The 60,948-nt window shown below is 45.4% G+C and overlaps 1 protein-coding gene across 1 annotated transcript; it reads right to left on the bottom strand.

Annotated features, from left to right (window-relative positions):
• Nucleotides 1-3,929: 3,929 nt before the first annotated feature.
• LOC309551881 (matrix metalloproteinase-23-like) lies at nucleotides 3,930-51,775 on the bottom strand (the record flags this gene model as incomplete). The annotated part of the gene is made up of 8 exons (XM_082252596.1): nucleotides 51,437-51,775; nucleotides 51,159-51,268; nucleotides 50,349-50,485; nucleotides 46,190-46,357; nucleotides 29,478-29,642; nucleotides 24,436-24,528; nucleotides 24,213-24,333; nucleotides 3,930-4,101 (listed from the first exon to the last, which is right to left on the bottom strand). Exons 1-8 carry the CDS (start codon nucleotides 51,542-51,544, stop codon nucleotides 3,930-3,932), a joined length of 1,074 nt encoding a protein of 357 aa, XP_082108722.1. The 5' UTR covers nucleotides 51,545-51,775.
• Between the last annotated feature and the right edge of the window lie 9,173 nt (nucleotides 51,776-60,948).

Here is a 60,948-nt window from a genome sequence, read left to right as displayed (position 1 = left end):
CTCCCCTTCTGCTGTTCATTCACAGAAGGCTTTGTATTTTGTGAATGGGTTTATGTTATACAAGCGCTCTGTGACTGGGCAGGAGAAGGGGCGTGCACAATGGCTGCAAGCGGTTCTACAGCTGCTGGAGCTGGTACTGTGTTCCAGACGTATAATACAGTGCCTTGCGAAAGTATTCGGCCCCCTTGAACTTTTCAACCTTTTGCCACATTTCAGGCTTCAAACATAAAGATATAAAACTATAATTTTTTGTGAAGAATCAACAAGTGGGACACAATCATGAAGTGGAACTAAATTTATTGGATATTTCAAACTTTTTTAACAAATAAAAAACTGAAAAATTGGGCGTGCAAAATTATACAGCCCCTTTACTTTCAGTGCAGCAAACTCTCTCCAGAAGTTCAGTGAGGATCTCTGAATGATCCAATGTTGATCTAAATGACTAATGATGATAAATAGAATCCAGCTGTGTGTAATCAAGTCTCCGTATAAATGCACCTGCACTGTGATCGTCTCAGAGGTCCGTTTAAAGCGCAGAGAGCATCATGAAGAACAAGGAACACACCAGGCAGGTCCGAGATACTGTTGTGGAGAAGTTTAAAGCCGGATTTGGATACAAAAAGATTTCCCAAGCTTTAAACATCCCAAGGAGCACTGTGCAAGCGATAATATTGAAATGGAAGGAGTATCAGACCACTGCAAATCTACGAAGACCTGGCCGTCCCTCTAAATTTTCAGCTCATACAAGGAGAAGACTGATCAGAGATGCAGCCAAGAGACCCATGATCACTCTGGATGAACTGCAGAGATCTACAGCTGAGGTGGGAGACTATTTTTTAGCAGTATTACGCTATGTATTTTTATTTGAGTTACTTACATGGCTGCTGGTGAGGAACTCAATATTCCTGCATCTCTTTGAGAAGATATCCAAACACATCCTATATCAACAACATCTTAGAGGAATCTCTGGTTTATTATGCCTTGTCTGACCTCTGTTTGCTATATAGCTATACAGGTCCACATTATCTGGTAAGAGTATATAAACTGATTTTATCTCTGTGGCGGGACCTCATACACCTCTTTGGATCATCTTATTCTTTCTGTGGATTTGAACACTTTGCACTTCATATCGTTTCATCTATTAGCCTATTTCACCTGTTTTGCTATATGGCAATATAGGTGCATTAGATCTGGTAAGCGTACCCACTTCTCCTCCTGGTTGGTGACGGGACCTTTCTTTCAGTCTGCACAGTTGTTCTGGATGGATTGTGATCGATTTGATGAGCTTTTAGATTGAAGTTCTCCTGCAAGCCTTATAAGCATCTTTGTGACTATATATCTGGTACATGCAATCTATATCACATATGGTGACAGCTGTTCTTACCCAACCCATGTTTTTTCTGAAGTGAATGTACCCCTTTGTATCTGACACCCTCTCAACTAATCATTTAAAGTTATACACTCGCTTTCCTGGCAATATTACACTATATTGTTTTCCCTTTCTTTTGGGGTGAATCATATATCCTGGATTAATGAGAGATTTTTCTTGGGCTTTGATCAAGAACACACCACAAGGAGAATGTGATTTTCATTATTTGATTTCTACGGGCTTGTCTGACTTACCTACCATATGGTATTGTAAGTCCATACATTGTGGTAAGCGCATACTATAACATCATTACTAAGGAAGTGTCATCACCTGCATCGGTTTTCTTTCCAGCTTCTGTGACCCTTATACCATCAATAAGATTCATTTCCTTTGTTGATTGGACTTCTTTCACATATGTTTTATGTTATATATTTTTATATGAACTAATTTTATAGACTCACAATATCTTCACAGTTATATGGGACATGTATGTGGTCTATTGATTGATCCATCTGTTTTTAACATTTTGGGTCATATTTGTTCACTTTTTAGCGCTGCACGTATTTACCCTATATATGTAAATAGTTGGTTTGGGCTGCTCATCCTTAAGAATTACATGCAAAATAATTGTACCGCTTTCAGCACCTAAAATCGGAAACAATCATACCGCCAGGGAGGTTAATGTCCTTCCTTTTGTGTCTAGTATGAGTTTTTATTGTAATGTTTTTCTCAATAAGTATTTTTGATAATGTATGTGTACCTTTTCTGAAATTAAATGAAAAATAACATTTGGAAAAATCTTTCAGAGATTATCAGATTGTATGTTATTACTGTAGTAGAGATGTGTGTCACTAAGTCAATAGAGTATGCCACCTGCCTGCTTTTGCCTCATTGTGGCATGTTGCAAAATGGGGAGCCTGCCATTTGCCCACCCATCCTTCCCCTCCAGCCTGTTAATAAGTTTCTGAGGAGCCACATTGTGAGCTGCGTGTATAAACTCGGTCAGCCCTGCCTCCCTTTTGCAGACAACACCATGTGCAGTGGCGTAACAGCAGTATGAGCTATGACCAAGGCTAGGTGCATTTACTATCCATACTCTGTCACTTGTGTTCTGAAATGTTTTTACCAATCTCTTGCCAGTGTGCCATTTAGGTGACATATACCACGTTTCAGAACGCACATTGAGAAAAATGTTGTAATATGTATTATGCATTACTACAACTTTGTACTATTCACATGTATACTGGTTGTACTCATTCTTTTAAAATTCAATAAAACTTTTGTGAAAGAGAAAACACATTGATGCTCCTCAAACTCTGCTTAAAGTCTGTGTAGTCAGTGTTTGCTAATCGGACATCTGTCTTTGTGTGGCTAGACAAAGACAAAAATGCAGTTTGTGTATAAATACACATTATTTCTCACAGCTGAGAATACATAATGCAGCAGATGCAAGAGAAGAAAAAGTCTGTCACAAAATCAGATATTAAATACTTGCAATTTTAGTTTCTTTTGGCCAGCAATAAGACTGCACTAAGAATGTAGGGGCATCAGTTTAATGGAACAAACCAGGTTGCTCACACAATAAAAACTCAAAATATTTACTCTGTGATAAATAAAATGTATACAAAGCCTAATGTGAAACTCCAAACACATACTAAATAATACACAGCTGGAACACATAGAAGTGGATTTACTAAAACTGGTCCACACAGAATCTGGTGCAGATGTGCATAGTAACCAATCAACTTCTATGTTTTATAAGCTTAAAGTGATACTAAAGTCTCGTTTTTTTTTAAGGTAAAAATACCAAACATGTTATACTTGCCTGCTCTGTGCAGTTGGTTCTGCACAGGGCAGCCCCGCTCCTCCTCTTCTCGGGTCCCTCTTCATCGCTGCTGGCCCCTCCTTCCTGTTGAGCACCCCCACAGCAAGCAGCTGTTATGGGGGCATCCATTCAGACACAGAGCAGCGGCCTAGCCCCGAACCCTTTCTCTCCTCATCGGCTGACTGACTTTGACAGCAGCGGGAGCCAATGGTGCGGCGCTTCTGTCTTTTTAAGATAAAAAACTTTCTGACTTTACAACCACTTTAAATGAACAAGCTGAAGCGATTGGTTACTATGCACAGCTGCTCAAGATTCTGTGTGCACCAGTTTTCGTAAATATCCCCCATACTGTATATGCTACTGCTTTACCTGCCAAAAGATATGTAATTCTGTATAGTCTGTCTTGTGATTTAGCCCAAGTTCACATTAGTGCGATTTGTCATGCGATTTGACAGGTCAAATTGCATGACAAGTTGCATCCTAATGCTGGCAATGGCATTGTTTAAATTGATGCAACGCTGACTTTGCTGCGCTGTGGCGATTTGAAAAAGTAGCACATGCACTATTTTTGGCCGCACAGATGTCTTCAAAGTCGCACCTGAAGTCGCACTTAAATGCGGTTTTGAAATCATACAATATACATGTTTCAGCTGTGTATTTAGCCATTTGTCCGCGTTAAACTTTATTGTTGATTTATGTCACAGTGCAAAGAGAAATCACATTTCTGTGCAAGTTTTATAAAACCCGAAGATTCCATGACTTTCCCCCAAGTGTCATTCTTCCCTGGCGAATTATGCATGTATAGCGTCCTTTGGTATTTTCTTGGGCTTGCAAGACAAGGCTAGCAGAAGACTTCATGGTTATTCCAGGAGTGGATGAGATAAGACGGGATCCATTTTTAAACCAACTAAAATGGAGCAGAGTAAGAAAGTTTTTACAGTGCAGAATACAAAAAACAGTAATGCCATATAGGTAGAAATAAACAAACAATTGATCTCACTACTAATTTCACATTTGGCTCAAAAATGATTGACATAAAGAAAATAAAAAGATAATTTAGGGTAAACGGGATTAGACTTTCTACTAGGTCTGTCTGTTTGGCTTCATTTTTTAAATATACATATTTATTAAAGCAGCACTAAGGCTCCATGCACACTTGTGCGACCTGTCATGCGACTTTGGAAAAATAAAGTTGCTTGACAAGTCACGGCCCATGTATTTCAATGGAAACAGTTCAAATCTATGTGACTTAAAGTGATACTAAAGCTAAAAAGTTTTTTTACCTTAAAGTAGAAGTTCACCCAAATACTAAAATCTCTAAATCTACTGGCATCAACAATCTAAGACTAACCTATCTAGCCCTGTAAAGAAGAAATCGCTATACATACCTTTTCTAAAGCCACTTCGGTCTGGTCTCCAGTGGTGGAAGCTCTGCAGAAGAGATAGCCAACAACGGTTGGGAAATGCCAGGGAAGTTACTTCACCCATAGAGTTACTATGGGTCTTCCATTGTCGGCTGCCTCTTCTGCACCTGCCTCCACAGAGAAGCCGCCACTGACAGCTCAGCGTGGGACGGGAGCAGCTTCAGAAAAGGTATGTACAGCGATTTCTTCTTTACAGGGCTAGATAGGTTAACTTTCAATTGTGGATGCCAGCAGATTTAGAGATTTTAGTTTTATTATTATTGCATTAAGGTGATGTAGCACCAGGAGGGCGACGGCTGTCTCTCCTCCTGTGTGTATGGAACTTGGTCACAGGCCTAGTGAACCAGAAGTGTGGTGCGGAGCCAGGAGGTCCAGTGAATGCTGACTAATGGAGTTGAAGACAGAGCAACCTTGGGAAAAACAGTGTCCGTGAGTACCAGGAAGCTTGCCAGGGGTCTACCCAGGAAGGGGACCACTCCAGTGGACAGGAGCTAGCACGCACAGCAAGTGAGAGCCAAGTTAGGACCCTGAAGAGAAACTATAACTGGATCATATTATTTATCTTCACTTCAGAGACAAGATGAAGTAGTGTCCTCAGATTTGTGCATAGTTCATAGTTGGAGTATCCCACTCATCCCTTCTCCCATCCCAGTTCTAAATAAAACACAAAAACCAAATCCCCTAGACTGTTCATTGTCTGAGCCAAGCATCTAAAGTGATATGTTTCCACAGACTGTTGCTACGGGTAACCCAGGGGAATCCAGAAAGTGCAATTCTCAGCAGTCCTTTAGGGGGCAGTGCTACAGTAAAAAAAAATATATATATATTTCTGGAATGTTTTATAGCAGAAAGTAAAAAATATATATATTTTTTTTTTTTCAAAACTGTCGCTCTTTTTTGTTTATAGCGCAAAATCTATAAACCGCAGAGGTGATCAAATACCACCAAAAGAAAGTGCTATTTGTAGGGGAAAAAAGGACATCAATTGCATTGATGTTGTACGATAGCGCAATTGTTAGTTAAAATAACGCAGCGCCGAATCGCAAAAAATGGCCTGGTCATTAAGGGGGTAAAACCTTCCGGAGCTGAAGTGGTTAAAACAAATGTTAACATTAGTAACACTTTAAAGTCTCAGCAACTTTAAAAAGGTTCCTGCACTACTTTGATGTGACTTTCATTCAACTTGAGTTCCACCGACTGAAATGTAAACTCTCAAAAGTCGCACTTTAATGTTATCAATGAGACAGTTGTGCAACAGTTAAAGTCAACAGTCAAAATTGCATCCAAGACACACCCATCCAAAGTTGCATCAAAGTCGCAATGGAAATCACATGACTTTGGAGTCACACAAGTGTGAATGGAGCCTAAAGGGATCAATGTTCACCTTTCTAATGTGCTATCGCCAGCATCTTCCTCTGCCGATTTTTGGCCATCTTCATAGGCCAGGATAAAGTCCCTCAATTGTTTATTGTGTGTCGTCTGATAAAAACCTGCCTGAGTAAGGTATGTAACAGGGGAACTTTAGTCCCACTTTAACAGAGTTGTCACATAGTACACATATCCTTCTTTGCATGGCTAGCATAAAAGAGGGCAATATGTATATTACTGAAATGCATTTCTCTAAATAGCAAGTCAAAAGTTTACTACGTGTCCTGCAAAAAATTTTAGTCACATAGATCATAATGGCTGTCTCTGTATGTATCGTACATAGTATCCAGATTGGAAACATGCTTTTTTGAACAATGCGCATAGGGCAACCCATTGCCACGTTTTTGCACGCAGCAAAACATGCATTTGCTTCCCGCATTTGGGGTGCAATTAATAGCACCACAAGCATGACGTGCATTTTTTACATGTTTCTGCATACTATTGCACCCTTTTAAAACACATTAAAGCATAAAGAGCAGTGGTCAGAAGTTTATAAGACCCGTTTAGCCTCCCAGCCATTGACATCAGACGACTTCTCCACCTTCTGTTGTCCCGTAATTGGGCATCCTGTTACCATATCCTCCAAGCCCAGAGTACAGCACAGCAGCTCCACACCACTGCATCGCCTCTGGCTGGTTTCATGCCTTCCATGTTGTTCACAGCATGCTAGATGGTCATCCATCCGTGAGCCTGTTAACCCCTCATTTGGTTTCACCAGTGCAGATTAAGGGAACACCTTTGCTCTAGGTGTACTGCTATATAACAATAATTAACATTTATGGAACTATATTTTACAATTAAACTTTTTATGTTTTGTTCACTATACATTGCTTGGTATCATTCATGACCACTATTGCGATTGTCATCACCAATTACCTGGTGGGTTCATATAGCGCTTACATGTGGTTATTTTTTGTGTTAGAAGTTTGTAAGAGTATCCCTTTACATTGCTGGTCACTAAATGCAAAACATTATTTCAATTATTAGTGTCAATATGACCCCCCTACATTAGTGTCAGTGCTCTCCTTACATTGGTGATCATTGCCCCCCCCCCCAACATTGGTGGTCACCCTGCCTCTTTTCATTGGTGGTTGGTGTCTGTACCCTTTTTAATTGGTGGTCAGTGACTGTGCCCCCTTACATGGATGGTCAATGTGCCCTATACTCACGAACAGCAGCAGCTCGTGCTTTTTTTCTTTATTAGCAGCAAGGGAGCAGGTGGATGAACATGCAGACAGGAACAGGAGCATAAAGCCTCCAATCTCAGTACCTATTTCTGCTGGTAAAAACACTGGGACAGGCTTATGGGTGGGAATTGCTAGGAGCGATTGCAATTAATACGACAGGGCTAGGATAAAAGTTTCTCAAATAATTGTGTGGGGGGGGGGGGGATTTACAGCACCGGGACCTGGGACGCTGCACTTGCACTTCTTCCCTAAGGCAGCAGGGGCCAATTGGATGATGGTGGCTGTTGAAATTTTGGGGGTGACATAGCACACACCCAAGCACCCTATGGCACCACCACTGACAGATTTCACTCCTCGTGCTGACAGAATATCTTCTCTTTTAGGTAAAATCATATGGCATGGTCCCGCCAGAGTTTGCGCTGCCCATGCTTTAACTAAGGTGTGGTGGGGAAAATGCTATTACAGGCAGGCATTGGTTCCCAGGAAGTCTTCTGGGGGGCAGACCAAATCATCATAATGGGAATCTGTACTGGTCCATGCATCTGGACTCTAATTAACTGGACTTGCAGGGATACCTTGGAAGTGACTTTCGAGCACTGGGTTCCGTGTAGAGTACTTGCCAAAGTCTATTCTGTTAAAAAGTTAGATGTGGGGCACTTTCCAGGTTGAGAGCCTCAACACCTGCCCTGTCTCTGAAGACTCACTTTGTCTGTTGGTTGGTTGACCACTTGTTGGGCTGGTTGGAACAAGCACTGGAATCTACCTTAAGTACAAAGGGTTGCTGCGTGCCTTTAAAAATAGCTATTTCATATTGTCTGCATCAACTGGCTGTGTAAGCTTAAACTGTTCGGGTGTTGTGTATACTTGGCTTGTATCTACCCACTTTTTACCATTGTACATTTGGTTGGAAATATTGTGACTTGCTTATCTACTATGACTTTGCAAGAAGTCCCAAGGAAGTTCAATGTTTCATCTGTTCCTGCTGCCTGCCTAGTGACTTTACAGTAGTCACCTCCAGGAATCTGACCCACATCTGCTGCATCTATCCTGGGTTTCATAAGCACCTGAGCCTTACACTGCCATACCATCAAACGGTTGCTACATGTCCGATTCTATATTTGGGGAGACAATCCCACTGTGTGATGGCACCAGCTAACACTTAACTAACCGCTCCAGTGCTATTTGCAGTGTACCTATTGATGCAGCCAACATCTACAGCCTGGAGCCCTGCTGCTCCTAGAGTCTATTCCATTCTCGGGGTGTTCCTTAGCCCTGTCAAGTGTGGCTGATTCCTCAGGCCTATCAGCTGAGGTTTTTAGTACAGTCAAGCAAGACTTTACATCCCAATACCCCCATTTTTGTACTGACTGACTGCCACAAGTGTTCATCTTCCCCTTTTTCAGATTTTGTGTCTGATCTACCTGTGACAACCTGACAAGACATTTGCTCCTCTCAAGCACTTATTATCCTCATCTCAGTTTGATGAATCTCCACTTTTAATCCTGTGGCCCACCTTACTGATGAAGGATGCACCTATCTTTAAGGAACCAACCAATAAATGATTGCAAGCTCTTTTAGAGTTCTGACCTCATTGGTAGGCCCTGATTTTCACTGTGTCTTGGCTGTGACCTTGCTTTGCTCAACCCTGGCTGACTGGTCAGAGTCCTATGAATTCTTGTTATTGCTGCAGTTGATTGCATCATCATAGAACTTTTGGAGCAAATGGTCGAAGTTTAAACTGCTGGGGTTATCCTGTCTGTACACCTTAGAACAACAATTGGGTTAAAGTGTTAGACTGCAGAATCCACATCTAAGAACCATCTGATTCACATGGCCTTTGAAGAACAACAGAACTAGCCCTAAAGATTTATTAATCAGGAAAAATGATAATTGATGTCACCTCCTCATTGCTGTATAAATAAACTACAGGCCACCATATTCTAAATATCCCCTGCACTACTTTACTCTATGTGCTCTCAGGCTCCATTAGCACCTTTTCCAGACTGAAAGAAAACCAGTCACTGCTAGGGTACATAGAAAATAATTTTCTATGTGCCCCCTTCTCACTACAATGCAGCCCAGAGGTGCAATGTAGTGAGGTGCAACAACATGCAGACATGCTACATAATATTGCACCTCACTAGATGGAAGTACATGTCACGGCACAGCAAGCACAACGCACCACTTTGCTGGGTGGTGACATGAAAAAAATTTCACTTTGGTACACTTCAAATAAAGGTCCCACAAAAAAAGGAGCTGTATGATGTGGTAAAAATTGGATTTTAGGCTTACAGTAAAATCCATTTCTCTGATGATAATTGACGGACACAGCTCCTGATCTTTGGGTTATACTGCCCCCCCCCCCCCCCACAAGAGAAGGACACTAGGCAGAAACAGAACTTGACTACGTCTATAGGCAGTCCCAGGAGGTATACCCCCCCTTTCTGCTATAGGTACTCAGTTTTGTTACAAGCAGTGTCAGAAGTATTACAACTCCATAGAGGGGTGGGTGCGTCAATGAACATCGGAGAAATGGATTTTACTGCGAGACAAAAATTCCATTTTCTTTTTCATTCATTGACGGACACAGCTCCTGATCTTCTTGACCATTGGGATGTCCCAAAGCAGTGTCAAACATGAGGAGTGGGAACAGCAAGAAAAAATTCCCGAGGCTAAGCCGTAGCCAACCAGGTAACAGGAGCTCAACCAAAAGCAACTGGAGCCCACCTTAAAAAATATATTAGACCCCCAAAGAGGGAACAGGGCGGAAGCAGAGATTTTCCCTGGCGAAGAGCTGGAGAGCAAAGCCACTAGATCAGAGACCCTTTTGTTTTTTGGCTAAGCCGGATTTGATTGTCCAGAGACTTCGGACATTTGTCCCGTTTTGCCAAGATTTCCCTTTGCAGGGAACTCTTATGGAACTGTGCAAACAGAACCGCCTCGAAGGTAGAAACCATCAGGCCCAGCACCCTCATGCAAGTCAAGAGAGGCGACCACCTGCTGGACAGCAAGAGATGAATCGCAGCATGCAACTTCTAAAGTTTGTCCAGAGGAAGGAACACTCTGGCTAGAGCAAAGTCCAGAGTCAGACCCAGATAGTCCAGTTTTGTGGAAGGAACCAGAGCGGACTTCTGAAAATTCAGAAACCAGCCAAAATCCCTCAGAGTCTGTATAGTGATGTCCATGTTGTCCATCAGAGCAGTAGGAGACTCTGCTCGCAAGAGAAGGTTGTCCAGGTAGCCCAGCACTGCGATTCCTCGCTGACGTAACCACACCAGCACCGGAGCCAACACCTTTGTGAAGACCCGAGGAGCAAAGGTGAGACCAAAGGGTAATGCCACAAACTGATAAGGCTACTCTCCCACAGCAAAGCGGAGGAAGCATTGGTGAGAGACACATATTGGAATGTGTAAGTAAGCGTCCTTGATGTCGATGGAGGTAAGCAAATCCCCCTGATGCAAGGGTGCCACCACCGTGCGAACAGACTCCATTCTGAACTTCTGTACCGTCACAAAGCAGTTTAGGGCCTTGAGATCCAGAATTGGACGCACCTTGTCTTCTTTCTTCGGGACCGTGAACAGGCTTGAATAAAACCGCCACAAAGAGGGCTTGCAATGGGTCCAGGGGCGGACGCACATTGGAAGGAACCTCTCCAGAGGGTAAGAACGAAACTCGATCTTGTAGCTGGACTGTATCACTTCGTGGCGCCACTTGTCTTGCACCAAGGAGGTCCACGGGTCCGGAAACCAGCAAAGACCTTGCCCCCACCCCAGGCACGAGTGAGGGTGCACCTTCATGCAGAAGGAGCCTTGTCTGGTCTGGAGAAAGCCGCTTTGAACTTGCCAGACCACGTTCGCTTGGATCCTCCCAAAGAGGTCTTGAAAGGCTTTGAACCCTTGTCAGCCGACCCTGAGGGATGAAAAAATTTCCTGTGAGCCGAGAAAGATGGGCCACGTCTGTGACGAGGTTCCTTACCCTTACTAGCCTGTGGAAGAAAGGTGCTCTTCCCCCCTGTGAGACTCCTAATGATATCATCCAGGGTAGCTCCAAACAGGCGATCTAATTGAAAAGGAAGATCGGTTAAGGCTTTTTTAGAGGTCTGGTCCGCAGACCAACATTTGAGCCACAAAACACGCCTAAGGACCACTGCTGAAACAGACAGTCTAATAAATCAGGGGAGCTGCATCCAAAGAGGCATCAGAGATAAACTGAAGCCCATGGACCAACTGGTCAGCCAGCTCTAAAGGCAGGGGGAAGCTGCTCACCCTCTATGTCACGGCATAAAAAGCTTAGCCCACTCGGTAAGAGTTTGTGACACCAGGGCAATGGTGAAGACCAGTCTGAGTGCCGAGCCGGCCACAGTGAACATACTGCGGGCCACAGCCTCCGCCTTTTATGTTAGCCAGATCCTGAAAAGCCGGTGAATCTTCTACCAGAATCATGGTTGCCTTATTCAACCTTGAAACCAGGGGATCCACCACCGGTGGAACAGTCCACTTCTTAAGGAGGGACTCTTAAAATGGGTACCTCATTGCGAAATGCTTTGGGACCACAAAGGGACATTTTGGAAGCTACCACTTTTTTGCGACAAATCTGTCAAAATAGGAAGGAAACAGAAACCCCTTTGCCGCTGTAGATGGCTTGTGAGTGCCAAAGGGAACTGGTGCCTCCGCCGCAGCTTCAGCTGCGTCCTCCATTTTTAAAGTCTCATGCACAGACACAATCAGTGCATCCACCAGCGCCTTTTCGTGTGAGGCTACAGGAGTGGAGGAATCATCCTTTTCTGAGAACTTAGGGCGCGTGGCCGCAGACCCCTCAGGGCGGGCCCCGTCCGTGGCGGCCAGATCAGATTCAGAATCTGAGGAGACAGATAAAGCAGGGGAAGGTGGGGGGCGCTTTTTACTACCCCCTCCGCCCAAAAGCCACCTCCACCCATTACACAAAGGACTCCAGGACCGCCGTCAGTGCATCAATGGATGGTTGGGACCCGAAGGGCCCGCAGGCTCTGAGAGGGGGTCAGGTGGGGAAATGTGCTCCAAGGACTCCATGAGAATTAAAAGGGTACCCCACAAAAGTGCAAAACAACCCTGCTAAGGGACACCCCCACCGCGCTTATAACACCACCAGGTCTGCTTGCCTTATGTATGGTACGTATAATATGACTTACACATTTCACATACATCTGAAAGAAAATACTCACCATAAAATTTTAATTAACTTCAATGCCAATATCCAAATAATAAGATTACCGTAAAATCTTTTTCTCGGATTTCCATCAACAGACGCAGCCTTATCTCCATGAGCTGAGTGGGTTTACGCTCCTCCCATCAGGAGTAGTCTAGGCAGTAAAATTTGAATATACACGCTCAGGGGGCTGTCCCTCCAGGCATAAACCCCCCCCCCACTGCACAACCCAGCACATCAGTTTTGTTTAAAAGCAGTCAAGACAACAGAACCAACCCCAAACAGAGGGGGGGTGCTGCGTCTGTCGATGGACATCAGAGAAAAAGATTTTACAATAAGGTCTTACACAAATCTTATTTTCTCTATTTCCATCGACAGACGTAGCCTCATCTCCATGAGCTGAGTGGGACGTCCCATAGCAGTATAGGCATGAGGGGTGGGAAAAACGCAACCAGACAGTGGTGTCAACTCCAAAAGGCTAAACTTAGCCAACCGGGCAACATGGAACTCAATCAAACAGGAGTTTACCCAGGTAAAAGACCCCTAAGAGAAGTATAAACAAACATTCTCTTATGAAACAGCAGCCTGCAAAACCTTGCGGCCAAAAGAGGCATCCTAAGATGCCAACAAATCCACCTTGTAAAATTTGGTAAAGGTGTGCACAGACAACCAAGTCGCTGCCTTACAAACTTGTACAAGAGAGGCCTGATGGCGAAAAGCCCAAGAGGCACTCAACGCTCTAGTAGAATGCACCTTCACAGGGAAAGGAGGAACCTGACCCTTGTTTGAATAAGCCTGAACAACCGTCTGCCTGATCCATCTCGAAATGGTCACAGCGGACGCAGCCAAACCTTTGCGAGGACCGTCTGGAAGGACAAAGAGAGTCCGACTTCCTGAAGGACTCAGTAATCATCAGATAAACCCTTATCGCCCGAACCACATCCAGAGAGTGCAAGGCAACTTCTTTGTGATGTTTAGGCTTAGGACATAAGGAAGGCAACACGTCTTCATTCAGGTGAAAATCCGACACCACCTTCGGAAGAAAGGACGGATTAGGTCAGAGGACCACTTTATCCCTGTGAACTACAAAATTAGGGCGAACGACAGGACAACGACCGGCAACTCAGAGACGCTGCGGGCAGAAGTGATAGCCACTAGGAAAGCAACCTTCCGCGACAAAGCAGAGAAATTTCCCTAATATTCTCAAAAGGAAGCTTTTGAAGAACAGACAAGACCAAATTAAGATCCCATGGAGGTAACGGGGATCTCCTCGGAGGGGCCAGATGACGCACCCCCTGAATGAAGGTGCGAATCAAGCTATGAGTAGCCAATGGCCCTTGATAGTCCCCAAGGCTAAGCGCTGCTCAACCGCTTTTTGCAAAAAGGCCAGAACCCTAGCTATAGAGGACAAGCGAGGGTGCAGTTGCAGCGATTCACCTCATTAAATGTACAATTTCCACGTACAATGATAGATCTTCCTAGAGGTCAATTTCCTGGCCTTCAAAAGGGTAGGAATCACTGAATCAGAGAGACCTCTATCCCTCAACACCTTGCTTTCAACAGCCAAGCCGTTAAAACCAGCGACCGTAAAGCAGGATGGAAAATCGGTCCCTGAGATAGAAGATCTCGCAGAGGAAGACGCCATGGAGGATCCACGTCCATTTTTACCAATTCTGCATACCAAGACCGCTGAGGCCAGTCTGGAGCCACCAGAATGACCAGAACGCCTTCCATCGCCACCCTGCAAAGAACCCTGGGCAGGAGAACCAGCGGAGGGAAGGCATATATCAGGCGATACTGACTCCAAGGAGCCACCAGAGCATCTGTGGCGTCAGCCAGAAGATCCTGAGACCTGGCCACAAACCTCTGAACTTTGCTGTTGAGGCGAGACGCAAACAGATCCACCTCCGGAGTCCCCCGCCAGGCCCACAGGAGATGAAACACCTCCGGATGCAGGGACCACTCCCCCTGATCCAACACACAGCAACACTCAGGTAATCCGCTTGCCAATTCTCCTTACACGGGATGTGAACTGAGGAAAGAACCGGAACATTGTGTTCCGCTTATAGCAGAATCTTGGCCACCTCCTTGGCCACCAGGGCCCTCCTGGTCCCCCCTTGATGATTGATGTAAGCCACGGCCGTGGCATTGTCCGTCTGGACCCGAACCAGAGAGCCGTGTAGCCGACTTGTCCAGTGAAGCAGGCAGAGCTTGATTGCTCTCAGCTGCAGAATATTAATCGGCAAGGAAGACTCTTCTGACGCCCAAGTCCCCTGGGCACAGAGCTTCCCCAGCACTCCACTCCAGCCTGACAGACTGGCGTCCGTGGTGAGCACCATCCAAAACACCGGCAGGAAGGACTTGCCTTGGCACAGGACAGGTTACTGGAGCCACCAAGAGAGAGCCGACTTTGTGAGATGGCTCACCTGAATCTTCTGGTCCAATGACCGAGGCTCTCCGTTCCATTTTGACAGAATCTCTTTCTACAGCTGTCTCGTGTGAGGCTGAGCAAACGGGACTGCGTTGAAGGTAGAGACCATCAGACCCTATCAACCTATTTCATGATTATCAACCTTTTTATGACTAAATCAACTTTAGTCGCCAGGCTTTCCAGGGCAGCTGAAATTGTGGCCAGCGACTGCAATCCGGACTGTCGGGGAGTCGCAGAGTGGGTCGAAGGGTGATATTCCAGAAAGTGCAAGGAAATGCCCACAGAGATCCCCAATACTGTACCACCTCGGACACACGTCCTCCTGAATCTTTCCACAGCATGGAGAGAAAGGCAGGAAGTGACCTCAGCTCAGCAGCAGCAGGAAATGACCACACATGAAGTGATGTCGCCTGATAAGGATACACTGCCGAATAAAGCACCAGGGCTACACAAAAATAGATGCCCATATAAAACAATAGGAAGCGGCAGGGAAAAAAATCTCATTGCCCACATCAAAGATAGCACCTCCCATGGCGCACCATGTGGCTAGGGACCGACACATGAAGGCCTCAGAACCCACAACAGGGACCAGCAAGCCATGCCATGGTTGTCACCCCCCCCCCTCTCCCCAAAGCGCCAGAGCTCTCCAGACACACAGCCCCTGCAGGAACAGGGAGAGGGAAGGACACACAGACCAGGCACCGGGCAGACCAGGGGGATCTCTTGGGAGGCACAAATCCCATTATCCCAAGGGGAGGGCCTACATCCCCCCCAAGGCCAGCAGGGGAAAGGGGGGCACAGTTACTCACCATACCATGGACCGGGTGGGCTTCGCTCCAGGCAGGCTGCCAGCCGAGGGGTACACTGCAACTCCAGGGCGTTGCATCCCAGCGAGGCATCTGCTCGCAGGCTTGTTCCCCTCCGGACAAAGGGGCACCGTCGTGGCTAGGCCTAGGTCGGAACTATAACCTGCTCACGCTCGTAGGCCAGACTGGTGGGGGGCATAAGGATATAGATTATCCAGTACGAAGCCCCAGCCGGCATTGTTGCTTGTAGATCACCAGGAAAATTCTTCCCTGAACACTAGCTAGCAAGTGAGTAAAGAGAAATAAAAATAAAATATTCTAAAAATAATAAAAAAAACTGAGACCAGAGTCCCAGCAGGAAACCTAGGTCTACTCCTTTTCTAGGCAAAAAACAAACTGATGTGGTGGGTTGTGCAGTGGGGGTTTATGCCTAGAGCGACAGCCCCCTGGGCGTGTATATTCAAATTTTCCTGCCTAGACTACTCCTGATGGGAGGAGCATAAACCCACTCAGCTCATGGAGATGAGGCTGCATCTGTAGGACAATAGAGAAACTTTGCTTTTCATTATCGTTTGGACACCTTTTTAGCTTGTTTGCTAATTTAAACTATGCAACTAATCGACTCATGGCAAAAATACTAGCTGGCTAGGGTCACTTGTAAGTAGGGGCTGGTACCCCTTTTAGCAAGGTCCTTTCCCTGAGTTAATATAGTAGGTGGAGCTAGTATGCCTTATGTAGGCTACCCCTGGTACATTAACATAGTAATCCTGTAGCCTGAGAACACTTTGGGGTAGGCCTCTACTAGCTCATTTGGAGAACCCACCTAAGGAGAACCTGCAGTGAGGACTTTGGAAAAGTGGAGTGGCCATTCTAAGCTTGTGTTGGGGATGCACTGTGCAAAATTTGAAAAAAAGTCAAAAAAGAGAGAGTTCCCCTGTGAGGTGGGACTTTGGCGGCAAAAACCAGGACTTGAGTATATTTTTTTTTAATCAGGCAAAAACTTTATTAAAGATGTCAGGCAAAACATCAACACAAAAAACAAAACAAAAGTACAGAGTCCAGAACACGCACAATACACAAGTACATGAAAAAGCCTGTAGTGACAGTATACACATTTTCCAGCAGAGACCCCCATAACCAACATGAAAATGTACAATAATCCGTCCCAATCGTCCCCGTATCCCCACCAGCCACAGTAGCCATAAGCAGGGCAGACACCAATCCCCCATGTAGCAATAATCCCCAGACCTCACCCCACCCCTGCCAGTAGGCTGTTCAGGACCAACTCCACCGGGGCAAGACCTGGCGCAGGAAGCCCATATGCGGTCAAATTTACCTGCGTTGCCCCTATGTTGATATATATATTTTTCCAGTCTGAGTGTGTCACCCATAGCCGCAACCCATTCCTTAACCAGTGGGGCCCTCGGTGAAATCCATCGCCTCAGTATCAGTTTCCTCGCCTGAAACAGAGCCCGCCTGATGGCCTGCAGAGCCAGCTCAGGGGCCTGGACCCCACCAAGAATACCCAACAGGCAAACCTTAGGGTCCTCCGGAATCATAACCCCGAAGGCCCCCGAGAGTGTCGTAAGTACCCCCTTCCAATAGATATGAAGCCTGGGGCAACGCCAAAGAAGGTGCATTAAGTCTCCGTGGTCCCGCATACAGCGACCACAAGTGGGAGAATCTCTCCTCCCCATCCTGAACAGCCGAGCCGGTGTGTAGTGCGTCCTGTACAAAATGTAGAGTTGAGACAATCTCTGAGCCACATTTAGAGAGCTCAGCTGCACAGCCTGTAGAGCCTCCACCCATTGTTCATCCTCAAATACCCCCACATCCGCCTCCCACCGGGGAACCACTCGAAGGGGGTGCCGATCCATAAAGGAGCTCATTAGAAGGGAATAGCAATGGGAAATAAAACCCTTAAAAGAAGCTACAGTAGACATAAAATGAAATATCGGGGCGGGAAAGTGAGTCCAAAGATCATCCCCCCCCCCCTGGGCCTTAACGGCATGTGCCAGCTGTACATAGTAAAAGCGCATGGACTCGGGGAGACAAAATTCCTCCCGAAGTGCAACAAAAGACCTGAGCGCCCCGCCTCGGAATATATGAGTCATATGAGAGATGCCATGTCCCAGCCATTTAGCCCCATACGGCAGTCCAGCCAACTCCGGGTATCTGGCATTTTTCCAGATGGGGCTATAGTCCGTATATCCCAGTACCTGCTGCAGCTGACGAGCCTTGTTCCAGGCCTTCTGCATAAGGACATAGGTCGGATAGCGCTTACTAGACTTCCCAAACTGCAAGGATTCCAACTGGGCCGCCACATCCCCCCTGCCCACGACGTGTGCTACAAGGCTCGCAATCGACCCCTCCCCCTTCTCACTCATGACCCGTGCAATAAGCTGAAGTTGGGAGGCTAAATAGTACAACCAGGGATTCGGAACCGCTAGTCCTCCAAACTCCTTAGGCCGCTGAAGGTGTTCCAACTTTATACGAGGGCTCTTACTCAGCCACAGAAACGATCTAAAGATAGTGTTGACAATTTGAAATAGTCGTAGAGGGACTACGACCGGGGAGTTGTGAAGGGCGTACAGCAGCTGAGGCATAAGAATCATTTTTATGAGGTTGGCTCTGCCCACCAGTGACATGCGTAACCTAGACCAGACTTTTATCTTATCCCTGAAGCGGGCAAGGAGGGGAGTTAGGTTAAGGCGGACATAGTCCAAGGGCTGTGGGGTCACCTGCACCCCCAAATAACGAAACTCAGTGGAGACAGGAATTCCCGTCACCCCCACCACCTGGGAACCCTGGGGATCATCGAGTAGCATCAAGGAGGACTTGGACCAATTAATAAGCAGGCCCGAGAACGAGCCAAACGTAGTAACAACCTCCATAGCCTCCTTCAGAGAGCCAGAGGTATCACCCAATAGAAGCATGGTGTCATCCGCATATAGCATGATCTTTTCCTCCAAGGTGCCATATCGGAACCCCACTATGTTCTGGTTGGACCTAATCAGGGCAGCTAGAGGCTCTATCGCCAGGGCAAAGATTAAGGGGGACAGGGGGCACCCCTGCCTAGTTCCCCTAAACAGGGAGAAGGGACGGGACACCCCGCCACCCTCCCTGATAGCGGCCACCGGGGCCTGGTACAATAGCTTCACCCAGGAAATAAAGTGCTCACCAAAGCCAAACTTGGTCATGACCACCCACAAGTAGTCCCACTCCACACTGTCAAACGCTTTTTGCGCGTCCAGTGAGAGCAATGCCCTACTGCCTCCATTATCCGCCGGGGACTGCAAATTAAGGAATAAGCGGCGCAGGTTAATGGACGTCGATTTATGTGGCATAAAGCCCGATTGGTCAGCATGTACAATAGAAGCAACTACCCGGTTGAGTCTTAGTGCAAGAGCCTTCGCCAGGATTTTAATGTCGCTCTGTAGAAGCGAGATAGGACGGTAGGACCCAGGGTCCAGTCCGTCCTTCCCCGGCTTCAAAAGGAGGACAACATTAGCCTTACACATAGAAGGTGGCAGCCTCATATTCCGTTTGGCCTCCAAAAAGACCTCCAGAAGACGTGGCAGCGTCTCCTCCGCATATTTCTTGTATATTTCCATCGGCAACCCATCCTCCCCCGGAGCCTTACAGTTAGGGAACGAAGCCGACGCAGTCTGAAGCTCCTTCAGGGTAAGGGGAGCCTCTAATTCGGCTCTCTCCGAATCCGACAAACAGGGCAGGGAAATGGCATCTACATAATCCGAGAGCTCCGCAGCAGTGTGCTCCTGTCTGGATTGGTATAGGGCGGCGTAGAATGACCGCAACACCTCCATAACCTGATCCGGGGTGTTCACGACCCGACCCTCATCACTCATAAGTGCCCCAATGGACGGCGACGTTTGATGAGAGTGAGCAATCCTGGCCAACAATCTGCCCGTGGATTCCCCCTCCTCATAGTAAGCCTGCCGTTGAAAGAACCTCCGACGCTCAGCCCCAGAGGTATTCATCCGAACCAGAGCCTCCTGAGCAGCCAGCCAGTCCTCGCGGTTAGTCTCAGAAGGGTCCGCAATGTATCGGGCCTCCAGCCGAGACACCAAACTCTCGGCCTGCACCCCCAGAGCCGCTGTATTCCTCTTAATGGCCTGTACCTCCCCGATAAATAGACCCCTTAAATAGGCCTTGAAAGCTTCCCACTGTACACCCCGCTCCCCTGCAACATTATGTACCTGCCAGAACTCCCGCATGGCCTCTCTAAGCCTATCATGGGAAGGGAACAAGTGCAACCAAAAAGCATTAAGTTTCCACGGCGCCCTTTGTAGAGTAGCTGAGGGGCGCACAGCCAAACACACCACCAAAGGCGAATGGTCCGAGACACCCCTGGGGGCGTAATCAACCTTGTCAACATACCTAATAGCAGAAGAGGAGCAGAGGCATAGATCGATACGTGATAAAGAGGTGTGGGTTTTAGAAAAACAGGAAAAGACCCTGGTCTCCGGATTGCGGAGCCGCCAGACGTCCGTCCAACCCAGTTCCTCAGCGAATTTTGCCAAGGCCGATCGTCCCATGCCCCCACTCCCCAACGCCGAAGAATGTCGATCCAGCCGAGAGTTCAATACACAATTGAAGTCCCCCAGTACATAGACCGGGACCTCCGGGTGGCTCACAAGATATGACACAAGCCTCCGAAGGACCTCGCTATGGAACGGGGAAGGAATATAGACAAAGGCCAGGACACAGTGTATGGCATACAATTTACAGTAAATAAAGACAAACCGCCCCTCACTGTCAACTAGACTATGATGTTCCTGAAAGTCAAGGGACCGATGGATTAGCACACTCACCCCACGGGAGTAGGAGGTGTGCGTGGAGTGGTATTCCCAGCCCGCCCAGGCATAATGCAGCCAGGATCGCGACTCAGCATCCAAGTGGGTCTCCTGCAGCGAACAGATAGCTGGAAAATGCCTGCGCAGGGCCAAGGAAACCATAGAGCGCTTGAGTGGGTCCCTCAGTCCCCTAACGTTCCAGGAAATAACCGGGACAGTAGTCATGGTGGGCGACAGAGCAGCATAATCCCTGGTAGGACAAGGACACCAAGCAACGGAAATTGTACACTATAGGGTACAGGATAGAAAACATGGCTATCACTAGCTAGACATACAATAAAGGCACATTTCGGACTCCAAATCAAGGAGGTCAACAGGACCTTCCAACTAAACAGTGCAAAAACCAGAGCACCGGGCCGAGGGCGCCCCAACCAGCCACACAGAGTCCAACTGCCAGGACCCTCGGACACCGGTGACACGGACATCGTCCCTGGGGAGCACCCCAGCTCAGCCTCCCCTCCCATGTAGAGGACAACAGGTCCCATCCACACTGGCGAGGAAGCCAAATACTGTCCAAGTGAGGAGAAAAATACGTTGATCCCCCACAGAAAAAAACAAAAAAGAGAGAAAAAAAAAAACAGGGGGGGGGGGGTAAGCAAAAAGAAAAAAATGAGTCACAAGTACTTACAGGAACCCAAGTTTCTGCGGAATGGACAGAACCTTACAGCTCCAAACTAGCAAACAGGGGTATGAGTCCCAACGGTCTCCAGGGTAGTAGCATCTGCAACACAGGAGTAGAACAGGGGAAAAGGGGAAGCAAGGGGTAACAGGAGAGAGAGAAAAAATTGCAGGTGCTTCCACATCTAGGCTAAGGGGAGAGCCCCCCAAACAGCAGCATTCACCGGTTCAGCATCCCAGAAGGACACCAGGGAGGAATCTTCAGGCTACACCATCATCCGGAGGCGGCTGACGAGGACGAAGGGAGTGCTCGTTGTGGTCAATCCATGAGGAAGCTTCCGATGGATCCTCAAAGAAATGGTGTTGACCCCCAGCAATAATTCGGAGCTTCGCAGGGTACAGCATGGCATAGGAGGCATGTAGTTGCTGTAGTTGCTGTAGTCGCTGTTTGACCGCGAAGAATTTCGCCCTGCTCCTCTGCACCTCAGCTGAGAAATCCGGGTAAAACGAGACCCGCACACCATTATACTGTATATCCCGCCGCTCTCTCGCCAGTCTCAGGATAGTCTCTTTGTCTCGATAGTTCAGCAAGCGGGCAAGCATGGTGCTTGGCGGGCGGCCCGGTTGCAGGGGACGAGGGGGAACCCTGTGGGCCCTCTCAACAGCATAGAGCGGTGAGAAGGCATCCCCGCCAAAGGTGTCTTTGAGCCAAGAGTCCACAAAGTCTGTAGGGTCTCTCCCCTCCACTTTCTCAGGCAGACCCACAATACGGACATACGAAGGCGGTTCTCGACATCCTCAGCCCGTTGTTCTAGGGCCCTGGTCATGCCAGCAGTATGGCGGGACTCCCTGGTCAGGGGGGGTAACTGGTCCTCCAAATCACTCACTCTCCCCTCCACAGCAGTAGCGCGCTCCCTGACCTTCTGGAGGTCCTGCCGAAGAAGGGACACCGCTTCCGTCAAGCCCCCAAACTGCTTTTTGAGGTGGTCCACATTGGCGTTACATCTGTTAACCGCCTGCAGGATATCGGCAAGAGTAGGCTGCGCATCGGCTTCCTCGTCACCCTGCTCCATCTCCTCCTCACCCTCATCAGCACAGTCCTCCACTCCAGGGCCGCTCCCACTTGGGCTGGCTGGGCCAGATGCACACATACTGGTACTGGCGGCCGGAGGCTTCCCCTTCCCCACCGAACTAGGGGACTTCTGTGCATAATAGCGCATATCGCGCTGCGGCTCCTTGGGTGGATTTTTCGGGGGCTTGGTGGACTTACTGGAGGTGGCGGGTTTCTCTGAGCCTCTCGTCCGCTGTGGCAGGCCGTGCGCGGCACCATCTTGGGGCCCAGACATCCCGGAGTTCTCCCGCAATTTGCGGCGTTGCATCGCCCGAAGACCAGCCGGAGAAAGCACAGATGTGTACCCGACGGTACAAGGATGCCGCCAAGACCCGGTAAGTGTTCCAGGAGACCGGGGAAAGGATCAATGGACGGATTTGAGCGGGAGCTCAGTGAGATGGGTCATCTCACATGCCGTTCCTGGCCACGCCCCCGGACTTGAGTATATTTAGTATAGAATTTATTGAACAAATGCAATACACATAAAAGCAGTAACAAAGAACAATAAATGTATCATAAAAACATGGCCATAGATGCGTCTCTGGTGCTGGAAGTGTCTGAGATGTCTGGACAGGACCATTTCTCAGACACTTCCAGCACCGTATGTATGGCCATGTTTTTGATACATTTATTGTTCTTTGTTACTGCTTTTATGTGTATTACATTTGTTCAAAAAATTCTATACTAAATATACTCAAGTCCTGGTTTTTGCCGCCAAAGTCCCACCCCACAGGGGAACTCTGTCTTTTTTTTGACATATTCTTTAGGGATGTTGGCAATATCCAGGTCAAACACGGAATCCGAATAACTTCTTTCCGTGCAAAATTTGAATGTCAGGACAGAGAATGTGAAAGTGAAGGTCTTCATATAAAGGTCTGTACATTACACCTCTGCCAAAAGTAAAGAACATTAAAAGGCTCTATGTCTGGACATTCCTTATTTCTGGAGGAGAGCCTCAGAGGAGAGTATGAGTAACCTAAACAGTCTGAGTTTCTCCCTGTTACAGGTGTGTGTGTCCTCAATCTTGACGCCTGTAAAGCAAGCGTCTCCATCCCTAGTAAGATACAAGAAATGGGCAATTTGGGACTTTATGTGAGAACTGGCGAGCACTGCTCAGTGTCTCCATCCCTGTGAAAATAGTCCCAAATTGCCCATTTCTTGTATCTTACTAGGGATGGAGACTCTTGCTTTACAGGCGGGTGTCTCATTCAAAGTCCCCATTTGCCTATGGCATCTTTACTAAAGGGATGGGGGTGTGTGTTTCCCAGCTGATCACATTTAGTTTGCACCCCATGGTTTTTTGTACAGCCATGCGTTTTTCATTGCCAGTCATGGATTGGAGCAGGTGGGGGAGGATTGGGCGGTCTCCAATCCCATCTGTTTCCCGTCCATCCATTAGCAAGCATGTACTTCCTTTTGTGAAGGCACTTGGACACTCAGGTTGAGTAGTGTTATTTAGTGTTAGGTTCTGCAAGAAACGCAGGATGCCTTGTTGTCGGCCTTGCAGCTTCCGCATGCATTTGCAAATGTGTGTTAACTAAACTCCCGTTTTTAACTTATATTGTTAGACAGGTTTATTTTGGTTTGTTAGCAGACTGGTGGGTAAGTATTTCAAACTAGGGACCGGCTGTTTTTCACACACCTTCATTTATCCCCTCTTGCTTTTCAATTGACTATTCACAGGGATGGAGACACTGAACAGTGCTCGCCAATTCTCACATAAAGTCCCAAATTGCCCATTTCTTGTAGCTTTTAAAAGTATTACCAATTATGTTCTGATGATATAGGAACAGGCCACTTCAGTAATTTCCTTAATTTTACTGGGGGGGTAATGGGGACATCAGCCTGCTATAATAGCATTATTAGTTTCAATACTGCAAAAAGAGACATCCACCTCAACCCATTTGGTCATAGTGAAATGCAAGAATAAGTATCTTTCGAATACAACTCACCTGATTCTCTGCCATGGTTGGGGTGTGTTATGGGTACAATTGATGGTAACAGATTCACCCTTGGGAATGTAAAGCATCTTCACTTTGACTTTGTGTGATGTAGTTCTTTGATTAGGTGATTCTTAAAGGAAATAAGTGTCAGAATCAGTATGACACCATTACAGACTTAAGCTCTCCATATGTAATTTTTGTAGTTTGTCACGTCACATTACCATTTCCTCACCTTTACAGCCATGGCAGTTTGGGTGACATGGTTTCTGCACACTACACTTTTTATGAACTTGTGGCAGCCGACATGTGGATCCAGCCACACAGCCTATAAATAAAAAAAATGAAGAAAGGATTTGGAAACTGAAGATGATTTGTTTTAGTTTACCTTGCATGGATATGAATGTATACTCTGTATGCATAAAAAACAGCTTTTCCTTATGCACAGACCTAACATGGGTGATTTGGGCACTACCATGTAAACTTTTCTTCTCTGAGTGCACGTTTATACATTGAGCGCACTGGTTCCATGCCTTATATTTGGGAAACAATAATGACCACCATCATCCCAACAGATCAACTTTCCCTTGAGAATGGTTGTTCAGAGGTGATAGAAAACCTAACACAGCAACAATACACGTGATTTTATTCCCAGTCTCACTATAACTTGCCAGATGGAACAACAGTTGTTTAATGACTTAAAGCATTTTTTAACTGATAAAGCTTTTTTCTACCAGATGTCTAACAAATCCACCGACATGTCTCTTTTTGTTGGCAGAGAGTTTTACTGATTCTTCCCAAAATAAAGCAAGATAATGTATTACTGGCAGGTCTGTGCTGGGGTATATTTTATTTTAAAATTACCTCTGATTGTTATCATTCTAACTTCTTGTTTGATCTGGCATCTGCAACCTTCTCAAATTCATGATTTTAAAACGGATCTTTGTCAAAACCTGGGAATTTATGCATCCACAATATTTTCAGATTTTGATTCACACTGGAACCTAATTTCCCTGTTTTAGACAGAGGAGAGTTAAGGTTCTGCTTCTCCAGTTACAGTCAAGACATAAAGCCTGCTTTTCTTTCTGGCAGTTTTTCTCCCTGGCGGATGCTAGGAGGTAAGGGCCTCCATTCTCTGAATTTCAATAATTGCAGAAACCCATTGGTTGATGAATGGGTGGGAGAGTATTTTTCTATTTAGCCAGTATGAAAGTCCTAGCTGCGTTTTAGTAGGTGTATGAGAACTTTTGTAACATATTGACTCTGTATTTCTCCCCAACAAGACTGCAGGAAGATGAAACTTTTTAAGCAATTATAGAACTATTTATTTTCTTTTGGCATAAACAATTTTAAAGTAAAGTTAAACCCTCCAATTCTTTACATCCAAGAAAAGTGCCATTTTAGGCTCTGTTTGATATGCAATTGCCATGGTGCTGCACATTAGAGGGCTGCATTGGGTTTGGGCTTCCGCGGGACCCACGGGACCCAATGCAAATCTTGCTGGAGCGGGCGGTTTTACCTCTGCTGCGGGCAGGGGTGGGCAGTCAAAAAAATTTGCGAAGAGCCGCGGGGAACGGTGCAATTTGGTGTAATGTATTTTCCGGCGTATAAGACGACTTTTTTTATTATAAAAAAAATATACCCCAAAAATCAGGGGTCATCTTATACGCCAGGTACTGTAGCTTCAGCTAGTTATAGAACATCCCTATTAAAAATGTTAGCCTGCTGGATGTGTATACAGTACCTTTGGCAACTTACAGAACGTCCCTGTGCTGTAATACTCTATGTACTGTGCTGAGCCAATCACGGCAAGCGGTGTATTCTATTAATGCATACAAAGCCTGCTCGGATTGGTTGAGTCAGAGAGGCGGGCTTATACAACCTTTGCCAATCCGAGCAGGCTTTGTATGCAATAATAGAATACACAGCTTGCCGTGATTGGCTCAGTGTGGCACGAAGAGTATTACAGCACAGGGACGTTCTGTAAGTAGCCAAAGCTTACTGTATACACATCCAGTGGGCTAAACTATTAATAATAGAGAAGTTCTGTATGTAGCAGAAGCTACAGTACATATTGGAGCACATCCAGCGGGCTAAAATATTTAATAGGGACGTGATGGCTCCACTGATGTTATGAAATGGTGTTGCCTCAGAAGAGGGGGTAGTCTTATACAGCGAGTATAGGGCAAAACCGCAGGAGTGGACACAAACATTGCGGGCGGGAGTGTACACAAACATTGCGGGTGCGGGCGGGAGTGGAACACAAACATTGCGGGTACAGGCGGTCCTGGTCATACATTCAGTGGGTGCGGGTTTAATAAAACAGTCCCGCACAGGGCTCTACTGCACGTGATCAACTATGATACCAGCCATCTAATGACTTCACAGTTCAGTTGAGACCTAACATAAGCATACTTGTAACTGTAACAGTTATCATTTAAGGCATGTTATGAATGTAACTGTTTTGGTCAACAGTTAAATTATTGGGTTTAGTTCCACTTTAAAGTGAAACTAAATCCATTCATTTAAAGCTGAACTGAAGTTTCACTGTAAGAAACAGCAAGCAGGCAGGTAGGTTGTATTACAGAAGATACATGCCCCCTCTACCTGTCTGCTCGCTATCTTCTCTAGCAATGTAAACTGAGTTGTGCATGTGCAGCTCAGCTTACAGCTTACTGGTCTCTGAGTCCTGAGATGACAGCCTCCTCCGCAAGAAGATTCCAGTGCCGACGCAGGTCTTTTGGACAGGTTAGTATTAGGAATTTAGTTCAGCTTTAACTGCTTCCCAAAACAGTTGCATTCAAGACATGCCTTCATTGATAACTGTAACAATTGCTTGCACTCTATCCTGAACTGTTAAGCCATCAAATGGCTGGTTTCCTAACCAATCATGTGTGCAGCATCATGGCAACTGCAGATCAAACAGAGGCTAAGATGGCAGCTTCTTTGGCTGTAAAGGATAGGAGGGTTTAGTTCTGCTTTAAGGACCCCTGTCAGTGTTAAATGACTGGCCTCAGCCTTCATACTGCTACTATTGCTGCACAGCACTAACAGACTAAAGCCTAGTACACATCACTAGTTTCTTTTTCGTTTAAGCGAGGGTTCAACTTAAAAACTGACAGCTCTGGTCGGAGCCGCTGTACTAACAATCCAATGTTATTACAGCGATCTCCCCTGCTATGCTATTGTGTTCTAACAAGGGGGTGGCCCCCCCACCAGAAAACTCCAGTCAGCGCTCTCAGCCATTGGCTGGTCGGCTGATGGTTTTCCAGCATGCGTGTCTGACAGAAGCCAGCTTAACAGCTGGCTGCCATACACACAATTTTTATTGAACTGGCCGAAGTTGCCAATAAGCCTAAAATATTCCTCCATCCACACAAATAAGGGACAGACACCGGCTGAACAACGTTCAACTGCTCCTTGCTGAATTGTCCCAATTTCAGTGTATGGTCCACTTTACTGGCCGGATCAAGAGGTAATACAACTATGTTTTAGGGGAACTCAGAAAAACAAAGACTTATGTGCTAATGTTAATGACATTTTTGCCCATAGTTCCGCTTAGACGCTGATAGCTTCCAAGATGTAATAACTAGCAGGAGGGGTATAATATAGTGCCTGTGTCTTCCCTTACTCCATGCCCACTATCATGAACAGCAGTGTCATCAGAGAGAGCTAAACAAACTCGACAAGGGGTTTTATACTGAGAAGTAAAGTGTCTTTTTTTTCTAAATGCATGGACATTTTAACTTATTAAAGTCAGTGAATGTTAAAGCAGACCTTGCAGTACAATGCAAGGTCTACTTATAATGTCTACTTGTAAAAATCACTAACTTTTAGTATGTCTCTGAAGAGCACAAGAACAAAGACAAAACAAAATTAAAAAGTTGGGACTTTATATGAGGCACTGCCCATCTAGGGCTAGATGCCTCCATCCCTATTCATGTAGATATATGAGGGAGGGAAATAACATGGTTATTAACAGGTAAATATTTGGATCATTTATTATATATTCTATATTATTTATTACATAATTTTACCTATTATGCCGATTGTTTTGTACCTGGTAATAACCATGTTATTCCCCTCCCCCATATATCTGAAGAAAACAAAGTTAGATTTATACTTACCGTATATACTCGAGTATAAGCTGACTTTTTCAGCATGTTTTTTTATGCTGAAAAAGCCCCCCTCGGCTTATACTCGAGTCACGGTTTCAATTACCTGTTCTCTGGTCAGTGTGCATGCACCGCCGCTGCTCGGGTGACTTGTTGGCGCCGGGCGGCACCATTTTTTAATGTAAGGCGGCTCACCGAAAGGTAAGTGAGACTCCGATGCAGCCCCTGCATCTCCTCAGGAGATGCAGTGCTGGGAGCATGGTACAGGAGATTCTCCTGTACCATGCCCACAGCACTGCATCTCCTGTACCATCTCCTGTGCCATGCCTGTACCAAGCCTGAACCATCTCCTGTACCATGCCCACAGCCCCTGCACCATTCCTGCAGCCCCTGTTTTGGGTCTATTGGTGGTCCAGTTGGGTCCAGTAGGTGCTGCATTTCCCAACCTAGGCTTATACTCAAGTCAATACGTTTTCCCAGTTTTTTGTGGTAAAATTAGGTGCCTCCGCCTATATTCGAGTCGGCTTATACTCGAGTATATACGGTACTATATCCCTGTCTTTCCCATCACTGGGTTTGATTTCACCAGGCCAAATTTTACAAGCAGACCCTAGTTCATTCCAACAGTATATTCTTATGAGATTAAGGCTGCCTTATATTCTTCAGAGTCCTGCCAGAAAGAGTATAACCTTGCTCTCTAGGTACCATGGGCAGAAGAGGGTAAGGTAAATATTGAATGAATTACTAATATTAAATTGAATGTACAGAAAAGGGGACTTTTTTTTTTTTTTTGCACTGACTAACAGCAACATTTCTAGGGACAAAACTTTGGAATGTGGGACTGGAGGAATCATTGTTTGCTTTTTTTTTTTTTTTTTTTGCTAAAACAAGTTAGCTTTCAGTATTTAAAGTATCCCTATTTTTCGTCTATTTTTTTTTTTATATGACTGACAAAAATATTCCTCATTGTTCCATTTTATTGCAGCAGAATACAATTCCATGTTTTGAGCCACTAAATGTCAATACTTTAGTCTGCATAGGTTTTAGTAACTATATGTATTTTGGATCATGTACTGAAATTTCACTATTTCTGGGTGCATTTACCAAGCTGCAATATGACCTTTACTAAAAGTAAGCTTGGATAATGATGTCCAATAATTACCATAGAGTTGTTGAATTGCCAGGATATCATCCTGTGCCAAGCGACGTGTCCTTGTATTCGTAGCATTAGGATGCATTAGAGCATCAATATCATTTGAGTGCCACAATCCAAGAGCATGGCCAATTTCATGGGCTGCCACCTGGACTAGATCATTGTACCATACACCTATAATGACAGATAGACAAGATGCAGTGATAAACAGACAAAAGAATTTATACCGAAAGATGAGTATGTATGAATAAATGAGTTGAGGAAATGGGGGCACATGGAGAAGGTGATGTACACAAATCTATAAACTCCAGAACGTTTGTCAAGCCGTTTGTCACTCCTGAATATGAAGATTTATTAAAGATGAAAATAAAATAAAGGGCTGTAATTTACACTTACAACATATTTTTATCACCCATTGTTTCTGTCACAAGTTAGCCTGTGGTTTTGTATGTATACTCTTACCTCCTTGCTGCAGTGCTTCAATCTTGCTTCTTTTCACATGTGGTGTTTGGCTTCTCTGTTCACCTATGGGCGTCACCTGCTCCACTGTGGGTTATATTCTTTTCCTGTCTATTACTTCCTGGGTCACCTCCCTGTTTGCTTCCCTATATATACACATGCTCAATGCACTGCTCCTTGCTTAAGCAACGTCACTGTTCTCTAGCTCCCATCCATATACCCCTAGGCTACTACATCTGATTTACGGTGTACCGACCCCGGCTTTGTTTTTCCCTTCTGTGTTGCTTTGCTGCCTGTCCTGACCTCGGCTTGTCTCTTGTATATCATTAGTCTGCTACTTACTCTGCAAATGCCGGCGGAAATCCACATCTTTAGCCAGGCCTTACTGGGGGCCGTAACCTGGTTCCAGCAAATCCATCCCCAGCATCAGGGGCCCTGGTGAAGAAGCAGGCTGGGGCTTAGATCCACGCCCTGGGGAATCCTGAGCTGGGGATCTACAAGGGCTCACTACCACAGACCCGTTAACAGTTTCAGACAAACTCACCTAATATGTCCTGGTGCTTTGGTCAAGAAAAATACAGAAATTTGAGACAAAAGCAAATTAATTACCTGATGACTCATGACATTCATCTGAATTAGTGCAATGCATGTGAAACAATGCAGTAACTCAATTTTTCTGTAATGCAGTGTATTGAACATTTTTTGTAAAGCTGCTATTTATCTAAAAGGAAATACAGATACTTATACTCCCAGAAGACCCAGCATTGTCCTGTGATTATCTGCCTTTCTGCTGCCACTGCTCAGGTCCCATGCTGCCATCTTCCTCTGTGACATCATCAGAAGGCAGCCATCACTCTTGGGTTCATGCCACTGCCATCCAATGACACACCACTAAGCCTGCCTCCTCCTCCTTCCATGAATGGAAGCCAATGCTTCCTGGGATTTGTGACATGCACATGCCATGAGGCATTACCTAATTGTTGACTAGGAGAGAATGAAGGATGAGGGGTGGGCCAGGTTATGTAAAGTGAAAAAAAAGAAAAAGTTAAAAAAAGGTATGTGATTTTTATTTAGTGGAGGGGGAAGAGAGAATTGGAGAGGAAGAAGGATTTTTTTCAGTGTGTAGGTCTGCTTTAGAGTTGAAATTTAGTCTAATATATTTTGCTTTCCCTGGTCCCCTCACTCCATGAACATGTCAATGAAATGTTCAGATAAAACTATCCGTTTGTATTTCATACCTTTTTTTTAAACCCAGTGATCTCTTGATTAGATCCCTTTGCAATGCAGGCAGATCGTGGCTGTTGGGTGGGGCCAGCAGGGACTTGTACATAGTTTCCTGAAAACTTTACAGCAACTTCCCTCAATACTTCTGTCAAAAGCCCTCAGTCCTGATGCAAGTGATGGCTGGCTCTTGGGAGGGTTAGGCATATGTAAAAATGCCTTGATAGGTGGATTTCCACCTGGAGGAATAGGCGTTTCTAGGCAGAATGCATTTGCATGCTGACTACCTTCGGTAACATCCACATGTAATGCCAAGCCCCCATGACTAAAAGAACTGAAATCTAATGAATAAAAAGGGGCAGACCAGGGATGGCAAGGCTGGGGAAGAAAGCGCTAGACAATGTTGAATGTCCTCAAAGCCAGGAAATGATAGATGCAGTAAAATCAGGGTAAGCAATTTCAGTACAGAAGAGAAGCCTGCAAGACTGAAGGTAAGGCTGGAGCTTAAAGTGATATTATTAAACGCTTTCTTTAAAAATTGTGCTTGCAATGGGGGCACACAAGCAGGCTTGTTCCCAAGCCATGGCTCTGTGTGTCCATTCACACACACAACCGTGGATCAGCTCCACCCCCTCTCTACCCTCATTGTCTCACTGGCTGTGATTGACAGCAGCAGGAGCCAATGGCTCCCACTGCTGTCTCAGCCAATGAAATAGGAAATTCCCAGGAGAGTCGAGGCTCTCGTGCACATTGCTGGATCAAGAGGGAGCTCAGATAAACATTTGGGGGGGCAGAGGGGCTGCTGCACAGAGAAGGTTTTTTACCCTTATGCATTGAATCCATAGGGTAAAAAACCTTGAGCCTTTAGAACCACTTTAATTTTTGGAAAAGATGACTAACCTCTGTCTATTGTGATTATAAGTGTTTTTTTCTTAAGGGGCAGAGATGCATTTTAACAGAAGAATCATTTTAATTTACCCATTTATTCTATTCTAAGAATGATCCACCAATACACGAACTATCAGACCCCTTACTATTAGAAATGTATGGTAAATAACCATTGTGATGTATCCATATGAAGAAATGGGATTTTTGTCTTACTGTAAAATCCATTTCTCTGATGTTCATTGACGGACACAGCTCTTCACCTTTTTGACCGTAGGGTTATACTGCCCCCTACAGGAGTAGGACACTAGGCAGAGAAAAAGCTTGAACACGCCTATGGGGCAGTTCCTAGGGGTATACTCCCACTTCCTGCTATAGGTATTCAGTTTTGTAACAAGCAGTGTCAGGAGGAAAAAACCCAACTCCATAGAGGGACGGGTGCTGTGTCCATCAATGAACATCAGAGAAATGGAATTAACAGTAAGACAAAAATCCAATTTTATCTGTCGTTCATTGATGAACACAGCTCTTCTTCTTGACCGTAGGGACGTCCCAAAGCAGATGAGGGGTGGGAACAGCAGAAAAAACAAACTTCCCCAAGGCTAAACATAGCCAGCCAGGTAACTTGGAGCTCAACTGTCAACAACTGGAGCTCAGCTGAAAAAAACACCCTCAAAGAGGACAAGTCCTCTAAACAGCAGCCTGCAAAACTTTGCGGCCAAAAGAAGCATCCCCAGATGCCGACACATACACTTTATAAAACTTTGTAAATGTGTGCAAACCTGCATCACTGACGCCTGATGACAGAAGGCCCAGGAGGCACTAAGCGCCAGAGTAGAGTGCGCCTTGAAAGAGAAAGGAGGAACCTAAGCCTTAATAGAATAAGCCTGAACCACAGTCTGTCGGATCCATCTGGAAATGGTTGAAACAGAAGCAGCCAGCCCCTTGCAATGTCCCTCTATGAGGACAAATAGTGAGTCTGATTTCTTAAAAGACTCCATAGTTGCCAGATACACCCTTATTGCCCGAACCACATCCAGGGAGTGCAAGGCAACTTCCTTCGGATGCTTAGGCTTGGGACACGGAGGGCAACACAATGTCTTCATTCAGATGTAAGTCAGAGACGACCTTCGGAAGGGCCGATAGATATGGACGCAGAACCACCTTATCCCTGTGAACCAGGTAAGGTGAAGGTTAAGACAACGCCACCAGTTCGGACACCCTGCGCGCTGAAGTAATGGCCACCAAAAAGGCCACCTTCTGAGACAACATAAGCAGGGGAATCTCCTGAATATTTTCAAAGGGAGGCTTCTGGGGAACTGACAACACCAAATTGAGGTCCCACGGCGGCAATAGAGACCGCACTGGAGGAACCAAGTGTCCCACATCCTAAAGAAAACTATGCACCAAGGAGTGTGGGGCCAAAGGGTGTTGAAAGAAAACCACCAAGCCCGAGACCTGGCCCTTGATGGTACTCAAGGCTAGGTGCTGCACAACCCCTTGTTGGAGGAAAGCCAAGATCCAAACCACTGAAAAGGAACGAGGTTTAACCCAGAGGGTTTCACACCACATAATGTATGTCCTCAAGGTAAGATGGTAAATCTTCCTAGAAGTAGATTTTCTAGCTTTTTACAGTGTAGGAATCACTGAGTCAGACAACCCTATGTCCTTCAGCACCTGACTGTCAACAGCCAAGCCGTCAAAGCCAGCGACTGTAAAGAAGGATGGAAGATTTGCCCTTGGGACAGCAGATCTTCCCTGAGAGGAAGTCTCCAAGGAGATCGGCGTACCAAGACCGGCGAGGTCAGTCTGGAGCCACTAGGATGACCGGAATCCCTTCTGCTTAGATCCTGCATAGTAGTCTCGGCAGAAGCTGGAAAGGCGTAAATCAGACAATACTGACTCCAAGGAGCCACTAAAGTGCCTGTAGCAATGGCTAGAGGATCCCAGGACTGTGCCACAAACCTCTGGACCTTCCTGTTGAGGCGAGAGGCCAACAGATCCACCTTTGTAGTACCCCACCGGAGACACAACTGATAAAACATGTCTGGATGAAGAGACCATTCTCCCTGGTCTCTGCCTGTCAACTTGCCAATTTACCCCCCCCTGGAATGTGCACAGCAGAGAGGGCTGGAACTAATCTTTCTGCCCACTTTAGAATTCCGGCTTCTTCCCAAGCTGCCAGGACATGTCTTGTGCCCCCTTGGTGATTGACATAGGCCACGGCCGTGGCATTGTCCGATTGAATCCGCAGCGGATACCCCTGGAGACGACTTGTCCAATGATCCAGACTAAGTCTGATCGCTCGGAGCTCCAGTACATTGATCGGTAGTCTGGACTCTTCCTGAGACCGGACCTCCGGAGCACAATCTGTGCCGATGATGCCTCCCCACCCGAACAGGTGCATACAAGTCCAAAGAGACGACCGTCTCCAGTATTGGGCGCACCTTGCCCTCCTTCCTGGGAACTGTAAAGAGGTTTGAGTAAAAAACCTTGAAAACGTTCCGATTTTGGAGTCAGAACAATCACCCCATGAAGTAACAAATCTTGCACCCCCCATAAAGATCCTTTAAGTGATCTGGGGATAAGTGTAGGTTGGAAGGGAGAACCTTTCCAGGGGAAATGATTGAAACTCGCCCGGGGCGGGATTCTTTACCCCTGGAAGCCTGAGGAAGAAGAGTACTCTTTCCCCCTGTGAGGCCCTTGATGATGTCGATCCCCCACGAATGGAAGATCAGACAAGGCCTTCTTAGAAGCCTGGTCCGCAGACCAGCATTTCAGCCAGATAATGCACCGCAGGACCACTGCTGAGACAGTCTATAAAGCAGGGGAGCAGCATCCAAAAAAGGTGCCACAAACTGTAGCCCTTGGACCAACTGATCTGCCAGCTTCACCAAGGCAGGGCTCCTGCTACTTTGATTTAGCTGTTTGCTTTACATACAGACTGTATATCTGCTGGGTTAAATCACCCACCTAGCATTTAAGATATATCAGACACTCCAGTGATGATATTCTCCCACTTACACAAATCTGTCATAACAATTCTGAGGGGGTCTCACTACTATTAGTTTGATTTTTTTTTTTTTTTTTTTATTGATCTATGAACATGGAGAAAAAAGCAAGGTAAGTGAGATTTAATGACAGGGGAATAAAGCCAAAAAGCTACTTCTCCTTTAGGTCCCGGCGTAAAAGCTTAGCCCACTCGGTCAGAGTTTGCAACACCAGCCTAATCGTCGAACCAGCCACAGCCACATATGGTGGGCCAGAGCCTGCGCCCTCTTATTAGCTGGACCTGTAAAGGCTGGGGACTCTTCAACCGGGATGAAGGTGGCTCAATTTGACCTGGAAACCGGCATGTCCACTACAGAGGGAAGCGTCCACCTGTAACACAGTTATACCTCATAAGGACAATGTTGTCAAGGTGGGCGGAAAGAGGAACACCCTTGCCGCTTTGGAGGGCCTGTGGGTGCCAAAAGGAGTCGGTGCCTCCGACGTGGCATTAGCTGCAACTTCCATTTTTAAAGTTTCACGCACTGACACAAACAGTGCATCCACCAGTGCCTATTTAGGTGCGGCTAGAGCAGCAGAGGAATCATCCTCACTATCTTAGCCCTCAGGGTGCGTAGACGCAGAACCAGTAGGGTCGCTATATACTACGTTCACCCCAAATAAATAATCATGGGAGGCTGCCGACTGTGATCCCACAAAGGGGATGCCAGCCAAGGGCCCACAATGGACCATCTGTCGCAGGGCTCAAAATTTCAAGTCCTGAGCTACTAGCCAGGCCTTAAGGGTTACTCGCCACCAGTTGCCCCACCTATAGGAGACGCCCCCCCATCATATGACCATAAATAAGACATGCTGTGCTTGTAGTCCTATATGAGACCCCCCCTCCTTAGCCATGTGACTAGAAATATGGAATGCTGAGCCTTGTAGTCCTATATGAGCCCCCCCCCCATCATGTGACCATAAGACATGCTGTGCCTTGTAGTCCTATAGGAGATACCCCCCCATCATGTGACCATAAATAAGATATGCTGTGCCTTGTAGTCCTATATGAGACCCGCCTTAGGCATGTGAATAGAAATATGGAATGCTGAGCCTTGTATACCTATAGGAGACGCCCCCCCAACCATGTGACCATAAATAAGACATGCTGAGCCTTGTAATCCTATATTAGTCCCCCCCAACCATGTGACCATAAATATGGATTGCAGCCTCACACGTGCAGGAGAAGAGAGAGGAAGATGAAAGGCGGCCGGATAATCAGAGCGGGGATCGCTGCACTGTAATATCTTTCATTTGAATTGCCAGGCCCTCAGCTTCACACGTAGTCCCGCCTCCTGGCTCGGCTCCTATGATATACGTCACACGTACCAGGCGGTGTTCTGTCTATCAAAGGAGCCGAGCCAGGAGGCGGGACTACGCGTGAACCTAAGCGCCCAGCAATTCAAATGAAAGATGTTACAGTGCAGCGATCCCCGCTCTGATTATCCAGCTGCCTTTCCTCTTCCTCTCCTCTCTCGTCCTCGCCCGCAATCATTTTCCACTCCCAAAATGCAAGCAGGCGAGTGGAAAATTTGAGGGCTGATCTATCGGACCCTGTACAAAAACAAGGGGGTCGCCCTCTGAGCCCTCCATGGAGGACATAGCCCCAGTGGTGTATTTAGGTTTTGTGCTGCCCTAGGCCTGACTAATCTCTTGCACCCCCTAATTTAACTATGAGCCACCCCTTCCTGTCAAGGCCACACCCCTTCCTGTTTAAGACCCGCCCTGCCGTCTGTAAACCATGCCCATTCCTGTTTAGGCCCAACCTCTTCCTCTCTGTACATTAAAAGTGGGTAGCAAATGGGTGATCAAATGTCACCAAAAGAATGCTGTGTTTGTGGGGAAAAAAAGGACGTAAATTTTATTTGGGTACGGCGTCGCACGTCCGCGCAGTTGTCAGTTAAAATAACGCAGTGCCGAATCACAAAAAGTGGCCTGGTCATTAAGGGGGCAAATCCTTCCAGTCCAGAAGTGGTTAATGAGTTTGCATTGATTTCAGCATGCATGGAACACTTTGCACATGCTGAAATTAATGCAAACGCATAAACAGTTCACATTCTGTGAAAGCTCATGTACAGCAAAGTGCTCCATCCATGCATGCTGAAATCAGTGCAACATCATTAAACAGTTCACATTCCGTTAAAATGTATGTACTGCAGTGCAAAGTTTAAATTTCATTGTTGGACTGGCCTGATAGTAATTACAGTACCTGCTGTCCTGGCCTGGCCTGGGGGTTCCCTGGTCCTCCTCTCTCTCCTATAGACAAAGACAGACCCGTCCCCCGCACAGTTACACTGTGTAGTGATGCTGTGCGGAGGAGGGTAAGTGGAGCATTAGGCTCCGCCCCCACCAGCTGAAGTAAGTGCAGACGGTCTGGCCAGTCACCGGCCGCTCTAGCCTCTATGGGGCCACCAGTCCCTCCCTCCCCCCTGGCAAAGTATGCCTCTTACCGACAAGTGGCACTGTATAGCAAGCCGCCGGCCGCTGGGGACTGTATGTGTGCAGCAGGCGGCTGTGGCGGTGGGAGGCAGCATGGGGGCGGTACTCAGAGGACAGGTCAGGGAGGGCGGGGCTTTTTTGTGCGGGGGGGGCGCCAAAAAATCCCTAGAACAGCCATAGGCCTGGGCCTTGTCGGCCTAGGCCAAGATACAGGCAGCGTAGTAATAGTTAGAGCATAGAACACTTTGCAGTACCTTTTTTTTTTTTTTTTTTTTTTTTTTTTTTTTTTAGATTTAATTTATATTTTTTTATATTTCATTTTTTTGTTTACATTTTTTTTACAGTACATGAACTTTCACAGAATGTAAACTGTTTAATGATTTTTCATTGATTTCAGCATGCATGAAACACTTTGTACATGATGAAATCACAATTAAACAGTTCACATTCAGTTAAAATGTATGTACTGCAGTCAGTGCACAGCACAGTTTAAATTTAAGTTAATTTACAGTACCTGCTCCTGGCTCCTGCTGTCCTGGCCTGGGGGTTTCCGGGTTCTCCTCTGCTCTCTATCCCCTGCTGTCTCTCTCCTCTCGTCCAACAGGCAGTTGCACTGTGCAGGGCAGCCCAGGGTTCATGTGCAGGGATAGAGGCCGCGCGGAGGAGGGTGGGCGGAGAATTAGGCTCCGCCCCACCACCTAAATTAGGTGAAGTTACCGGCAGCATCTATGAGGGTGGAACTGTCCCTCCCCTCCCTCTCCCCTGGAAAAGTTTGCCGCGGTCGCTGCCTTCAGTGAAAGGCAAGTCTGTTTTCTTCTTCAAGCTGCCGGCCGCCTGGGACTGCTCCGGGACTCGGAAGGATGGATTGAGGGGGGGGGGGTTTCGTGCAGGGGGGTGGCTTTTTTGCCCCCCCCCCCGCAAAGTGTCAGCCTAGGCCTAGATACAGCACTGCATAGCCCCCCAAAAGAGACGGGTACCCTCACTAAAACAGGGCAGGTGTCCCACATTATAATGTCGGCAAGGCTGTCATTAATAAAATGAAGGGCCCTCACAGCACTACCCCTTCCAAGGGAGGTGCCAAGGTGACCACATGGCCAAGCAGGCCGCAAGCCGCCGCCTAAGTATTTGTGGAGGCCCAGCCACAATTGCATGGATCCTCAGCCCGGCAGGTGCCCAAAAGAAGAGTGGGGGCTTCAGTTACACACACACACTGAGGCCGCCCCCCAAAGGTAGCGCCCGACTTGGCCGCACGGCCTAGTAGGTCGCAGGCTGCGGCCTAAATTTTTAAAGGCGCCAGGACACAAGCCCCAGCGGAGCCGACCCTCACAGGGACCGCCTCACTAAGTTTCCAGCGAGTAGGCTGAAAAGCCCCGACCTACATTTTTTGGCCAGATCCGGCCGCGTGAGGCCGTGTTAAAACATCTGCTTCCCCAGCCCAACAACCGCCACAGGGAGCCCAGAGGACATCCCTGTCCTAGTCACCAACCCCCAGGATGGCAGGGAACCCTGCTCAACCCCCCATTGCTTCCCAGGAAAACCCGGTCAGAAGCCCGGTCAGCAGCAACTTCAACCAGCCCTCCTTAAGAGCATGTGGCAACAGCCAGCTCATAACCTCACCCAGGGAGGGAAGGGGGGCCCAAAGACCCACAGTGACCGAAATTTTAGAGGGGCTGGGGGGGAAGGATGGGAACCCAGGGGTCCAGATATCCCAGGGAGGGGCCCACGCCCACCCAAAAACCCTCCAGGGGTAATGGGGGACATCTTCTTACCACGCCAGGAACAGGGTGGGCACTGCTCCAGACAGAACACCGCTCCATCGTATTGTGGGTGCTGTCGGCCAGGAGGAAACACTGCGACTCAGGCCAAAGCCAGTTCGTATGTGCCCTCGCAAGATGTTTAACTCGCTGGCCAGCCCCATCTAGTGGGGCTATGTCGCAGATGACCTAGCACGGCGCTGGGGTCTGCACGCGCTCGGTGGCCGGACTGGGGGGGACCCTAAGAATCTATATTATCCAGTTCGTCATCCAGTCCAGCACTTGATTGTAGCTCTCACAGAAACAAAATAATAAAAACAGGAAAAAATTCCACGTAAAAAGAAAAAATTGCCAGGATCAGAGATCTCAGCAAGGAACTAGGTCCTTACTCCTGACTAGGCAAAAAAAAAAAACTGAATACCTATAGCATGAAGTGGGTGTATACGCCCAGGGGCTGTCCCATAGGCGTGTTCAAGCTTTTTCTCTGCCTAGTGTCCTACTCCTGTAGGGGGCAGTATAACCCTACGGTCAAGAAGATGAAGAGCTGTGTCCACCAATGAATGAGAGAGAAATACATTTTTTTTATTTAACCACTTTAGCCCCGGAGGATTTGGCTGCTCAATGACCAGGCCCTATTTAGAATAAGTTTAATGCTTGTATTTGTTCCTTGTAACTGAGTTCATCCAGTCCCCTTATTAGCTGCCCTTCTCTGGACTCTCTCCAGTTTCAGCACATCTGACCAGAGCTGGAAGGCATACTCAAGATGCGGCTGGACCAGAGTCTTGTAAAGTGGTAGAATGATAGATTTATCTTGAGTGAATACCTTTTTTATGCATGCTAATATTCTGGTTGCTGCAGCTTGGCATTGCATGTCATTGCTATTGCCTGTGATCTACAGGGACCCCAGATCTTTTTCCATCCTGGAATCGAGCAACTTGCGTTCATATTTTTAGCCCCAAATGCATTACTCATTTACCCACCCCTTTATTTAGTTGCCCACCCCTTTATTTGATTAAAGTCTTCTTGTACAGTTTCTATATCCTGCTGTTAAGTTATTGCCCTGATTAGATCGGTGTCATCAGAAAACACTGAGAATGAACTATTTATGCCATCCTCTATAATATTTATGAATAAATAAACAGAATTGGTCTCAGGATAGAACCTTGGGGACCCCACTTGCCAGTCCAGACTATTCTCGCTTTTTATCGCCAACCTTTGGACATGTTCCTGTGACCATTTTTTATATCCAGGAACACACCTTGTGGTCCATGCCAACAGACCTCAGTTTGTAAATTAAATGTTTATGTGGGGCTGTATCAAATGCTTTTGCAAGATTGAGATACACCACATCCGCAGGCCTTCCCTTATCTAGATGACAGCTCACTTCCTTGCAGAATGTTAACATATTGGTCTGGCAAGAATGATCTTTCATAAATCCATGCTGATTACTACTAATGATACTGTATTCATCAGCAAATTCTTGAATATAGTTCCTTATCATGCCCTCTAATAGTTTACATACTATTGATGTTAGAATGACTTGCCTGTAGATTCCAGATATATATCTCAGCCCTTTGTTAAATATTGGTACCACCAGTGGCGGCTGGTGCTCAAAATTTTTGGGGAGGCGCAAAAAGAAAAATGTAATAGGTATTGCTTCGCGTCAAAAAACGCAGTAAAAAATTGCGTGACTTTGAAGTCATGGTACAGGCATGGCACAGGTGATGGTATAAGCATGGCATAGGTGATGGTACAGGCATGGCACAGGTGATGGTACAGGAGATGGTATAGGCATGGCACAGATATGGTATAGGCATGGCACAGATATGCAAGAAAACTAAATTAATACCCGCGCTGGTAGATCAACTGAGATAATAAATTAATATGTGAATAAATAATATGAAATATAAAGTGCATAGATGGTATGCAGCAGCTGCTACACTAAGCAAATCTTAGGAAAATATTAAAAACCAAAATTAAGCAGCGCTAGCATTGGTGACAATATGAAATATATAAAATCAATATTATGTGAATAAAATTACGAATGAAAAAAAGTCCTTAACCGTAATCCAATTAAAGTGCTCAGGTGCTAATACTTAACAAAGTTCGTTAGAGTGAACTACAGTGTATATAAATATGAATAAAACAGTCCTTAATCGTGATCCAAAAAAAGTGCTCAGGGGCTGAAGTTTATACAAGGTGCTCCAAAGTGATAGGTGACCCCTCTCGGTTCCCCACTCACCAAATCGCCAGAATTTTTATGCCTTGAAATAATATTGCACATTAGCCCCTGGCACAGCGGGCGGAGAGTGACAGCTCATACGTTTTTTTGTCCCTCAGGGTCGACTGACAAGGGCTCGAAGCATTTCAGGGCCTCTTCTGGAGGATCCAAACGAACCTGGTCTGGCAAGCCAAGATCGGGCTTCTCCAGACCCGTGGACAAGGCTCCTTCTGCATGAAGGAGAGCGACCCATCAACTGCAAGTGGTGCTGTGCTTTGCAAGTGAGGAAGGCGGGAGAACTGTCACTGAGACAGCTGTGAGGAAGAGAGCTGACCCCCCCCTCCAGACTGTGAGGCAGCTGCGGCAGCGGCCAGGGACCGGGTGAATCATGAGAGGCCCCAGCGGCAGCAGGTGATCAGGGGACTGGGAGCGGCGGCGGGAGACAGCAGGACCGGAGATCAAGAGGACAGACTGACCAGGGGTGGCTGTGAATCTTTACCTATCCTATCCAAGGCTGTATGGAGAAACATCTTTGAGATCCTGGCAAAGAGGGCTAATGTGCAATATTATTTCAAGGCATAAAAATTCTGGCGATTTGGTGAGTGGGGAACCGAGAGGGGTCACCTATCACTTTGGAGCACCTTGTATAAACTTCAGCACCTGAGCACTTTTTTTGGATCACGATTAAGGACTGTTTTATTCATATTTATATACATTGTAGTTCACTCTAACGAACTTTGTTAAGTATTAGCACCTGAGCACTTTAATTGGATTACGATTAAGGACTTTTTTCATTCATAATTTTATTCACATAATATTGATTTTTAATGGCACAGATATGGTATAGGCATGTCACAGGTCATGGTACAGGAGATGGTATATGCCCCCTTTCAATGCAGAGACCAGCGTACATGCCCCCTTTCAACGCAGTGACCAACGTACATGCCCCCTTTCAATGCAGTGACCAGCGTACATGCCCCCTTTCAATGCAGAGACCAGCTTACATGCCCCCTTTCAATGCAGAGACCAGCGTACATGCCCCCTTTCAATGCAGAGACCAGCGTACATGCCCCCTTTCAATGCAGAGACCAGCATGCGTGCCCCCTTTAATGCAGAGATCAGCGTGCGCGCCCCCTTCAATGCAATGAACACTGTGCTATGCCCCCTTCAATGCAATGAACACTGTGCTATGCCCCCTTCAATGCAATAAACACTGTGCTGTGCCCCCTTCAATGCAATGAACACTGTGCTGTGCCCCCACAATGCAGAGTTCAGCGTGCGTGCCCCCTTCAATGCAACTGTGCTGTGCCCCCTTCAATGCAATGAACACTGTTCCGTGCCCCCATCAATGAAGAGTTCAGCGTGCGAGCCCCTTTCAATGCAGAGTGCCACAGCATTGTCCCCAATCACTGCAGAGCGTCACAGCATTGTCCCCAATCACTTCAAAGCGCCACAGCATTGTCCCCAATCACTGCAGAGCGCCACAGCATTGTCCCCAATGATTGCAGAGTGCCACAGCATTGTCCCCCAATGATTGCAGAGTGCCACAGCATTATCCCCCAATGATTGCAGAGTGCCCACAGCATTGTACCCCAATGATTGCAGAGTGCCACAGCATTGTACCCCAATGATTGCAGAGTGCCACAGCATTATCCCCCAATGATTGCAGAGTGCCCACAGCATTGTCCCCCAATGATTGCAGAGTGCCCACAGCATTGTACCCCAATGATTGCAGAGTGCCCATAGCATTGTACCCCAATGATTGCAGAGTGCCACAGCATTGTACCCCAATGATTGCAGAGTGCCCACAGCATTGTTCCCCCAATGATTGCAGAGTGCCACAGCATTGTACCCCAATGATTGTAGAGTGCCCACAGCATTGTCCCCCAATCAATGCAGAGACCAGCGTGCGTGCTCCCTTCAATCCAATGCACTTACCTGGCGGCGGCTCGGCTCCCGGCGGCAGCTTCTCCCCTCCTCGATACTTCGTCCTCTTCTGCGGCGGCGGGAAGGTGAGCGGCTTCTCCCTCGTCTCGGCCTCTCCTCTTCTCTGCGGTGGAAACCGGCGGGAAGGTGAGCGGCGGTGATGGTGAGTGACTGATGCACGCACCGGCACCGCCCCCATTGCGACGTCAGCGGGATGTCCTGGATGATGATTGGTCCAGGCTGGAGACTGGACCAATCACAGCCAGGATATCACGAAAGTGGGGGTGTCCTAGCGCTGTGCCCTGCGCCCAGGTTACGCCCCCAGAAGGCAGCCAATCGGCACCTTTTCTGGGTCGTAAACCCCACCCCACCCCCCACCCCCCCACAGCCTCCACATAGGCCGGCGAACGCAATTATTTTTTTTGAAAACTTTATTGCTCTTTTTGTAAATTTTTTTTTTCTTTTTTTAGGGGGGGCGGCGCCCTGGCGCCCCCTATGCACAGGCCGCCACTGGGTACCACGTTGACTTTTTTGCCAATCGGCTGGTACCATTCCAGTCATTAAGCTGTCCATAAAAATTAGGAAAAAAGGTCTGGCTATAACCTGGCTAAATTCTTTAACCACTTGCCTACTGGGCACTTTCACCCCACCCCCTTCCTGCCAAAGCCAATTTTCAGCTTTCAGTGCTGTCACACTTTGAATGACAATTGCATGGTCATGAAACAATGTACCCAAATGAAATGATCATTTTTTTCACACAAATAGAGCTTTATTTTGGTGGAAATTAACCACCACTGTTTTTTTTTTTATTTACTAAACAAAGTAAAAAAGACCAAAAATTTTGGAAACAAAAAAAAAAAAATGTTTTCTTAGTTTCTGTTTTTTCTGTTATAAAATTTTGCACGTGAGCAATCTCCTTCACCGATGAGCACTGAATGACACCTATCGGGCAGCACTGATAATCAGTGCCCGGATTATTCGTTTAGATGTCCCCCATGGGAATCGCCGGTTACTGACTCTTCTCCACTGTGATTGGCCCTTTACCACTATCTGATCAGTTGTGTCCGATCATAGAGCACACCCCGGCGGCGCGCAGGGGGGTGGGGTTCTGGGAGGTTGTCAATAGACGCCCTCCCAGAACCAGCCGACTACGCTGTAGCCATCATTTGACTACAGCATAGTCAGCAAGTGGTTAAAGTGGTTCTAAAGGCAGAAGGTTTTTTATTTTAATGCATTCTATGCATTTGGATAAAAAAACTTCTGTGTGCAGCAGCCCCCCTAATACTTACCTGGGCCCTATCTCGACCAGCGATGATGCACGAGAGCCTCCGCTGTCTGGGACTCTCCCTCCTGAGACAGCAGCAGGTGCCGTTGGCTTCCGCTGCTGGCAACCAAAGTCAGTGAGCCAATGAGGAGAAAGATGGGTTGGGGCCAAGCCATGGCTGAAGGGACACAGAGAGCAGCAGCTCGGGTGCCCCCATAGCAAGCTTTGCTGTGGGGGCACTCAGCAGAAGGGAGGGGCCAGGATAGCCAGCGAGGGACCCGAGAAGAGGAGGATCCAGGCAGTTAAGTATAACAGGTTTGTCATTTTTAACCACTTAAGCCCTGGAGGATTTGGCTGCTCAAAGACCAGAGCCTATTTTGCAATTCAGCACTTTGTTACTTTAACAGAAAATTGCGCGAATGTGCGTGACAGAAAAAAACTAAATTGATGTCCTTTTTTTCCCACAAACAGAGCTTTCTTTTGGTGGTATTTGATCACCTGTGCGATTTTTATTTTTTGCGCTATAAACAAAAAAAGAGCGACAATTTTGAAAAAATTACAATATTTTTCACATTCTTTTATATGAAATTTAAAAAAAAATGTAAAAATTAAATTTTTTTTAACATTTTAGGCCAATTTGTTTTGTGCTACATATTTTTGGTAAAAAAAAAATCGCAATAAGCGTGTTTTGATTGGTTTGCGCAAAATTATTGCGTTTACTAACTACGGGAAAGATTTGTCATTTTTATTGTTTTTTTGTTTTTTTTTTACTAGTAATGGTGGCCATCTGCGATTTGTTTTGCGAGACTGCGACATTGCGGCGGACAGATCAGAGTCCTAACTGACATTTTTTATACTTTTCGGGGTACCAGTGACATTACTACAGTAATCAGTGCTAAAAATATGCACTGTTATTGTAAAAATGACACTGGCAGGGAAGGGGTTAACAGTATGTGTGATCAAGGGGTTAAATATGTCCCTAGGGGCATGATTCTAATGGTCAGGGGGCGTGGCTTGTGAAGTAATCACAGAGTATGCGATCCCATATAGCAGGATCACATAGCCTCTGTGATCACTTCAGGGAGAATGACAGACGGCTGTGTTTACATCAGCCGTCTGTGCTTCTCTCTCAGCTGCAGGAGATCGCGCGTGGCCGGCGGCCATCGGAGCCGCCGGTCACACGGACTGGCTCCCCAGCTAACGAGCGGGGGCGCCTCGCCGGTGGTGTGATCGCGATCGCCCCCTAGAGTCTCCTGAGCGAGCGACGTAGTATAACATCGCTTTGCCCAGGAGCGGCTGCCTTCCCAGGAGCGGCTGCCTGCCGCAGTAAAACTGCGGTGGACGGTCGTTATGTGGTTAGGTTGCGTATGAATACTTAGCATAGCTAAGAATACAAAAAAAAAACAGCTTGGGCTCTTATATTTAGAAGTCTATGTTTACCCATGTAGCAATGTGGTGGAACAAGCCCATGGTAGACAGGTCCATGCAGAAGGAAAGTAATTACCTTGTTTCCAGCTGAATCGAGAAGGTCCAAGTACCCAGAATTCATGGTTGTCAAAATGGATTTCTCCTCTGGGTGGCAGGAAAGCATGTGCCAGTTCGCCATTGGGACCATCAAAACAAGGGTGCAATGGAGAGCTCCAACAGTCACTGTGATTAAAGGCATAAAACCCTGTAATAAAATGTAATGGTGTTTTTAACAGTACAAATGCAATTGGATACCTCAACCTTGTGCAATCACCTGGGGGCATTAATCTCCTGCACCTGTGTGATGCTGGGTTGGATGGGTGTGATCAAGAGGTCCTAGAACTAATTTATGCACTTTTCTACTATACTATTGTTTGTATGGTATTTTATTATTATTATGAATAAAATGAAACTTTTTACATAAATGTGTCAGTGATGTCACTTAGAGTGGGTTGTCCAGCACCGGTATAGCCCCCCCATGTCTATTTACACTGTCTCTTGCTACTTTTCTGGGGTGATGGTGCAGGACTTGATTGATTGAACGTATATATTTTTTGTCTCAAATGCATAAAACACCCACTTATTTCTGCTACTCGGTGATAAATTATTTTAAAATACATAAAATAAATATTTAATGGTGACCTTTGAACATAAATTGCTTTTCTCCCAATCGATAATTGCTGCTTTATTCCCAGTACCCATAGAAAAAAAATAAGTCTTTTTTCTTTGTTTTACAAACAAAATCTTTATTCTTGTAATATAGTACCCAAATACTTCACCTGCAGGACTTGAAACAAAAACTTGTGCATATTCAGTTATTAAGAAACTAGCGAATGTGCATCAATTAGCTAAATTGCCTAAATATGAAAGGGTACTTTAGAAGTGCGCAATGGTACAAAGGTGGCAAGTGCAGAGGTAGGCATTAGTGTCGTGTTAAATGAAGTAGGGGCATGAGGTAGAGTTAGTGACACCAGAGGGGGAGGATGGGGGTCTTACATACTAGTAGTGAGAGTTGGTGTGCAGGTGTAGGGAGAAGAGGATGGGGTCAGCTGTGGTGTTGAGAGCGGAGGGGAACCTATACAGAGACAATAGTGGTGTTGTTTTTTTTATAGGCATGGTGATAAGAAGTGAAGTGTAGGCTTGTGACAGTAGGTGTGGGCATGGTGGTGGTAAGTGCAACCTCCACCGAGGAGCTATATATAGCTCCAGATGCAAGCTGCAGTCATCTAAACCAGCAGCAGTGCAGGTGGTGGTGGGTGGGGGGTTGGTAGCGTGAGCTGCCAGGCCAGAGGCTACAGTACCAGTGTGAGTCACAGCACAAGCTGGGGAGTAAAAAGTTGTTGATAGCTGTTAGGGCCAGAAATTAAAAGGCCAGGTTTCACTGCAATACAAACTCATCTGCTACAGGTACTGCTCTGGATATGTGCTCCTGGTCATGGCTGTTGGGAATGGCACTGTTCTACATTTAAATTTAAATGCTAACACACGTGTGGCAGTATCTTTGTGATAAGCAAAAATGCTGCTGATATCTAGTACATGTGTGATAGTGACACATTGTTAAAAACTATGCATTAGCCCCAGAGCAGACCAAGTATTTAGTGCTGCTGATTCCTAATCTGCAGCAACCTATGCGACTACTGACAATCACCTATCAGCACAGAAAGTCTCCCATTACTAAAAACTTATTTTCAGCTTATACATATCACATGATCAGCTAAAGATAGTTACAAAAAAGTTATTAGTAATGTGAAATTTCCTGTACTGAGATTGCGATTGCTACTATGTGGGAGGATAGGGAAGATCAGCAACACTTTATCTAAATGTTGGGATTGAGTCATACTGCCTCTGCAGGTACAATAGTAGTATACCCTCAAACTTCCTTGGGGTTAGGAAACAGATTTGTCTCCTAGCCCCATAGACGTGTGTGGGGTTCTATTATGCACATGCAGGCAGCGGGAAGGAGAGGATACCAGCTAAAGGTAAACATTGCAGTGGAATAACAGTGGAGGAGGGAAGGGTGCTTTTGATCACAGTGTTGAAAAAATGTTCAGAAAATACTATTTGAAAGTTTCCTTACGCTTTAAGATCAATCCTAAGATAATTGTATGTGATTTTACACATATTGCAAGACAGTTCTTTTACAAAAAAAATGTCCAGCTTAATAAACTTTGAACTGCTTGAAAACATATTTGCCAAGATCTCAAACATAATGAAGCAGCTGAGATTTAATACGCTCTTAAAACATAGGGAAAGCACATACTGCCTGCCATTTTTGGAAGCCCCCTCTTAAGTCCCCATAATCCACACATCACATAACCAACAATGTACTTAAAATACAAATATTTTAAGCTCGACTCCAGGAATATCAAAAATTTCTCCAAGGGAGATACAGTGCTGGCTGTATTACGTACCTGTTTTCCCACTCCAGCCAACACTAGGATTCTTCTCAGCCTAAGGCTCGGTTTCCACTAGTGCGGCTACGAAGTCGTGCTACTTCTAGCACGACTTCGTAGCGAAAGTAAACTGCGGCTTCAGTTAGACTTTTCCCTCATATATAGAGGGAAGTCGCGCTCAAAAGTAGTGCACGATCTACTTTTGAAGTCGCCGCAACTGAAGCCGCGGCAGTGGAAACGGGCCCCATTGAAAACAATGGCTTTTGACTTGCTGTGCGACTTGACATGTGTCAAGTCGCACCGCAAGTCGCACTAGTGGAAACCGGGCCTAAAGCTATTTTTGGGGGAGCCTTTACATCATCATGTACAACACAGGGACTTCAACCTGTAGATTGTGGTTGATGGGAGCTTAGGGTGGCAGCTGTGTGGAACTGGTCGCAGGCCTGGAGGGACCCTGCTGGAGCGCGGAATAAGGTAAGCATTTCTCCTTATTCCTCTATCCCTAGACATAACGTGGAATTACCTCACTGCAAGGGTGGATTTTTGATATTCCTGCAGTTGAGCTTTAAGCCCCCCCAAATTATGTCATTCCATTGTGGTATGTTCCTGCATGAGTCATAGTGTATGGTATTTTGCATGTCGATGCTTGTTGCATTAATGCATTCCCTGCCTCGCTAACTGCAACCCCCCCCCCCCCCCCTCCTAAAAAAAAAAAAGCCCTAAACACTTACTTGACTCCTCTCACTGATCCAGCGCTGTCTGGGTTGCAGCCCTGCTCTCCTCTCTTCTTGGTCTCACAGGAGATTCTAAAGGCCCGTACACACGATATGAAAATCGGAAGGAAAATTTCGTCCGACGAACGATCTTTTCGGATTGTTAGTATAGTGCTTTCAACAGCCGATTACGGATTTTCGGATGAGAAAAACTGGATGTGCAGGCTATAAAATTTTTATCGTACGTCAACACAATGTCCAATTTTCATTTAATTAGTACAGTTTTCATCCGAAAAAAATCGTAAGAGCAAGACTAGGCATGCTCATAAACCAAAGTACACATACAAAACAATTCAACACATGACATCACTTCTGAAGTTGAATTCTGTCGTACGGGAATTTTCGTATGAAAGTAACCTCTTCACTTTCCATATGAGACTAGCATGCAACAAAAAACGGACGACAGACCTTTTGATAATCTAATCGTGTGTACGAGGCTTAAGAGCAGCAGGAGCCTATGGCTCCATCACTGCTCCTGGAAGGGACATGCAGAGAAGAGGTGAGGCTGAGCATAAACTTTGTCTACTTAGTATTCGCCTCTGCCCACTTCTTTCTCTCTCTGATTACACCACCTCCTCCCCAGTGCAGCCTGTCAAAGAAGATCCTCTGCCAGAGATTCAAAAGATTTGCTTTAACCACCAGCCTCTCAGAGTTCTAGGGGAAAGAAGGTGTACACTTCCTGGCTGAGAGAGCCAAACACTAAGATGTCATTACAAACCCACCCACCGTCTTCTTTACTAGGAAACCCTTCCAATACAGCAGCCATCATGTAGAAGTCCCACATTCAAATGTATTCTTTTACTTTCAAGGTAAGCGTTTTATTGGAATTGCAATACCGCTATTTATCACTCCCCTCTCCTAAACTCATGAACCTTCTATGTTATTATTTGAACATGCAATCTCAATATCAGGCTGATCAAAGGGAGGAACCAAACTCCATTTTACTTCCTGTAATCTGGGAGAAAACTGAAAGTTGGACATGTATTTCAATTTATTTCATTCAAAAATCTGCCTTTGTACAGATACTTACCAATGCTTAGGTCAGATTCCTGATAAGAAGGTACACGCTGAAAGGTAAGTGGGGACACATTACTCCACATGCGGAAGGCGACCTCCAGGGCTTTTTCTGTGTCACCTCTGTTTAGTGTGCTGGGGAACTGGACAATTCTGTAATAATTAGGGACATTTCTATTATTATTCTAAACAAGTAACAGCTTTGCAGACAGCCGACATGGCCTTTTTAAGTTATTATGACATTCTAGATTGTTTAGTTTTTGAAAAATAGGTCAATCATAGTCAATTTACTGGTATAAATCAATTTGAGACAACAATGCTATAGAAGTTGTTATATGTTCAAAATGTGATAACGACTGAGGATTTTGAAAAAACTGTTGAAAAATTCAAAATACTCAGGAGAATCAAGCAAGAAAAGGAAATAGTGGGCAGATGTTGGAAAAGGAGTCAGCTAGCACTTCTTTATCTTCTTCTGGCTCTTCAAAGCATTGACTTTGTGCTCCAACAGGGCTGACCAAGGAGATGCTAGATTTGTTTTATGCTTCTTTTAAACTTTTTGAATTAGGTAAACAAAAAATGCAACAATGTAAACAGCTGTCATTTTCCTGCCATCAGACGCAAGATTGGCTATTACTGGCTACTACAATGTGCAGACTTTGACAATTATATTCCTTGCTATATCATTCAGAAATATCCTCAGATTCAACTATATCCTGTGCCTACTGCACTAGTTTGCTACTTTGATTCTGTAATGCAGGATTATGTATACAACAAACGTGGCTGTAGTAATTTTGAAATAAAAATATTTTGCAGTCTTTAAACTCACTTGTATGTCAGATTTAAGTGGTCCCATTTGTATCCCAGTGGATTTATGGTATATCTCTTCCATCTGGTTCTCCTTGAGGGAAAAGTGACACCACACATTGCACCATCAACCTGTCCCACAAAAGCAAAACAATATGTATTTAAAGCCATATGTGTTCTATTGGTATTAGCAACAGATCCTCAAGATAAAAAACAGTAAAACAAACTGTATACAGCACTATTATTTAAATGTAAAAGTCGATCATCTTTAAAGTGACACAGTAGAATCAGTTTACTGACCTTTGATAGATCTAGAGACTTCGGATGGTTCCACACTTCCATACTAAGAAAAAGTAGAAGAATATAAACAACCACACCAATGAACCCATTGATTGCAATCCAGCCCATCCTTCGTATATAGAGGCAGCTTTAGTTACACTGGTGTCTAATAATATTCACTGCTCACTCCCAGAGCATCGCAGATCAGATCACATACTGGGAGAAAAGTGTGGAGAAAATATGGGAGATCAAACAAACAAAGATCTGATGTGGGTAGGGAATTAGGATGTTGGAAAAAGAATAGGAAGGAAGCATAGATAAAAGTAAAATCAGAACTAGAATTATAAAAGACTTGCATAGTAGAGTGAGAAGCAGCAAAGTGAAAGACCTAAGCAGAGGATGTGTAGAGCATGTGTGTTTTGGGGCATGTGTATTTTGTTAGTGGACACGTGGAGAGATGAACAGCTCTTTCTTTGTTTAAGAGTCCAATATGACCTGTTTAACCATATGTGAGATTTAACACCCTCGTTCCTGAAGAATACCTTTATAGTTCAGGGAAGCAGGAAAGTGGTGATGTTTGCTTCATGATCAACATGTTCATATATAAGAAATAAAGAAAAGCACTAGAAGTACTTGTTGAGACTTCTGCTTCTTAATAAAGGAATAGGTCACTCCAGCAAACCTTATACTCTCTTGTCCATTAAAGCATGATTAAACTCCGCTTTTGAACTTGTAACTACAGGTAAGCCCTATAATAAGGCTTACCTGTAGGTATAGTGAATCTCTCCTATACTTTTTGTGTTTAGGAGATATTCACACTGGATGCAGCCAGTGACATCACTGGCGCATGCTCTCTGAAGGAATGGCATACCACAGAGCTCTGTGCCGTATACCAGGACTCCCATGTGCATGTGCGTGAGTTGAGTCATCACGGCTCAGCCATTGACAGGACTAGAGCCAGTGAACCCAAAGGAAGACTGGGTGAAGAATAGATTGAAGCCCTGTCAGTGGTGACAGTGAACCACTGGAGGGCTTCATTCTAAGGTAAGTATTTCATAATGTGCTAGTATACTATGCATAGGGAGGTTGGTATCTCTCTCCCCCACAAGCTAAAGAGGACGCCTTTATGGGGTCCCCGGGACCCGTTTTTCTGCTGAATTGGCCTCACACCAGTAATAAGTAAGTAGTAGCTAAATGGAGGAGGATTTCTCTCTTTTTCTTTGGTTGGTTGGATAATAAGCCATGATCGATATCTGACATACTGGCATTACTTAGGACCTACTTTCTTCTTATTCACTTCATTTAGGGTGCTGCAGGGGATCTAAAGGGATTTTTCTTCCCTCTTGTACCTAACATCAAGATAGCGAAGCTATTATATTACAGACCCTCCATATATATTTTTGGTTTCCTTTTTATGCCTCTTTCCCTTGGAGGTAAGATACATAACAACACTAATTAGTGGATCATATAGAAAGCATTCATATTTATGTATATTTCTGTATTGATTTATTCATTCTTTATTATTTCTTTTCTTTTCCTTTCTTTCCAAAGATTATTCTGATATTGGATTATGTATTCTGTGAGAGCATATTTCATGCTTAAAACAGACGCCTTTTAAACGTCCATCCTTCCTTTGATCTTTTCCTCCTCCGTCCTACCACTGCATAACATGTCTTTGATCCCATGGAGGTAAGTTTTAAAACTCTATGGGTCACCAAATAGGCTACGTGTGTAGATAAATCTACACATTTGTACATGCTTACAAATCTACAGATATCTATGTATTTCTAGGCATAAATCGTTGAAACAAACGGGACCCGTCAGAAAATTGTACATTTTGGCTCTTGCATCTTTTGGGCAGAGATGAGTGTGTGGGAGATCCATATGAGTTGGCTTTTAGGTATGTTCTATGTATGGGATGGTCACTGGGAATGCCCCTTTTGGGTGCGCCTATAGCTGCATGTATATAATTGATGGATATTGGGCAATTTTTGCAAAATTTGTATTTATATTGATTGAATGTTATACCTTTCAGGGGTGGCGTACTAATTCCCTGATGAAGATATCTATATATATATATATATATATATATATATATTGCTATAGAAACACGTTGGAACTATATACCACTCCAATCAGTAGTCCAACAATTTTGTATTTAATTTTTTGTATATTTATTTTTTTGTCGATGTATCACCAATGTATGTTGAAAATATTTGTTTATACTATCTAATTTTCACTTGGTTTTGCCAACAATAAATAGGAAGTTTTTACCTATTGGATGACATTTGAATTGGAAATTTTTGTTGCCATAAAGTCCCACCAAAAAGAGGGTCTCTGTACTAAACAAACTAGTTTAGGGATTAAGGCAACACTCATACCCCCAGGACATGAACATACTTCTGCATAGTATGCTATGCATACTAGCACATTATGCCATTGGCATGCAGGAGATTTTTTTATTTTATTTATTTTGCAAGTACACAGTTTACTACCACTTTAACCACTTGCCGACCGCCGCATGACTATCTACGTGGGCAGTCAGCCCCGGCCAGGCAAAGTAACGTAGGTCTACGTCGGCACTTCCTGCCGTTCCTGTGCGCGCTCCCGCCCCCCCCCCCCCCCCCCCCGTCGACGCCGATGGCTTGATTGGGTTCAGAACCGATCAGTCATCAGGTCCAGGCCAATCATTTTTGGCCTGGACCTGTAGATTGGTCCTGCCCAATCAGAATCCATGCTGAGCCTGTGAAATGTAAACACAGGCTCAGAAAAGATGTGTCCTCCCCTCCCATGATCCTTTTTGGATCCAGCGTGAGAGGAGAGCACATCTAACTGTAACTGCACAAGCACACACTTGTACACTTAGATAGGCACATTTAACCCCCGATCGCCCCCCCAGTTAACCCCTACACCCCCTGTCACAACACACACTGTATACAGCATATAGCATTTTCCTATATACCTGTATAAGTGTGATTTGTGACCAGGTGTAGCGCTTGCGACCCCCCCCTTTTTCACTTAAAATACCTGCCACCCCCCAATAAAGATTTAACCCCCTGATCCCCCCTAATCACTTCCAGTTAACCCCTTACCCCCTGTCACATTGCACACTAATACAAAGGTAATATACTGTGTTTTTGTATTTTGTATTAGTGTGTTTGTGACCTGAATTAGCGCTAGCGAGTTAGTTTCTATCCCAATGGAGGTTTAGGGTCCCCGGCATCCCCCCAATAAAGATTTAACCCCCTGATCCCCCCTGATCACCCCAGTTAACCTCTCCCGTGCCCTGTCACAGTGTCACTTTTATAGTGTACAGTTTTTTTTTCTGATCACTATTATTAGTGACACAGGTAACATTAGCTAGTGTTAGTGGCAGTCTAAAAAAGCGCAGATCCCCGGGGCATAGTTAGAAATAACCCCTTGATTACCACACACACACGCACGCACGCACGCACATACACTTCCATTACTAGTATAGTGTTTGAACAGATCAATATCTGATCTGATCAGAACTATACTAGCGTCCCGATAGTTTAGGGTTCACAAAATGCGGTGTTTGCACGATGAGCACTGATTCCGGCCAGCACCTGCGTTTAACCCTTTCACCCAGGCAAGTGTAGTAATCAATAGATTACTGTCACTTACAAAAAAACACAACACACAAAACCGCTGTGTTGGCAGAGTCAGGCCTGATCCCTGCTAGCATTAGCAGTTTTTTTTGGTAGCACTTGAAATATTCCTTGACAACCAGGTGCTTTTATTACCTGTGAGTCGCACTACTGTACCGGTAAATTTAGTTACCAATCATTTTCTGGTATAATATCGGGAGTGGAGCTGAGTGGATCCCTCAGAACACACCATAGGTCAGGAAGGCATACAGGGGATTATCCCAAGGCATATCCATTCCAGGACCAGCCTGATCCTCGGCACACGCCCTCCATCCAGGGATAGGAGGATATCGCTAGGTTGCCAGACCCATTAAAACACCCGCTCTATACCCCTGTGTGGGGTGGGTGTCTCTGGTAAGTGTGCATTTTTACCAAAGGAATTCCAGCACCTTACCACCCACCACGGGGTCATCTTTCACCTGAGTGTTGATTCTCCGAGTGTTGTCACCCTTTTTTTTTTTTTTTTTTTGTTCTTGAAGTCACCGCATAGGATATAGACTTTTTTTACTGGATCTTTCCATACTGGACTTGCAATCTGTATTTCATAAACGTGGTTTCTTTTCTTTTTGGCTCTGTTGGCACTTTATATAATTCCCCATATCATTATATGGTATGAGTGGAATAGTTCATATCATATAGCACCATATTTTTTAGCACATTATTTGCATGCCGACATTATTAATATTAGACAATATCTATTGTTATTTATTGCACCAGTCACTCTCTAATTTTTTGAAGGCACCTTTACACTGTGCACTTGCACCTAATTGATGTTTTTTGGAACATATTATTGTATGAATATACATATTGTTTTAGCACTGTAATTCACAGTTTATATATATTTTTACATCTAAATTATATAGGCAGCGCCATCATCCCTATTTCTTCTTTTTTATCCAGTGTATAGTCTCCGGACTATCATCCAGGGAGGCTGCAGCCTATTTTTAGATATATTTATATACATTTTTTGATTCACATATATTTTATATATATCTCTTTTTTCACTTATTTATTATTCACTTATATATCCATTTAGTCCATAGCGCGGAAGTTTCATTTTTTCAAAATGACCAAACGTTGGTACAGTGGTGAAGAGGTATATAGTATACTGGCATTGTCAGATGATAAGCGATGGGGAAGCTACACTGGCAGAATCAGGGCCAGTATACGAACCAGATGACAGCAGCAGCTCCCTGACAGATAGCTCCGACGACAGATGGGTCCCTGTTAGACCCAGGCGTACCCGACCCCATTCTGGAGTTGTTGAGATGCAGGAATCGCAGGGTGCTCGTATGGAGCAGAGTGTGGTTACTAGTGCCGCTCATCCTTCTGGTGACCTGGCAAGCGCCAGCTGCCTAGTACACCCTGGACCTAGTACAACCAGCACTGCAGTAACACTTGGTGACGTGGCAAGTCCCATAAGTGCAGTTGAAGCTGGTGCGGTGGCTAGCACGAGTAGTGGTCCGCAGCCACCGCGTATTCGAAGACAGGCCCGTAGAGCCCATAGTGCCCTCCCTGATGCGCTGGCATATCCCAGTTGGCAACCCACTGATTATACAGCGCCAGTACTTCCCCCATTCACTGCCCAACCTGGAATCCATGTGGAGACAGCTGGTTTTACGCCCCTGAACTTTTTTGAGCTGTTCTTCACGGAAGATCTTTTCAGATCTATTGTGGATCAATCAAATTTATATGCACAACAATTAATCGCCGCCAACCCAAATTCGCCCCTTGCCAGACCATTCAGCTGGAAATCAAAAATGGTTTTCCGAATTTAAAATCTTTCTGGGCCTTTCCCTCAACATGGGCATAACCAAACAGAGTGAATTGCGGCTATATTGGTCCACTAGCCCACTTCACCATATGTGCATGTACTCTGCCTCCATGTCCAAGGCGAGATATGAGCAAATTCTGCGATTTATGCATTTCAGTGACAATGAAATCTGTCGTCCGCGGGGAGACCCTGCATATGATCCGCTCCACAAAATTCGGCCCCTCATAGACCACTTCAATCAGCGGTTTGCAGCCTTGTTCACCCCCGAACAAGTTGTCTGCGTTGATGAGTCTCTGATCAAATTTACTGACCGCCTTGCTATGAAACAGTACCTCCCCAGCAAGCGTGCCAAGTACGGGGTCAAGCTGTATAAACTGTGCGACAGGGCCACAGGCTATACAGTTAGTTTCCGGGTCTTTGAGGGAAAAGATAGCTGTGTGGAGCCCCCCAACTGCCCAGACTACATAGGGAGCAGCGGCAAGATTGTTTGGGACTTGGTGTCACCCTTATCCGGAAAGGGGTACCATTTGTACGTGGACAACTTTTACACAAGCGTGCCACTATTTAGTCACCTGCTCGAATTACAAATTGGCGCATGTGGCACCGTGCGACCTAATCACCGGGGCTTCCCCCAACTGCTTGTAACATCCCGTCTTAGGCTGGCCATACACTATACAATTTTCTTATTCAATTTCCTTTAGATTTACCTTAAACTATGTAGTGCATGGGCCTGCCTGACTGCATACAAATTGAAAGCGTTTAGGTTTGACCCTATATTACATGGTTTTGGTAAATCTAAAGGAAAGTTGAACAAGAAAATTGTATAGTGTATGGCCAGCCTAAGTCTGGGGGGCGAGAGCCTACTTGAAAACGGACAAATTGCTTGCGGTGAAGTGGAGGGATACACGGGATGTTTATGTTCTGTCCTCCCTTTACGCAGACACGACGATCCAAATTCCTACGGCAACTGGCGTTATGGAGAAACCCCTCTGTGTCCACGAATATAACCTTAATATGGGAGGGGTGGACCTTAACGACCAGCTTTTGGTGCCATATTTAGTTGCCCATAAAGCCAGACGCTGGTACAAAAAAGTGTCTGTTTATTTATTCCAATTGGCTATGCTGAACGCCTTTGTCCTATACAGGGCATCAGGACGCACTGGATCCTTCCGGAAATTCCAGGAAAAGATCATCCTTGCCTACCTGTACCCAGGAGGCATACCTGCCCAACTTCCCCTTCCAGATGCAGTGACCCCATTTTGCAAAGTAGACACTCCAAGCTATTTGCTCAGAGGCATGGTGAGTCCATGAAATATTTTATATTTTGCCACAAGTGTCGGGGAAATTATTATTTCTTTTTTTTTTTTTTTACACAAAGTTGTCACTAAATGATATATTGCTCACACATGCCATGGGTATATGTGAAATGACACCCCAAAATACATTCTGCTGCTTCTCCTGAGTACAGGGATACCACACGTGACTTTTTGGGAGCCTAGCTGTGTACGCGACCCCGAAAACCAATCCCCATCTTCAGGTTTTCTAATGGCGTATTTTGCTGATTTTACCACTGCGCTACCTGTTACAGTTTCAGAGGCCCAGAAATTTCAAGATAGCACAAAACCCCATGTGTGAGACTTTTTGGCAGTCTAGCCACGTACAGGACCCGGAAAACTAATCCGCACCTTCTGGCTTTCTAAGGGCATAAATTGTTGATCTCACTCCTTACTACCTATCACACTTTTGAAGTCCATGAAATGCCAAGATGGCACAAACCCCCCCCCCCAAATGACACTCCAATCTATTTTCTGCAATGGCATGGTGAGTATTTTGCAGCTCCCATTTTTTTGGGGAAAATCAAGAAAAAACAGGAAAATGCGTTTTTTTTTCCTCTTTTTTCAATTTCCAAAACTTTGTGACAAAAAGTGAGATCTGCAAAACACTCAACATGCCTCTCTGCAAATAGCTTAGGGTGTCTACTTTCCGAAAAGGGGTCATTTGGGGGGGGGGGGGGTTGTGCTGTCTTGGCGTTTCATGGCCTCCGAAACTGTGATAGGTAGTCAGGAGTGAAATCAACAATTTACGCCCTTGGAAAGCCTGAAAGTGGGGATTGGTTTTCGCGGTCCTGTACAAAGCTAGGCTCCCAAAAAGTCTCACACATGGGGTATCCCTGTACTCAGGGGAAGCAGTAGAATGTATTTTGGGGTGTCATTCCACATATACCCATGGCATGTGTGAGCAATATATCATTTACTCACAACTTTGTGTAAAAAAAAAAAAAAATATATATATATATTTCCCGAAACTTGTGGCAAAATATAAAATATTCCATGGACTCACCATGCCTCTCAGCAAATAGCTTGGGGTGTCTACTTTCAAAAATGGGGTCATTTGGGGGGGGGGGTTTGTGCTATCTTGAAATTTCAGGGCCTCCGAAACTGTGATGGGTAGTGAGGAGTAAAATCAAAAATTTACGCCATTAGAAAACCTGAAGATGGTGATTGATTTTAGGGGTCCCGTACACAGCTAGGCTCCCAAAAAGTCTCACACATGGGGCATCCCCATACTCAGGAGAAGCGGCAGAATGTATTTTGGGGTGTCATTCCACATATACCCATGTCATGTGTGAGAAATTTATCTTTTAGTGACAACGTTGTGTAAAAAATCAAAAAAAAATTGTAATTTTCCCAAAACTTGTGGCAAAATATAAAATATTCCATGGATTTACCATGCCTCTCAGCAAACAGCTTTGGGTGTCTACTTTCCAAAATGGGGTCATTTGGGGGGGGTTTGTGGTATCTTGACATTTCAGGGCCTCCTAAATCGTTATAGGTAGTGAGAAAATGCAATGAAAAATGTACGCCCTTTGAAATTCTGATGGTGGTGATTTGTTTTCGGTCTCCCGTACACTGCTAGGCTCCCAAAAAGTCTCACATATGTGGTATCCCTGTACTCAGAAGAAGCAGCAGAATATATTTTGGGGTGTAATTACACATATACCCATGGCATGTGTGAGCAATATATCATTTCAATGACAACTTTGTGTAAAAAAAAAAAAATATTTTTTTTAGTCATTTTTCAAACACTTGTGACAAAAAATGAAATATTCAATGAGCTCAACATGCCTCTCAAAACATTCCTTAGGATGTCTACTTTCCAAAAAGTGGTAGTTTGGGGGGGGGGGGGGGTTTATACTGCCCTGCCATTTTAGCACTTCATGAAATGAGATAGGCAGTCAGAAATTAAAGCTGCGTAAATTTCAGTATTTACACCATAGTTTGTAGAAGCTATAACTTTTGCGCAAACCAATAAAAATACGCTCATTGAATTTTTTTTGTCAAAGACATGTAGCTAAATGTATTTTGGCCAAAAAAAATTACATAAATTGAGTATTTTGGATATTTTTTTAAAAGAAAAAAGTTGAAAATGTCATTTTTTCGCAAAACTTTCGCTATTTTTTTATTAATATCGCAAAAAATAAAAAGCGCAGAGGTGATCAAATACCACCAAAAGAAAGCTCTGTTTGTGGAAAAAAAAGGACTTAAATTTAGTTTGGGTACAGCATTGCATGACCGCGCAATTGTCAGTTAAAGTCACGAAGTGCCAAGTTGAAAAAAGGGGTCTGGTCAGGAAGGGGGTAAAATCTTCCGGGGCTTAAGTGGTTAAGGAACATCGTTTTCTTCGTAATAGGCAATCAAGGGTTATACAGCTGTCTACAGGAGAAATAGACACTAGGTGCATAGAAAATGAAGGTCAGCTCCTTAGTCTTCCTTTCCACCTACCCAATTACGCTTAAGCTAACCATACAACTTTAAAATTTTCTCATTTAGCCCTTCCCAATCATGGCCTAATGCGTTTCACTGGACACAGGGCCTAAGCTTATCCCTACAAATAAGCCCTGTGTTGGATGAAACATGTTAGGGGCGTGGTTTCCAGTGGGAATTTTCAAAGTGTGTTGGCAGTTGATTTCCAACAGTGTTGGAAAACGGAATTTTTGTAAAATCTTACCTGTAAAATTCCTTTCTCTGAGTCCTCCGACAGTCGCCGCCTCTTCATATTCGTCACATATGGGGTATTAGACTTTGCTCCGA

The sequence above is a fragment of the Pelophylax lessonae genome (genome assembly GCF_965119305.1).
Source record: "Pelophylax lessonae genome assembly, chromosome: 3".
NCBI classification, from domain to species: Eukaryota; Metazoa; Chordata; class Amphibia; order Anura; family Ranidae; genus Pelophylax; species Pelophylax lessonae.
The sequence above is the reverse complement of the archived record's forward strand: the minus strand, read 5'-3'. Positions and strand labels throughout refer to the sequence as shown.